The sequence below is a fragment of the Eutrigla gurnardus genome (assembly GCF_963514095.1).
Source record: "Eutrigla gurnardus genome assembly, chromosome: 7".
NCBI lineage: Eukaryota > Metazoa > Chordata > Actinopteri > Perciformes > Triglidae > Eutrigla > Eutrigla gurnardus.
Window position 1 is genome coordinate 30481756 of NC_139921.1, and position 72089 is coordinate 30553844.

A 72089-nucleotide genomic window follows, 5' to 3' on the forward strand; every position below is an offset into this window, starting at 1 on the left:
AACCCAATCACCCCCACTTACCCTTTCTGAGTGTGTGTTTAGGCATATCGACCGACTTGTTGCCTCAGCACGACAGTTCACACCCTGGGTGCTCTTTGATTGTGTTGTTGTTGCAGCTGTTGTAGGATATCGCCCACTAACCCGCCGCCCCACCAGCTCTCTCATCAGCCCTTTGTATTGATCCGCAAGGTTCCTGCCAGCTCTCGCTGCGGCGACCCGCTTCGCCATCGCACTCTATTGAACCCCCCGCTACGGGGCATCGCAGCGTGATGGTGATCAGGATGGCGAACGGTACAGAGCCGTCTGCTTTGTAAAACTCCAGATGACCTCTGGGAGAACTGAAAGGGAGGGCAGTCTGACCACGGAGCGCCGGGGGTTCGTCTGAGGACACGGGGGGGAAGAGGCCGACGTGGCGTGTTTTCAAACGAAACATAAAAGGGAGAGAATAAAAAAAAGAGGAAAAAAAAGCAACAAAAACAAAAGAGGTGCCCGGCAGCGTACTGACAGCTGTGAACTTTGACCCCTTGATCAAACCAGAAACCAGACCAACTGCTGACCTCACATCACGCCATAATCCCTACTCATGCACTTTAGCGCTGTGGCACAGCTCCAAGGCGTACGTAGACTCTCGGAAGGTCACTTTGGGAGGCTGCGGCGTGGCGTATAGAAACCAGCAGCATCTAATACAGTTAAGTGGAGACCGAGGTGACATAACCACCGCTTCATCAGCTGTGATGGACACAGCAGCTGCCCTCGCAGTCGCTCATGTCTTTGTGAAAATACTGTAGATTTAAGCCAAAAAAAGTATTTTCCTGACAGGTTCGAGCCAGTATTCAGTGCTTTTCTCTGTTTTATATCATTACAAAATGATCAATTAATTGACAAAAAAAGAATGTACCCATGCAGCATCACTAGCCAGAAAGCTGATGCTGCACATATAGCACAACAGGCCTCTTGAGACCAGACTAATTGATCCTGATCAAAGTTGCCTCTTTGAGTGTGCGATGAGAAGAACTCTCCGAGATGGCACAAAATAAACGGATTCCGATCAACTGCAAAGGCAGATCAATTACCGCTGACACAGCAAGCTGAAACTAATCCTAAAGAGCATCACATGTCTCCTGCATCCAGACCAATTCTGTTGTGTGGAATATAAAGAGAATGTCCTCGCCTACTTTATCACCTCTTTACAGCGAGCCAATCGCTACTCGACTTGCTTGTCGGTTTTGTAAAATGTATGAAAGGTTAAGACACAGTCCAATCAGAAAAGTGTGTGTGGAGATGTTTTCCAATTGCTAATCCATTGTTCCTGTGTTGATTATGAATTGATCTCTTGTTGGAGAGAAGTTTTCATTCATATCATAGTAGGAGTTTGAATTTGTTTAATGTGAGTATTGGGACTGAGGTCTAATTTACTTATTTAACCGCCATCTTTGTTGTTCCTGATCTAACAAAGTCGCACCACATTTTCCGCAATACAATAAAATTGTAAACATTTCTCAACTAATCATGTGGCCTACAAAATGTCAGAAAATAGTGAAAAATGTCTTATTTTGGTATAATGCCATCTCCCAATAACTTCGCTGTTCAGATTGTAAAAAAAAACAATAGACAAACGAAGATAGTAATAATGAGGAAGTACTTATTCCACCCCCACCCCCTCAGGGACACAAAAAGTATCAGAGAGACGCCATCGAGGCGACGACTAAAAGCCTGGACGCAGCAGGGCCTCATATAACTTTATAGTAGGCATCCTTTCTATATCCGCAAGGTGAAAAGCCTGAACAAAACAAGCAGAGTGGTGGGGGAGGAGGGCTCTATGCACACAGAGTACTACTGCACTCAGGAGTGTTCATATCCAAAAGGTTCTATTGATTTGTTACCTTGGATCCATAACTCTTCGTCTTTTACATTGTATAGAAGATGTTAAAGTTTTTTTTTATGTTTCTTAAGAACCTTTAAAATGAGCCATTATGTTGCTAATCCAATATAATGGATTGGTCTCAGGCTGAGAATTTTACAAATCAGGTATCAGCCATACAATGTTGTTAAAAAACTGAATACAAGAGCTGGGTAAGAAATCAATATACATATGAATATTGTGATAACATTTTAAAATCTCTGGGATATGGCTACTATAATGTTGAAATACAATGTGATATACATTTAAACAAACCATAAAAGGAGACTTTAATAGTAGTTCATTTAAATACCTTTTTTCTTCATTTTCTCAGGACCAATGCATAAAAACCAACATAAACATAAATAAATGCTGTATCCAAAGATGCAGCTTGAGGTGTCACTTTCTGCTGCGGTCGGGACTAAAGCATTCTGTTACTTCGACCTTCACTATGTGCAGACTGAGGGTACAGTGAGAAACATGTATCATGGTGCGTTTTCTTTGGGAACGGCTGAACACGGACTTTTAATCTATTCTGTTGACTTCTCTAAGCTGCTGGGGGGAAGGGGGGGTCTTCTGCTGCAACCAACTGTCTCTCTGCCTGCCTGTGTGTCAGTTCACCAGTCTGTCTGTCTCTTTATCACCCACTAAATTACCTTTAAACAAACTGACCTTTACTGTTCAAATCTGCTCTGCTTCTCCTTTCCTCTCTTTTGTCTTCCTCTTTTACTCCCCCACACACCCATTACAGCTCTTGAGCTCTTGCAAATTAATGAAAGACCCTAAAATATGGGAGCTAAGCCCTCTGTCCTGAATAGCATGTGGGTAATGCCCCGTAGATTAAAAGTCTTGAAGCTGCTACTGAGAAAGCAAGAGATTTTGGTCACCATGTTGCAGTGGGGAATAATGCCTCTAAAAGGAGTGACGCATGCACATAATCTGTTATCAGACAAAGAAAGCTTCATAATCAGTCACTGACGATGCATGATGCTGGCTGCTCTGTGAAGGTTTAGGGAACAAAAAATATATAACTGTTTAGTGCTTTGTGCACACCCAAACTCTATAAAGGTGCAGAGACCTACTCTCAAGCAAAACAAAAATCACTTTTATTGCTTTGAATTGATTTGAAGTGCATCGCATACACAGTTTACTGTAAAGACTGATACTTGAGGGCAATACCGATACCAGAAACATGGTTGCAGGTGACCGTGCTACATTCACTTACTCAAGTACACTGATTTAGCTTCAGGGAGAAAAAAGTGAGCAACATACATAGTCATAGTCAGTGGCTACAAATCTTTGAACTGAACAAAATTATTCAAATCAGTCAAGTGTATCCATCTCTATTCTCAGTCCCACACAGGAATGTTTTGGTTCGGAAACTCTCCTCTGCCTCAACAATGACCTTTTATGTGTCTTTAACCTGCTGCACGAACGGGCATTTCCTTCCTTCCTTCCTTATATGGTCTGTCATGATAAGAAGCAGGGACCGAAAAACCTGCATGAGTGCATTAATATTACAATAAATGAACCAAGCTGCGATGTGGGCAGCAGCAGCAGCAGCAGCTGCAGGGATTATCTCACCCCATGATGGTGAACTGCAGGCATTGATACAGAATAAATCAATGGGGGATTTTAGAAATCCAACTCACAGCCACATATTACACCATTTTTGGGGGATTTGTAAATATGACAAAGAAATAGTAATCATGATATGAATGACGTTGCCCTGTAGATAAAACCCCACAGTTTATAATTATACTGGATGGCCAACGTCATCATATTCTGTCTCTGGAAACTACGGGCCAAAGCACAGCTGCTGGCCATCCGCTGCAGCATCCTTCCCACTGAGCAGTGCGGTAAGGTAGGCTGGTTGTAACCTTGGGCACGGGGGCATGACACCAGGCTGCTACACTACACCACACAGACCTCAACACACATCTAACTGGTCAGATATAACTCCATGTTCTGCTTTTTTTAATGAAGGAGATAGCCGGTTTCTGAGGCCCTTTTAGCAACAGTACTTTTTTTTCGCAAAAGTAGTGTTTAATAATAATAATACATTTTATTTTTATAGCGCTTTTCAAAACACAATGCAGCGCAAGTAACATTCATTACCAAACTATGTGACCACGTACAAGGCGAGATACATTCAAATTATTATGTAGCGCCTGCTAACAAGTGAGTGAGACTACAAAACATCATCACATTGTCCACCTTTACAGCCGTGGTGCATACTTACACTCATGCTGCCGTGTTGTAGTTCCTTTCAAGCCTAACGTTAGCTGGTGTTCATTTGTGACAGTTAATTTTCTTATTTTTAGGTTTATTTTCTGCAACAATCCAGAGGGAAAATCCCACTGGCTTTTTTGTGTGAGGGAACCAGCAAAATGCTTACCTCAGCACTACTGCAGCACTCTATAGAGAAAGGAGAGGGAAGATGCCACCCAAAAATGAATTATAAATGGCTACATACAGACCACGTGGACTGAAAGGCACAAGAAGCCTAATCCTCCTTCAAAATAATTGCACTACATGTTTAGAGTCAGACAGACAAACTGATTAAACTATGGAATAATTAGTGTATATGATGCTCTCTTGGGGGGTGGCATGGCTCTAGGTGGTTACAATCCCCCATTGGCTGGTTACTGTATATCCTTGCAGAAAGAATTACTGCACACAGCTCCCCTAAGAACCGGGCCCGGAAACAATAAAAAAAGAGCCCTTTGATATTTCATGATGGGGACTTGGAAGCACTATGATACCTTACAAAACATAATTAAAATAAACCAAGACTCATTAAAAACACAGGTTTCTGAGCTCGTGATATCGCCAGTCCTATCCACATTTAAACAAGTGTAACAGCCCGGTTGCGCATAGAAACCATCCCGAATGAAGGGGAATGCATCCCGTCTGCAGCTATTTACTTTGCAGTAATATGGTGCATTTAATTTGCAACGGTGAAAAAAAAACAACAACTTAAAAGCCAACGCTCATTAAGGATAACCGAACGCTATTGCCAATCTAGGTAAATTAATAAAAACACGTACAATGAAAAACTGCACAAAACATGTAATCACGTAAAGCCATGCTAACGTGTTGGTTATACTTCGGCTGCAGCAGATGGACATGAATCATCCTCAGTGCAGGTTCTTTTTTTTTTTAATGTACCTTCAGACTGAGCTCTGCGGTGTCTCCCTCAGCATACAGGCCGGCGGATCAAGCGCATCGCCCGGGGGGGAATTGTCCAGAATGTCGCGGTCTGCAGCTCGTCCGTCGTCCCCGGCGTCCCCTTCCTCCAGTGTTTCTGCTGGCCGGTGGAAATGGACACATTTTACTTCGCAGCAGCAGCAGCAGCAGCAGCAGCTCAGACAGACTCACGCACTTCTTGCATCTTTGGTTAACCATTTATTGACCGCAGCCCAGCGCGCAGCAGACCTCCAAACCGGCACTTCCTCTGGATGGAAGTCCCCTCCATCATCAGTCTGTTTGGACCCGTTGAACAGGCTCAGTTAATATTTAAGCACAGAATGTCAAACATGTCTTGACTTTAACCCCATAGCGCAGCTGTCAGCAAATATAAGGACATTTATCGAGGTCTAGTTTTAAGGGGGATTGAAAACGCCAAGCTAGTTTACGGACAAAAGACAGTTAGCTAGTTTAGCTTAGCATACAGACTGGGAACGGGAAATAGCTTGTCCGGTCCCAAAGTAAGAACATCTACCTACCAGCACATCTGAAGCTCAACAATGAACACCTTATGTCTCACTGTTGACTATTTAGCTGTAAAACAAATGTAAATGACAATGGTTGTCGTTTTATGAGTGGGTATGTGCCGACTGCCGAATTGGTCGGGTTGCCAGGCAACCAGTAGTTTTCCCTGCTAGCTTGCTTCGTAGCTATAGCTTTTTAAAATACCAATGTATATAGTTATATGTTGGAATGGTTTCAAATAACCAATAATGTATATGATATAAAGATATATAAGTTCAACAAAAAAAAAACACCCAAAAATTGCAGTGGCTACGAAATTCAGTTAACAGCAGCAAATCAGACAGCAATTGAGGAGCCAAATCAATGAACATAGCTAGCATAGTGAGCTATCATGGCTAACCTTGACTTTAGCTAAAATGTACTGACTCTCAAGTTAGCCAACAAAAACCCAAATGACTAGCTCAAATATATTAAATTATCAGAAAACAAACACAATCAACACCCATTGTTCTACAACTTTCCAAGACTTCTTGTTGTTTCCTCCCAAACGTTCAGACCTTTGCAGTAAACCCGATTATTCTTCCATAGGCTTCCAGTGGAATGAATATTTTAGGAGTTGTAGAAGCGTTGTGAACCCTCACACACATATCCAGTGACACAAGAAGAGGTAATTCCAATCCTAACTCTCCTTCCTAACTCTTCCCTTTGTGTATTTGTTTTATAAAGAGAAAGGAGTGGTTGTGTTAGGTGTAGCAGCCTGAAACCCGCATCATTATCAGTCATTAAAGTCAGTGACATCACTGTAATTTACTCTCAAACTGCTTCGTCCAACAAAATCAAGGTCAGGTCTCCCAGTCCAGTGTGGTGTGTTTCTACTATAATGTATGTAAGGAGGAAGTCTGTAGGCTGAAAACTAGCATGCCTTCCAGTTAAGTCGTTCTGGAGAAGTGGACTGTGACAATCCTTTCCCGCCATTTGTGACAGCACCTTGTGAGTGTGTGTGAAATGTGGCCACCTTCCAACGTAACATGCGTTTGAGTGTTTTAAGTTGCGAGAACAACGTTGCTAGTGTGGAACTGACCAGATACTTCACTAGACAACAGCGATATTAACGGTAACAACGAAAAGTCACAAGGCTAGTGATTTAGCAAGCAGGCAACATAATGCACAAAATACAGGCATAATGACAGAAGAAAAAAAGAAGGGGGGGGGGGGGGGGGTGATATCACATGAACACAATAAACACAACCCTGTTTGAACACACCAAATGTTTCAACTGCGTCATGAAGGTCAAGTTCGTATTTAGAAGATGTGTGGTGTCTGAGCAAGGCGGTGTAGGGGGTAGGCAGTGGGGAAGTATAAAGGTAATGGAAACATTCAAGTATACAAGAACAAGTACCACAAAATAGTACCTAGTTACTTTCCAGCACTTCCCTGGTGCAGGATTAGCTCACTGTCTCTCCATGTTGGGTGAAATAATTTAACCTGATGATGTATTGTTACGTGATACAGTGTGTAACTGAAATATCAAACCAATAACGGTCCATTCCTTCTAGGTTTAAGTGGTCTTCAAATGGAAATGTCCCTTTCAGCAGGGCGGGATTGGCCGCTCGCAGATTTGAAGAGCATCGTAATGATGTTATGTGTATGCTCACTAACCACATTGGACATTAGAGGTATAGATACTAAAAAAGAATTCCTTTCAGACTGTCCAGAGCCTCATAAAGAATCATTACTTTAGCAAATCAGCATCGACCCACGGATGAGTGGACAGAAACGGAGAATAACACTCCTCTGTGATCGGTACGAGTAGAAACTCTAAATATTGAGTTTCTCCAGAGCACAATCTCAGAATGATGAACTGAGCTCTAATTGTAGCCAAAGCCTGTACTAGAAAATATTTAGCGACATGCTCATCCTTCTTCTCCTCCACCTCAGATCTTAAACTTAAGTAAAAGTAACAATACCACAGTGTAGAAATACTGAGAACTACTTCAGTAACAGAAAAAAGTATTGGTATCTTCTTAAATATATTAGTAGATCTCTTTGTCTCTCTCTCTCTAGTATATATAGATGTATAAAGTAAGTAAGTATATATGGCACCATCATTTATTATTGTATTACATTTTGTATTATTAAACTGAATCTACCAAATAAATGTAGCAGTTATAAAAAGTACAATATTTGTGTCCAAAATGTAGCGGAGTAGAAGAATAAAGTCACATAAAATGGAAATACTCCCAAGTACAATTTTTGAGATACTTTTACTTAAGTACAGTACTTGAGTAAATGTTTCAGTTACTTGCCCTCGACTGATGGACACACTCCATCATGGTTTTTAACTAAAACAACTGCGTGCCGTGGGGAAATGTTTAAAAACATATCTAAGCAAATAAATAATATGTTTTGAATCACTTCTTAAAATCCAGCTCTCTAAGAAAACATTTTATATGTTCTGTCTTATTTCATGGTTGTGAATTTTTATTCTATGCTAATTTAACGTTTCATAGTGATTTTTTTCCACGTAAAGCAATTTGTAAAAAAAAAGAAGCTGTTTCTGAGTTCACACTCGATCTAAATCAGGCCCGGTTCTACGGGGGTGCATAAGCATGCATTGCACCCCCAAAAAAATAGTTTGCACCCTCAATTAAAAAAAAAAAAAAAGATTTTCATTTTTAGAAATATGATAAAAATAATAAAATACTTGCTCACAAAACGAATTGTAGTTAAACTTGTGACAATTTCCATTAAATACCGTTGAGATATGAGCTTCCAACATCACTCTGACTGTTCACCAAACTGTCAAAATCACTCCGCATTTATGTATGGTGTTTTGTTTATATGTTGCTTGGCAACAGTCCGCTCAGTGGGGATCTATTTTTTTTGGCGGAAGCAATTTCATCCGTTTATATGATTAAATAAACAAACAAATCACAATCTATTGTCCATTATTATTATTATTAACAGTACATTTTACGAAATATAACTGTTGTATAAAGTAATATCACGCTCGAGGTCGCAATGTTGTCGCTCTATATCAGCGCTGCTGTGATAGCCTTCGGCGGCCGGTGGCCGGCCGCGTCGTGTGTCGTGTGCAAAATGCGCGCACCCTGATACCATCTTTTAAGCACAGTAAATGTTTGTTGTCCCAACATGTCAGTAGAACTACGCAGAAGTGCTTGTCTATGGTAGAGAGGCCTGTGTGTATAAAAGCGAAGTCTGAACTGAAGCTGGGTAGCTGGTTTTAGTATAGTACTGGTGCACCCTCTGTAATCTCAGATGCACCCCAAGGCATTCTGTTCTGGAACCGGGCCTGATCTAAATGGACAGAGACAAATGCAACAAAAATAACTGTCAGCAGATGTTTTGGATATTTGTATATTTTCTTATATCAACCTATGGCTGATGTTCATATCAGAAAAACTACTAATGAACATAATATAAAGATAAACACATTGACAAAATGACTGGACATGAAAGCAGAAAACATTCTTGATTTTTTTGGTTGTTTTTGATGCTTGCTTACAAAACATGGCTGGCGTTTGCGCATTTAATATTTTCTAATACTGATCTTTCTTTTGTTCATTTAAAAAAACATATAAAGCAATTTGGAATGGAGTTTTGCATATACCCTGTTTGCATACCAGTGTAAGAAAACAACTTTCACCTCTGTGCACAGACACCAAAAGAAGAGGGGGGGGGGAATCAATTGTCTTTTTTTTTTAATTACATTATCTAAGCATTGATGCATTACTTGTGAAAAAGGTAGAAAAAACAGCAAGTCTTTCTCAATAAGTTAAACCTCTCTGGCCGAAGAGCAGGGCCGGCTCACAAAACAGAACATTTTCCCGTGAAGCATTCAAATTTGTTGAAACAAAAAACGACAAGGAGTTAACTCGTGGCGCTGAAATAAAAGTGCTTCTCCTTGTTGAATTTAACTTGTTAAAAAAAAAAAAAAAAAAAAAAAAAAAAAAAAGAAGATGCAAGTGGCTTATGTTACAGTCCTTCCACCCTTTTCCACAGGGCTCTGCAAGCGTTTTTCATGAAACTTCACAAGTTCCATCGTTTGATCGACAAACAATAAGCAGTTATAGTTGGTAAAAAAAAAAAACAATTATAATAACAATAACAATAATTACAATGACAGTAATAACGAGAAATGTAAGTAATAAACACAGTCCTGTACAGTCAGGCTCATCTTCAGATCGACCACGGCACAGAGTGATCAATTTATCGATTGGTCTTCAGCAGTGTGACAGACCCGTACTGACTCAAGAAAGGTGGCCAATGCTGTCGTCTCCTCAGCTGCCCTCGGCTATGGTTTAGTGGAAAGCGCCTTTCCAATTTCATGTCGCCCTCTGCTGCGGAGAGAAGACGCAAAGGAAAGTCCTCATCAGCCATTTGCTTGTTGTCAAGGTTTATAGTTACAGTAATAAACAATATCTTCTATCTAACCATAGTAATGTACACAACTATACATACAATTCACAGCTGCTACACAAGTGATATAAGTGTGCACCTTTAGTGCGATTTTTCAACCTAACTGAAATGACGGGGCACAGCTAGAAGACAAACTCACCTCACTGGGGTTTGTAGTAGAGGTCATTTCCACAGCGCGTTCAGTCGAGTTCATGTACCTCGTCCTGCATGGAGACCGAGGGCCGCCCGGCTTCACTCAGACGTTTGGCCATGAAGTCCCACTGTGGAGCCAGGACTTTGGATTTAGAGCCTGCATATGATGAAGAGAACACACCAAGCATGTTCACAAAAGGATAATATCTTCTGCCCCCTGGTGGAGCCAGATAGTAGTGATTTATCATTCATATGTTTTATTCTTTCAACTCTAACCTTTAAATCCATAAAATCTTCCCACCATGTTCACACAGACGTGAGGTTTCCACATTTCACTTCGTTCTATATTTCCAATGAAAACTCATCGATGATCAATCAGCCCATTCTGGACAGGCACGTGCTACAAACTGGCACTTCCTCACAAAATGTTGAACTATTCCTTTAAGTTTCAGTAGAGTTACTATAAAAAAGCAACAATATTTAGATTTAACGACTAAAACAAAACAAATATGAAGCAACCGTTAGATACTAATAATTAACATGAAGAGGCTTCTTTTCTACACTAATCAGAAATGACTCTCTTGATAAATTGGTGGTGAATAAAATAAAAACTTATCCCTATTAATCTGGGCTTGGCTGCTTTCCAACCCAAATCTCCTCCTGGTGTGTTATCCCAGCCTGGGCCTGAGGTGGGCTCACAGACCAGGGAAGATGCTCTCCCTCAGGATACACTTACCAAGCCCTCCTCCTCCTCCTCTTCGCTGTTACCATGACAACATGGACTGTAGCCTCCAGCTAAAGCAGCAAGGCCGATCCGATCCCCCCTTGCAATCTCTCTCTCCCTGTCTTTCTCCAGCATACTCTCTTGATCTCTCAGTCTGTCTCTTCCCCTCTCTCATTTCACAGGGGAGAGAAAAGTGGGACATAACCCCAAAAAAAAAGAAAACCCCACACAAACTCTGAACCCTTCGGCGGTGGATCTCGACGGTGTGTCGTAGCCATCGACTGAGCCGTGGAGCTCAGAAGTGTTTCTGCGTATAGTCAATGTTTAGCAAAGATATCAAAAGCTTTAACGTTGACGTGGAATGCAATACACTGCAGTTTGTGTGATTAGGGGTTAAAATAATGAAAGTGTGTAATGACATGAAAAAAACCCCATTGAAAATAAATTTGCACATAAACCAACACAAAAACCTGCAGCTTTAACTAATTTTCTTCATAGGTTATGTCACACATTCAAGCAACCAAGTGATAGATTTGAGTAAAAAAAAAAAACTTTTTATATCTTCAAGCTTATTTTCAACTACAGCAGTGGTGTGAATGAAATAAGCTGTTTTAAAGTGTACTCATATTCTACAACACTCGCTCCTCTCACTCACCGTCCAGTCCGTTGTGCTGTTCATAGCTGCGTTTGCCCAGAATGGTGGGGGAGCCGTTGTTGAGGATGGGGGAGGCCTTTATGGGCGTCAGGCTGCCCGTTGAGATGGACGCTCCGCGAATCATGTGGTCGGGTTTGGCTGGACGGGGATGTGCTTCTGTATGTGAGAGAGGGACAGAAGAGGACAGTTGTTTTGGATAAGCAGAGAGGACAACGAGGAGCAACGGAGCATTAATGATACCAAAGCAACCCAAGTTCAATGAGACCAAGAGTCTACAGCCACAGTAGTGGTCTGAGCTACATGCTAACAGTGGCATGCTAACAAGCTGCCCAATACACAAAGCTATCCATCCAATAGCTGTTGAGACATCGAACTGAAAACCACAAAAGATCCACCTCATGGTTGCACCAGTGGAGAATGTCAGATGTTCACCAAAGTCAGTAGGCTTCATCCTCTACAGACCATGAATGTCTGTACAATATTTCATGGCAATCCAGTGAATCGTTGCTGAGATATTCCAGTCTGCAACGTGAGAGACGTGGTGAGGAAATGGCTTCTTCTTACCTAAATACCGAACCACAGACTCCAAAGGTTTACGGTCCACAGGTTTCAGTGGCGAAGGCTTTTTTTGGCCTTCTGGCAGCCGCAGGGCACCTGCAGAAATTAATTTTAAAAAATACGGTAAATTGGAAAAACAACAACTTAAAAATGGATTACGCGGTCCACCTGTGAGGACAAAGATGAGGCCCTTACATTCCGCCTTGATAGCTGCTGTGTTGACAGGTAGGTAGGGGTGCCTGGCCAGATATCGCGGCCTGATGATGTCATGGCAGACGCGGCGTGCCATCTGCGTCAGGCCGGTAGTCTGCAGGTAGAAAGCCTGTCTGGTCTTCACTGCAAATTTGGGGCTGCCGCTATGCCGCATGGGCAGACCGTGGGGGCTCTGCAGGTACAAAGACGTTCACAAACCATTAGATATCGTTAAGGCGTCCGTGGCCTCGATTTAATGCACACTGATGGAGTTGGGGAAGGGTCAAATCATCACCCGATGCCAAGGAAAACATTTAGAATAAAGAGTCATCCGAAACAGATTTAATCACTTGGATTTATTGATACTTGGTTGGCGAAATGGAGCCATCTGGAACTCTTCCCAAAAGGCAGCATCCATTTAACACACTGGCCCGGCCGATGCAGACAAGCAAAGTCATTTAGTGGCTAATAATTTACTTGAGCTCACTGCTCAACAATATGTAAACCCATTCAGAGCGCGTGTGGTACTTTATCTCGCCATGGTACGCACATCGGCCGCATTTACACGTATATATGCTGTTATGGTCACTTGTGAGGACACCCAAGCTCCCGGTTAAGTGTGTGTTAGTTGGTACCAGGCTGCTGCGGTTGGGTCCAGGCCTCTCTCCGTCCAATCGCGTGGGCATCTTCAGCCCTCCGTACTTCTTCCAGTAGGTCCAGCACGAAGCGCACAGGCGACATTGCATGTTGGGAGGTCCCCACGAGTACCACTGGTAGGAGCTGCTGGCTACACACACACACACACACACACACACGCACACGCACACACACACACACACACACACAGAGAGACAGACACACACACACACAGAGAGACAGACACACACACACACACACACACACACACACACACACACACACACACACACACACAGAGAGACAGACACACACACACACACACACACACACACACACAGAGAGAGACAGACACACACACACACACACACACACACACACACACACACAGAGAGACAGACACACACACACACACACACACACACACACACACACACACAGAGAGACAGACACACACACACACACACACACACACACAGACACACACACACACACACAGAGAGACAGACACACACACACACACACACACACACACACACACACACACACAGAGAGACAGACACACACACACACACACACAGAGAGAGACAGACACACACACACACACACACACACACACACACACACACACACACACAGAGACAGACACACACAGAGAGACAGACACACACACACACACACACACACACACAGAGACACACACACACACACACACACACACACACACACACACACACAGACACACACACACACACACACACACACACACACACACAGACACACACACACACACACACACACACACACACACACACACACACACAGACACACAGACACACAGACACACACACACACAGACACACACACAGACACACACACACACACAGAGATTGGTTTCCTGAAGAAAACTCAAAAACCTGATAGTGTAGCCATATATTCTAAATCCCCAACACGTGACATATACACCATATAATCATATTAATATCTAAGACTTCAGAGTACGTCCCCATTAAGATGATAACATTAAAAACAAACATACATTTTTCTCTACGTTTTGACCCCGTGTTCCATTTAAACCAGCAATTTTCAAATCAAACTCTTGGGGTTCCAGAGCGGAAGCCTTTTCCAAGGCCGCCTCGGTGCCTCTGCGTATTAGCAGATCTGAGAGAACAACCTCTAGTCCCCTCTAACTTTTCTCTGACATTTTAAATGTCAATACAGGCGATCATACCGCCCAAACAAACTCATTAACCTTTGTGTGTGTTATGCTGGTTGTTTTGTCAGGTGTATTCAAAGGACTTATCTCAGGTCTTAGATTACACCTTTGAGTGAAAAGAGAAAGCTTGTGAATTAATACATTTGTCTGAAAACTGAGTTTTTATAAAAGGCATTTAAATGATATAACATATTTAAAGTGAAAGTGCATTCTGTATGCAACCGCCCCTTTTAAATGTGATTGCACCTGTGAATGCCAAAGCAATTATCCTCAGCTCATCGTGTATAATTTAGAAGATTTACTGGAATCTTGTGAAAACTGATTTTCCCCCCCTCGTTTCAATAAGCAAAAAACATCAGCTGTTGTAGTTACATGACGACTGCAGTGTTGAAAATGACTTACTGTAGCAGCTTTCACAGGCTCTGCCGAGGCCAGGCGTCTGCACCAAACCCGGAGCTCCTGGGACCCCTGGGATCCCTGGGATCCCTGGGACCCCTGGGATCCCCGGCCCCCCTGTGATCCCCGGCCCCCCTGTGATCCCCGGCCCCCCTGGCACCCCTGGCCCCCCTGGGATTCCCGGCACCCCTGCAACCGCCGCTCCATTCACCAAAGCTGGTTTCACATTGTTACTCAACTGGTTGGGGTTTGGCTTGTTACTGGTGTGGGGGGGGAGACAACACCGGCAAAAGAGAATAGATAACATTCATCAGAGACAGCACTTTACTGATTCTGTACTGAGAGCCGTCATGAATATTAATCAACTGAAAGAAGCGTTTGTGCTCCGAAGAACAACAGCAGATGTCCGACTTTAAAAACACACAGATGTCGCTGCAACTCGAGAGCGTAGTACTCACTAGTTCGGGATGTAGACCTGCTTCAACTTGCTTTCGGCCTCGGCTGCTTTTAATCGTTTCTGGAACGGAGACAGAGGATGAGGAGGAGGGAGAGAGTAGAGAGAGAACGGTGTGATTAAGAGGTCAACAACACCCCACATGGATTTAATTGATTTTAATTAAGAGTGTGGAATATTTCTGAATAAGAAACATAGGGTTATGATTATTGTTGTTACACGGTTTCATATGGAGCTGCCCCGATGCCAAAACATACACTCAAACCGACAAAAGGCCAATCTGTGACAAAAAGGAGAATGTTTTTTACCTGCTGTACATATCTGTCTGTGGTCTTCCACATGTAGTAATACTCAATAATACTCGTCAGGGACTTCCACGGCAGCTGGAGAAGGAGAGAGGGCACCAAACAATCACTGTGTGTCGTGGTGATTAAAAACGTGGGATATTTTCTACACGCGCTTGGGAGCCAAGACACTTTTCAGCCGTGGATTTAGCACTCCCACATAAATACAACAATGTCTTCTGCCCACTATATTTTACTCCTCCGTCACAGAAGTACCACTTCCCTCGAGGAGATTCTTTAAATAGAGATGCAGAGACGCACACAACTGGCCACAAAAGCCGTTGAAGTTGGACGTTGCGCCGTTAAGTTCCCTCTGCAAAGTTTTAAAGGAAAACAATCTGTCAAGTCGAGGCCCCACCCATGATGGTGGTGTTGTCCCTGTTGTTTGAGAACGGGCCTGGGTGGAAAACTGAGCGAGCGGCACTGCCGGCAGTCGGCCACCAGGTGGTGGAGTGATGCTCACAGTGGAGTCCACAGCAGCATTCTCCTTGGGGTGAAAGGCAGCTTTCTCCTGGCTTTTAGCTCCCGCTCGCACGTCTCCAACATACCTCTCCGGATAAATGCTCATTGTGCTTAGCTATAACATTTCTAACTATGAGCTGGGAGTAATGTTAGCTTACAAGACTACTATTGTGCTTGAGGGTCGCTCTGTCTAACCTCAGCTAAATAAGTAAGTTCAAATGTCTGTTATATAAGTTCAACTTTCTGCACTGTAATTGTGGGATGAGTGAACACCTGCTGTGCACATCTTTAAATTACACGGCGGGAGTCCCACATAAAGGCTCAATATCACTTCTCAACATTAGTTTAATTAAGCTGAATCTTTCAAACAACCTTTCAAAAAATGTATAACTGAATATTTTGTTTCATTTCTTGCAGAGATCCATTACAGTCTTTTCATCCGAGTTTTCTCATAATATCAGTATACTTAAAAACATTTCATTTGTTTGAATCCAACTGTCTCTTGTAGTCATAAATGGACATAATATAAAGGTGTAAGAAACTGCATTTGTATCGATTTTCCTCATCATGACCATGTTTTCTAGGAACCCCCTTACCACAGGGCCGTACTGAAATTAGATTTTTAATGATTTCTGAGGGTTTTAGGAAGGACGTTCCTTGGATCTGCCCCTGCTGTAGGATGTCATTTTTTGAAATACACCTACCAGAATCTCTGAAGCTCACTGTTTATCATGTTATACCTCGTTTGTTTCATCCGCTCAAAACCAAACTGTGTGAAAACGACGGGTTGTGGGCATACAGCTGATCACGTGCCAACCATCCACTTGCAGCACTTTCATATTCATTTCCCAAAATATCACACTAGTTCTACTGCTTTCTGCTGCTTTATTACTCACAAAATCCTGCTGGATGTCGGTGAAGTCTTTGCCGTATTTCTCCAGCGCCTCCTCGAACAGGTTGGCCTCCGAGGCGCTCCACTCTTCCATTTCGTCCCTGCAGAGTACGGGCCCACCCTGAGGCACCAGCGCTGCGATGGCTCGGGTCATGTCATAGCCCGTGGCGTGGAGGGTGTCCATAGCATGAAACTGACCGTAAGATGGAAACAATAATCTCAAGGCGTGTTTCCTCGTCGTTTCAACACATTTCTGCAACATTCTGTTGACTTGTTGGGAGGAGAAGAACTTGTATGATTTGTAGAGTTTGTGTATTTGTATGCAGCCCCATGTTCAAGGCTTAGGGCTGTGTGTGTGTGTGTGTGTGTGTGTGTGTGTGTGTGTGTGTGTGTGTGTGTGTGTGTGTGTGTGGGGGGGGGGGGGGGGGGGGTAGCTAGAAGGCCTCTCATCTATGTTTTATATATGAGGATAAGATCTAGGGCAGAATAGACCCACTAGGCTTCTGGGGCCAAGTGCTTGTTAAGGATAACCACAGACAAGCCTCAACAATCACTAACAGACACACATGTGCACTACAAGCACTTTCTTTGATTAACTCAATTGCTACACTTTCCACCTATGGTGGTGCGATGCTGATCCAACCCAAGGCCATGTTCACACATACACATACACACACACACAGACACACACACACACACACACACACACATATATGTATGTGAGTATCTCACCAAGGTGATGTCTCTGGAGGCTGCTGCAGCACTCATATGCAGACTGGGCTGCCTGACAGAGCTACTGCAGTCCAAGGCTCTGGCAAATGTACCTACTGACCTGTAGGACACAGATATTAGGCAAAACATCAATGAAAAGTATAGAGAGAGAGACAGGAAAGAAACTTTTCACAGACTAGATTTAATGATTGATATAGTTCCCTCTGGAAGACTTTCTGAACCATTTATGCAAAAAAACGCATACTGATCAAATATTCAGTGTTGTCGTGTCGCAGTGCAAATTACACATCTCAAAAAGACCAAATGTTAGGAAAAGTTAATTACACATCTAAAAAAGACCAAATGTTAGGAAAAGTTTGAGACGATTTAAAAGACTAGTTAATCCAGAGCAACTTTCCGGCTGTCCCGTGATCTCATATTTAGCACATACATGCGAGAGTACGTTTTTCTCACCTAACCTTTATATTTGGGTCTTTTTCATTATTTTAATTATTTTGCCATTTGTGTTGACTCACCGAGCGACTACTAAGAACTGGTCGATCTGTTTCTCCGTCAGTAAGCTGTTGGGGTCGAAGACCTTCTCCTCTAATTTCTCCAAGTCTCTGCCATCCTCTTCGCCTGCAGACCCAGAAGACACACCAAAGGGGCACAGTTAGTTCTCCTACGCTGTTAAAGGCCACTATGGTTCCTTATTAACCACACAGGTACAACACAAGTTTAAATTCCATAATCAAATTTGATTTTCTGTCCCCCTTTTTAAAAAAAGTTGCTAGCTCGTGCAAAGTGTGAATTAATCCCCCAGTTGAATAGGTGTGGTTTGTCAAGCTGCCAGCCGGCAACAAACCAGACAACCTGCCTGAGCTTCTAACACATGCAACAGAATTTCATTAACATGGGTTAAATTAGAGAGCTCGGTGCCCCCATGGTGCCTAATTGCAATTTGAGCTTTTTACCACCTGCCGAGAATAAAATTCTGGCAAAACATTGAAACATAAATCTGGCAGAAATATAGTCACAAAGAGAAGTAAAGTATTTGCACACAATACTGACACAAAATGTGTGGAATGTGCTTGAATTTAAGTAATTATGGACAAGTTGCGAAGATGAATAACGTGTATGTGGAAGGTTACATGAGCTGATTTTACGAGTTCCGCTTTAAAAGTCTGATTTTCTGGGACATTAAACAACATTTATGACACTAGTTAGCAAAACTATTAATATTAATGAATATAATATTAACCTTTTCCTCTATTTTAAGCTACAACCTGCTCTATTTACCTGCGTAATACAAACTGGAGGGATCCGACTGACTGTAAAATCATCATGTATGCAGCACATAAACAATAATCTGTTTTTCTAAATGAATACATAAATTATGTATGACTATGCTGCCAGACTGTGATTGCTATGGAAACCCAGGTCAGCTGTTTTTATATAACTTAAACTTATAAAATGATAAGTAAATGGTAACTTGGGGGCCAAAAAAAGGCCGCTTAAAGTTTGTGAAATTATCCTGAGAATGAAGAGAGGAAAAAAAAGGAAGATGAGTACACCAGAGGGTAAAATAGGTGTCACTATAAACCTGTTAAAAAAAAAGACGAAGATGTAACTCTACGTAGGATGTACCTTCTTTCAGGAGGTCGGTGATGTCAGCCTGGTACTTGTTGCCAACGCGGATCTCCCCCTTATCAGCCAGCAGGGTCTTTTGCTGAGGGTCGTACACCAGCGAGTAGAAAAAGGCATCCTGGGAAATACAGATGACAGGAAGGCATTAGGATGGTATGAAAGGAACAGGAAGCGAGACGGGCAAACGGAGGGGCGAAAGAGGGGAGTGTATCTCTCTCTCCCTCTACACGTATGTGTGTGTGTGTGTGTGTGTGTGTGTGTGTGTGTGTGTGTGTGTGTGTGTGTGTGTGTGTGTGTGCATCTTCCCCTCTGCTAGTCTCTCGTCTCCTCATTACTGTACGTGAAAAGAACATTCTGGGTCAACACGTTGAATTATTCATCTGGAAACAAGAATCTCTTAACTCATAAGCCTCTCACACACACACTCCCACTCTTAGACGATGCTTAAATCCAACACACCTAAAAGCAGCTTTAAGAAGCCGCCGTCCTGTTATTTTAGCACGGAGAGCTGCCGTGTACGTACCTCTCTGTCCAGGTAAGACTTCAGGGCTTCCGTCTCATTCAGCAGAGTCACACAACACTTCCCCCTGGTATCCGGGAACGGAGGTGAGGACGGAAAAGACGAGAGCAGGAAGACAGAAAGAGTTAATAGTTAACATGTGAACTAACAGACGAGACTTAAAGTCCAGGGGATAACGTTACAAGAGTGCTACCCCAGCCTTACTGTCTTTGATGTCGGGTGAATCCCAGACTCCGCAAAGATGATGTCTGAATCCAAATTATTCACCAGTCATACCTTTCTAGCCTGAAGCGAGCACGATTCGGCGGGGGGGCACAGCGCGTGACCCCGCTGCTGCTGCAGCGCAGGTGTTAAAGGGATGGTTCAGGGGTTACGAAATGGGGTTGTGGGAGGCAATATAGTGCTATGCTATAAATATAAATATATATATTTTTTATAAATATCCACTCAAGTGTCTGCTATTTTTTAGAACATTTTCAAAAAGGACGTGTACTATCTGTGATGCAATACAAATAATTGTGTCAAATGTTATCTGATTCCAGTATGTTTAGTGCCATTTTTAAGCATTTTACAATACATTTACAACCTGATAATTATCGGGATAATATCATGTATCGCAATTATTTTTCGCCAGGATAATCATGAAATGGCATCTTCATATCATCTAACACTGACTGTGGATAAGTACCTCATACATCCCCACCATTTCAAAAACCACCTGAACTATCCCTTTAAGTTAGAAAACTTAATCAAGTTTGAATCCTCACTAAACAAAAATATCTCAGAGTGTTTTTATTCAAGCAGATGTCAGTTTGCTCTTCAGAAATGTCAAGTAATAAGGTTGTAATGATTGGGTGGGTTTGCCTGCAGCTTACAGATGAGAAAAGGCGGTTCTATATGTAGAAACAGCTTTCCGTTGACATTTAGTGCTCAATGTGCACACTGCTTATGAGCGGATTATTTATGTCTGACTGTGTTAGACTGAAAGCAGACTGGCTTCAACAGTCCCAGCCATCTTTCAGCCGTCATATATAACCTTATGTGTGACCAGATTTTCATCAACCTCCTGCAAGCCAATTCAGGAGACTTCAGGTAGAAATGTGTTTTACGTATTTTGTTCATGAAAATAGAATGGAAGGATCAGCATGAAAACAGAAATAATGGGTTAGGTAGTCAAGTGTCAAGTAGTGTTGAATTAAATCTCCAAGTTCTGTAAAAAAAAAATTAAAAAAAGTCACACACACGGCAGCATCTGCGGCACATCGGTGTGACACGCACAGTTAACAGACACATCAGTTGGTATTCTGTTGCATTTGCTGCTCAAAGACAGCAAATGCAACTTGCCGTTACCACGGTAACCGCGGGTACTGGCGAAAAAAACCCCAGGACTGCAAATCTTAAGGATTACATTTGGTTTTTACAAATTTTCCTCTTTCAACATGTAATTTTAAACGTCAAAATGAGGTATTTTGAAAAACAGGTGACAAGAATTCTGATGATGATGCAAGATAATTGTTGTTTTTTTGCAGTAATCCGATTTGAGATTCTTGAAAATCTATTCTATAGTCCATAGTAGTCTAAATGAATAGCTTTATTGAAAGCCTGGGACAGATATGTGCTATCAACACTGTGCACGGGGTGAGTCCACAACACTTCTAGCAAGCAAAAGACAAACTAAACTAAAGTAGATCATTCAGTGGTGTAATACCAGGGTGGCGTAATACCAGGGTGGCGTAATACCAGGGTGGCGCTATACCAGGGTGGCGTAATGTAGTATAATACCAGGGTGGTGTAATGTAGTGTTATATCAGGGTGGTATAATGTAGTGTAATACCAGGGTGGTATAATGTAGTGTTATATCAGGGTGGTGTAACGCCAGGGTGGTATAATGTAGCGTAATAGCAGGGTGGTGTAATGTAGTGTAATACCAGGGTGGTGTAATGTAGTGTTATATCAGGGTGGTGTAACACCAGGGTGGTATAATGTAGTGTAATACCAGGGTGGTGTAATGTAGTGTAATACCAGGGTGGTGTAATGTAGTGTAATACCAGGGTGGTGTAATGTAGTGTTATATCAGGGTGGTGTAACACCAGGGTGGTATAATGTAGTATAATACCAGGGTGGTATAATGTAGTGTAATACCAGGGTGGTGTAATGTAGTGTTATATCAGGGGGGTGTAACACCAGGGTGGTATAATGTAGTGTAATACCAGGGTGGTGTAATGTAGTGTAATACCAGGGTGGTGTAATGTAGTGTAATACCAGGGTGGTGTAATGTAGTGTTATATCAGGGTGGTGTAACACCAGGGTGGTGTAATGTAGTGTAATACCAGGGTGGTATAATGTAGTGTAATACCAGGGTGGTGTAATGTAGTGTAATACCAGGGTGGTGTAATGTAGTGTTATATCAGGGTGGTGTAATGTAGTGTTATATCAGGGTGGTATAATGTAGTGTTATATCAGGGTGGTGTAATGTAGTGTAATACCAGGGTGGTGTAATGTAGTGTTATATCAGGGTGGTGTAATGTAGTGTAATACCAGGGTGATGTAATGTAGTGTAATACCAGGGTGGTGTAATGTAGTGTAATACCAGGGTGGTGTAATGTAGTGTAATACCAGGGTGGTATAATGTAGTGTAATACCAGGGTGGTATAATGTAGTGTTATATCAGGGTGGTGTAATGTAGTGTTATATCAGGGTGGTGTAATGTAGTGTTATATCAGGGTGGTGTAATGTAGTGTAATACCAGGGTGGTATAATGTAGTGAAATACCAGGGTGATGTAATGTAGTGTAATACCAGGGTGGTATAATGTAGTGTTATATCAGGCTGGTGTAATGTAGTGTTATATCAGGGTGGTGTAATGTAGTGTAATACCAGGGTGGTGTAATGTAGTGTTATATCAGGGTGGTGTAATGTAGTGTTATATCAGGGTGGTGTAATGTAGTGTAATACCAGGGTGGTATAATGTAGTGTTATATCAGGTGGTGTAATGTAGTGTTATATCAGGGTGGTGTAATGTAGTGTTATATCAGGGTGGTGTAATGTAGTGTTATATCAGGGTGGTGTAATGTAGTGTTATATCAGGGTGGTGTAATGTAGTGTTATATCAGGGTGGTGTAATGTAGTGTAATACCAGGGTGGTATTATGTAGTGTAATACCAGGGTGGTGTAATGTAGTGTTATATCAGGGTGGTGTAATGTAGTGTAATACCAGGGTGGTGTAATGTAGTGTAATACCAGGGTGGTGTAATGTAGTGTTATATCAGGGTGGTGTAATGTAGTGTAATACCAGGGTGGTATAATGTAGTGTAATACCAGGGTGGTGTAATGTAGTGTAATACCAGGGTGGTGTAATGTAGTGTAATACCAGGGTGGTGTAATGTAGTGTTATATTAGGGTGGTGTAACACCAGGGTGGTGTAATGTAGTGTAATACCAGGGTGGTATAATGTAGTGTTATATCAGGGTGGTGTAATGTAGTGTAATACCAGGGTGATGTAATGTAGTGTAATACCAGGGTGGTGTAATGTAGTGTAATACCAGGGTGGTGTAATGTAGTGTAATACCAGGGTGGTGTAATGTAGTGTTATATCAGGGTGGTGTAACACCAGGGTGGTGTAATGTAGTGTAATACCAGGGTGGTATAATGTAGTGTAATACCAGGGTGGTGTAATGTAGTGTTATATCAGGGTGGTGTAATGTAGTGTTATAACAGGGTGGTGTAATGTAGTGTAATACCAGGGTGGTGTAATGTAGTGTAATACCAGGGTGGTATAATGTAGTGTAATACCAGGGTGGTGTAATGTAGTGTAATACCAGGGTGGTGTAATGTAGTGTAATACCAGGGTGGTATAATGTAGTGTAATACCAGGGTGGTGTAATGTAGTGTTATATCAGGGTGGTGTAACACCAGGGTGGTATAATGTAGTGTAACACCAGGGTGGTGTAATGTAGTATAACACCAGGGTGGTATAATGTAGTGTAACATCAGGGTGGTATAATGTAGTGTAATACCAGGGTGGTGTAATGTAGTGTAATACCAGGGTGGTATAATGTAGTGTAACACCAGGGTGGTATAATGTAGTGTAATACCAGGGTGGTGTAATGTAGTATAACACCAGGGTGGTATAATGTAGTGTAACATCAGGGTGGTATAATGTAGTGTAATACCAGGGTGGTGTAATACCATGGTGGTATAATGTAGTGTAATACCATGGTGGTGTAATACCATGGTGGTATAATGTAGTGTAATACCAGGGTGGTATAATGTAGTGTAACACCAGGGTGGTATAATGTAGTGTAATACCAGGGTGGTATAATGTAGTGTAATACCATGGTGGTGTAATACCATGGTGGTATAATGTAGTGTAATACCAGGGTGGTATAATGTAGTGTAATACCAGGGTGGTGTAATGTAGTATAACACCAGGGTGGTATAATGTAGTGTAACACCAGGGTGGTATAATGTAGTGTAATACCAGGGTGGTGTAACACCAGGGTGGTGTAATACCAGGGTGGTGTAATACCATGGTGGTGTAATACCATGGTGGTATAATGTAGTGTAATACCAGGGTGGTATAATGTAGTGTAATACCAGGGTGGTATAATGTAGTGTAATACCAGGGTGGTGTAACACCAGGGTGGTGTAATACCAGGGTGGTGTAATGTAGTGTAACACCAGGGTGGTGTAATACCAGGGTGGTGTAATGTAGTGTAATACCAGGGTGGTGTAATACCAGGGTGGTGTAATACCAGCGTACCTGATGTGTGTGGCAGGTAAAGACTCCAGCTGGCGGGAAAGGAAGAGCTCTCTGTGTCTGAGCTGGTGTTTCTGTTTCTCGGGGAGGTCGGACATCTCTGGATTCTCCATCTCTTCCTCCAGCTCCCCTGGGTGGTAAGGAGGTCAAAGGTCAAACATATAGCCATCGGATAAAGTGGAACAATGACGTCCGCAGGGAAAACAGGGGAGGGAGGGTGGAGGAGGGGGAATGCAAATGTATCGGCTATGGCCACAAACAGTCTCCGATGCACAACAAGCGGATATAAAAGCACCAAAGATGCACATTTGATAAGCCCGAACAATGAAGTCTTCAGGGAGACTCATGTATACATACCGATATTTTACATAAAATCTCACTGATTATGTCTACAATGTGAATAAACAACATCTGAGTACGGTTTTCTCATCTAATACTGCATTCCAGCCCTTATAAACAAATAGACGGCGCATTTCACACTGCTCGGGATTCTCCATCATCTTAATGCCCCCAGCTGTGTTTTCATTATACTACTACTTGGTTAATCTGCTGTAGTTCAAGCATAAAGTAAAATAAAAATATATAAAAAGAACCAGAATGGGATGTTAAAATACACCAAATTAGTCTATTCTTCTATGCTATCCAGTGACACCACCAAAGACACACAGCAAGCAATTCTGTAGCTGCCATTGAGAAAAGGTCAGTATTTATTCTTGGAAATTTAGGAGATTTTGTTTTTTTTAAGTGGTAAATACTAGATTGGGAGCATTTCTATTGGCTCTCAACATGGCGATGGATGTGCCCGCGGCTTGCAGCTCATGGTGCCAACAACGGTAACGTGCTTCCCGGAGGGTGGATGCTACGTTTCCACAATGACAGCGTTGGTCGGGACGTATGTGTGGCTATGCCAACAAAGCAAAAGTAGCTCTAATAACAACACACACAGAGGGAAAGCGACTTCATTCTCTGCCCAGCTAGACACAACTCCACTACATCTCGAGCAGATAGTTGTATTAAAGCTGATTTCTTCGGGCTTTCTCTACTCCAACGGGACTAAATCAGAATTACACCCCAACCAAAAACAAAACATGTGATCAAATTTATGCAGATAGCTTTAGTTTTACATCCTCGGGTTTTGACATCTCGGCTTCGAACATTTCTGCCGTCGCCCTAATACAATGGAGCTGAGAGGAATTTCATCTGTGGTGCTGAAAGCACTGAGAATAACACTTAACAAGTGTTTCTTTCCAGGAAAAAAATGTCCCAGTTATTCTGGCTAATCCACAGAATCCACCAAAGTTTTTATTAGAACAACTTTCTACCTGCTCTGTGGATTATCCAGATTAACCGGGACGACGACGATGAAGAACAGGTAAGTGGGTAAAAACTGTGCACACGTGTAATTTGTGTGAGCTGACCTCTAATGTACAAGGTGTATCATTGTGGTGGATCTATTAGCAGTTAACTATGTTTTCATTGGTGTAAAATCACCTGGAAATGAGAATTGTTGTGTGTTTTTGTTAGATTAAAATCATATATCTACATCTACATGTCCTCTTCACAGACTCCACCATGCCGTGTGGCCCTTGTGAAACTGCAGTAATGTGAGCCGCAGGGTAAAAAAAAAAAAAAAAACGTGCTGCCACCGGCAGCCATTTGACTTCCACTGCCCCTGAAGTAGTGTTATTATGGTATGGATGGACTCTGAGCGAGACCAACAGGGTTACCACGGTTTTGCACTCAGCGGCTAGCGTTACCGCAGTCTTGGAAAGGGAGGAGTGAGCTGAGGGGGTTTTCAGTTGGTTGCAATCTGCCACCACACCACAAAATGCCACTAAATGCTACACACTGTCCCCTTTAAGATACATATTAGGAGTAGGCTAGGATAAGTCGGGGTTCAGGATAGATGGGCCCCATGAAAGCTCAAAAGTTAAAACATAAGTTTATGTTAAAGGGTTGATTACGATTTGCACTTCAATGAACTGAGGAACTCGCAAAACATTTCTAAAATAAATGCTGGATAAAGGCAGGTCTCATGCTATGATGATCCAATCATCAGGGTTATTTTCTCAGACTGGACCTCCACAACCACAGAAAATGTTCTCACAGGCTGAGCAGAACTCCACTTGACTAGTAAGCTGACCTTTGTGGGCAAAAGTTTAAGCTTGTATAGTTCTTTGGGCTACTATGGCATAGTGCTATGACGTGGATTCCCTGAGACTCCTCTTTTATTCCAGAACAACCTTGAATATCCCGGTTGCTTGGATTAACAAGAATCGATGGTGAAAAAAAAAACAGTCTTCAATACTCGACCCAAGAATGGATGGACGGAGCCACCGTTGTAGGGCCATCAGCCCGTTTGAGTAGGCCACGTGTCCCAAGTCATCCTATGAGTATAGATTTAGCCTCGGCTGGCAGGCAGCATCTCCACCGCACACCGTCGTTTTCCTCATGGATGAGGAGGGTGGAGGAAACGAAGGTGGGAGGAGGAGGAGAGAGGAGATACGAATCACTGCCGAGTATGTTTGCACCGACGAGGACTTAATTGGTGCATAACTATAAAAAGAGCACAATAGAATAGACATAATTAAAAAAAACTATGAATATGAACATGTATAATAGAACATGAACAAACAAACACATACTTAAACTTTTAAATGTGTCTGTTATTAAAGTGTCGGGAAAATAGACAAACGGAGACAAATAGACGAGCACAGAGGGAGGGAAGTGTGACAAAAGAGATGAAGACAGAGAGACATAAAGACCGCGATGAGGAGAGAGGGAGAGGAGGAAAGGGAGCGATAGAGAAATCAGTAGGGAGAGCGAGGGAAAGAGAGACAAAGGCAGAGAGAGAAAGAGAGAGAGAGTGGTAGAGACAGCAAGTGCAAACGGAGAGAGAGAAGAGCAGTCAGTACGTGCTCCAATTCATTTGGAGTTTCATTAAAGGAAGCGAGACAGAAAGAGGGAGACGGGGAGCAGAACAAAAGCAATCAAGGGATTTTCAGGAGAAGAGATGTGTGGCCAAAATCAATAAGTACTCCTTCACTCCCTCACTCACTCTGCCCGGCACTCAGCACCCAGCAGACGAGCCATCGGTGCCCAGGCAGAGCGCACACACAACACACACACACACACAATTACACACACAGCATGGGCTTTAACTCTCATGTAAAAGCAACAAAATATGGACTGAGATTATTAGAAGGGGCGAGGGAAGAATTTGGGAAGTCTCACGTTAATTCTAACATTGGGCAACATGGCGAAATATCAAATATTGTGATTTCTTTTACCAAGTACCTCATAAGCGATATGGGGCGGGATTGTAGGGTTGACTATGAGTGCTTTTACAAAATATGTTATATACGTAATCAGTAATGTGGGTATATGGACACTATGAAGTGTGTAAAGGCAAATAACAGAACAGCTAGAATCTCAGAGTTGCATCACTGTACAGTAATGCAGGATTCAAAACCAAGAAAATACACTTACGCCATGTTACAGTATCCAAAACCTAAGATGAGTCTCATCCTTATATTGATATAATTTCAATATACTGGAAAGCCCACGTTCTACATTTCCATGACATTTTAAGATCCGGTGGCCCATAATGAGCTCTAAACTGGTAGTGCTGGTGGCGTTGACCCTACAAGGCACCGCATCATCATGAAAATCTATAATATTGCAAAACTGAATCAAATTGCACAAGGAGTGTATTTATTATTGGCCAAACTGGCTTTTACTGGGAAGTGGAAGAAGGCAAGAATAAAAAGATGTGTAATATTTCTGTGCACTTTTTTTGACAGCGGATCAGATGTAACATTAAAAGAAAGCAAATTAACTTCAGGAAAAATGAATGACAGCAACTCTTAAGTTATGTAGAAAGTGTGTTTGAAGAATAACAGCATAACAGCACAGATGCTTGTGGGGTTTTTTTGGTAACAGAGCTACACAAAACCTCCCAAGCAAAACCGATGAAGCAAAACATGTACAATTGCAGAGCAAACACTTTAAATTCATAGGTAGCGGACAGTCATCTAGTTTTTCCTCCAGGAAATTGGTTAGCAGAGGTAGTGAGCGCTGATCAGACTGGGTTGTTTGTCTCCAGTTTCCCCAACTTTTTTCTCTCTCCCATCATCATGATGTGCTGCTTTGATTCATTACTACAAAGCAAATATACAACGTAATGCGTTACTGCTTAGCTGAGCTGAATCAGACATATCCTGACAAATCTCATCTCATTATTTATGTAGCAAGACCAGTTTGCTTATCATTATTGTTATTATTTTGGTGCATTTTATGCCTTTATTGGACAGTCAATAGTAGCGATTTGATGGGAAATGAGAGTACGACAACAAATATCCCCGGCTGGAAGCAAACTGTGGACGTCATGCTTGATTGCACACCGTAAGTTTGTGTGATGTTGCACCTCTGCTCGTTGCATCTGAAGCTTATTAAGCCTACTAATAGAGTTAAATACATTTTCCAGTCATAGCAGGCTGCCTCCATTATAAAACACCGCAGGAAACCCAGTGTGCAATAGTCAGAGCAAGCCCAGAAAATAAACATGAACCTCTGATCAGCCGTGTACTATAAGAGGAAACAGTCTTTTCGATTAAGGAATATACCTTTTTGGAGGAACGTACCAGTTGCTGTGGTGTTTTCTGGGAGAAATTTGGTTTTGAGGCACAACAAAAACGAGGAGGAAAAGTTCTCTTAGTATGTTAGTTCTGTCTACTGTGTATAATCGTCCTGGAAGTCCTTATTTTATCCTTGTATCCCAAATGAGGGTCTACATCTGTATTATGCATGTTTCTCACACACACACCACACCACACACACACAGTATCCGGATTATTATGCAGCGGCACCTCACCCGGCTGGCCCTTCAAACCGGCCCCTTGGTGAGCGTCCTTGAGTAGCAACTCAACTCCCCAACCTCAGTCCTTCTCCTCTCCTCCTCCGAGCCAATCCTGGCAGTGCACCCACACCCTACTCTCTACAAATTGCCTCTCCATCTCACCTGTCCCGGCCAATTATCAATTATTGATGAATGGGTCGCCTTACAGGGCCGAGACGCTGCAAGGGGAGGGGGAAAGGAGAGGAACGAGAAGCGAGAAGAGGCAGCGAGGAGAGCCCAGCAGACTGTTATTACCTTAACAAACTGACTGGACCTCTAGAATACAGTGTGTGCTCGTGTGCTGGAAGGTCCAGAGACAGAAGCAGGAAGTCCCATGCTTCTGCTGGAAAGCATCTGGCGGTAGGAAAATAACACTTCCAACCGAGGTGGAGGGAATCTACCAATATAAAATCAATACTCTGACATGAGAAGATATCATCTGGGTGTTTCGCTGTGGTGATATTGTAAAATACGTTACATATTGTCTTAAAGGGTGCACTATAGTGAACCTTTCTCCTCAGTGACTCAATTAGCAACCCCTATAATAAATAAAATCCACAAAAACATCATCACCTCATCAATATTGAGATTTATAATACATCTTAGCGCTAACTTCCAAATGACACGAGGTGATTCAGACCTGTCAAGGACGTGAGTGTAAAATAGACAAAACAATTTCCACCTCACACAAGTCAATCCTGAACATTGTTCATTCACAGCACGTTACGAACAAGAGTCGGAACAGGAGCGGCATTGTCAGGGGGGGGGGGGGGGGGAGACGGTACGACGAGCGCTGATCATTTTTCCAGCCCGTTGAATTACAGTTACAATGGGACAACGTTTAATCCCCGGAGGTCTATAAGGAAACTAGAACAACAAGAGAGCTACTGTTAATAAAATGGCTTTCATTCAGTGAGCTGGTATAAAACCGTCAAGGTTTTCTGAATCGTCACACTGTTTTGGGATTATGAGGTTAATATGAGAAGAGGACTAACATTTAGATAAGTATATCATGTTTGAATGGTCTCTCCTGAACAGTAGACTCTCCTTATGATTATTAGACATACATATATTAAATGATGTGTTCACGTGTACTTAAAATATTCACTATTGCAGATTTTTTAATGGTCAAACTTGAAGCAAACTTGGGATCGTCTCACTTTGAGTGGGATCCTGTATATCTGATATACAAATGAAATGTATCTTTTCATTAGACGCTGCCTGGCTGGCTGGCTAATAAAAAAAAAGTCTCCATCTTGTAATGCAGGCTTTCCAAAATTCTAAATTTATGGTCTCCAGTCCCAAGACCAGATAACTTTGTAGACGTCACAAGGGTTTATTTCCCCAGACAGAACAACTCTTTCTCCAGAGAAACAAGACGTAAAACAGCCGTTTTTTCTCATGCTGAATAGTTCTTCTCATGAAGCGACTTTGGTGTGTAAATTCACTGGGATTCCCCTTTAACTTGCCAGAGTCAAATTTCTTAAACGTCACGTAAACATGAAACAAAAAGTCTGGAACGGGGGCGAGATGATAGGTAGTGTGTGTGTGTGTGTGTGTGTGTGTGTGTTTGTGTGTGTGTGTAAGTAAGTAAGTAAAACATAGTTTAACTAATCAGACTCCTAAGTGAGCCTCTTTTCAGCAACCTGGTTGCTGCAGTGCATTTATGCCTTTAAAAAAAAAAAAAAAAAAAAAGTGAAACCTGGCAAGTCATGAAAATGAAAGTTCAGAAAAACAATATAGTTGCACATAATGCAAACATTCTGTGTGCAGTGAGAGCATTTGTAACTTGATCTCTCTTCCTTTGCAACAACAAAGGCAGCACACAAAGGTATTTTTAGCCCTTTCTTCCCTGACAAGCAGAACATGTAATTACATTTTTATAATATTGAAAAAAAAATGTACTCTGTATAATAAGCTGTAACAACAACATGAAATCGCTGTGTGCACAATAACAAGGAAAGACAACTGCAACAACGCGAGGCGGGGGATGTTGCCTTCGCCTTGTAATCATTACGGCTGATAAGGACGGTTCATAAAGCTCTGCAGCTGGGGATGCAAATGAGAAATCCATCCTCTCATTGCGGGACGTACTTCCATTATAACATATCATCGTCTCGTGTCAGATGCAGAGCCGTTGTGGAGCTCCAGTGATCCAGCAACTACTACCAGCAGGGGTGATGCCATGGAGACTGCGATCCTGCAAATGACTTCACTTGTAAAAAGGTAATAAAGGCGATGAGACTTGTGACATAGGTTTATGACCCACTTTGGAGTCCGACCAAAAATAAACCAGTGGCTATAATATGCCGCACTTATCCCGCGACCAGCTCGACTTCACTGGTTCTACTTTTGTGCATCGGCTCACTGGCAACATTGTTGTCCATTGTTTATGGGAGCTAGGAGCCAAATTTCAAAAATAGAAAAAGGTTTGAGTCATGGCAAATTCAAACGCCTGAAGGGAGGGGCCGGGGAGGTAAAATGCCAAGTCCGACAGAGAAGCTGACCACTCAGGAGGCTGCTGCACTCGCAAGGGCGGAGCTAATGCCGGAGTTGGAGGCCCCATGTGCCCCAGTGCTCAGAATCTCTGCAAGCAAAATATTTGATCAATGACTCACAGCAGACACACAAAAAAAGACACACAGGCTCATACACACACGCCCAACTGGCGTTCTCCACTGATCCTTAACCAAAATGAATTAAATGCCCCTTCAGCGATTCCTGTGACAGGGCCCAGAGCTAAAAACTCAAGTCCATCATGCATGTAAGAAAGACACACACACACACACACACACAGAAAGAGAGAGAGAGAGAGCGAGAGAGAGAGGCTGCAGCTACAGAAACGCAGACAGGATACAGCCCACACCCATGCGGTGCACAGCCATTCCTGCCATGCATTTTTTACATGTTGCAAATGTCTGGGAGCCCCTTACTGAAATGCAGCTGGCAGAGCCCGGCCAAAAACCAAGGGTCCATATATGACCAGCCTATAGAAACGTGACTCCACTCCTGCTAGTAGAGCCAATACTACTATCACATGACTCTGGGTTTCCTTACTGCAACAAACCCAGAGGTAAGCAACATTGATTAGAAGTTACGTTTATGTTGACTGAACACTCACCGTGCAACAAGTAATGATACATATACCACAACAATACAATATACACAAATATTTGTTTTCATTCTTCAGCAGAAAAAAAATTCAATCCTGTAAAAAAAAAAAACATGCTGCTCAAAAATAATGACCCTCCGATAAATTTCGTCCTGCCTCTAGAAATCTGGATTTCTGTCATTTGTAACTGCAAATGCAGCATTATGCTGCTGGGTCGAATCAGTATAATGGACCGGAAAAGGCACTGCCAAAACTGACAAAGAGGAAGAAAAGGGCCGTCTGTTTTCAGCTGGACCGCAGCCCTTTAACATCCCAAAAGTGACTGACTGATGAAATTACAACATTGGTCATTATGTTTTCAAAATAAATTGCCACCACTGTTTCTGAAGAAACAAAGCATTGCGCGATCAATTAACTGGAATGTGAAAAGTCGACCAGGTCATTATCGTCTCCTATTCTCCTGCAATTCAATGTTTTAATGTAGTTTAATTTTGCCACACCAGTAAATCATTCCCTTACCTGCCAAACCATTTCCAAGTTCTTAAAAAAAGGTTTCCTAAATTAACGTGACAGTCAGTGTAAATGTTTTCAGCTTTGCAGATGTGGCTTGTAGAATCAGTGATTACTTCACAGGGGAAATCACGAGGAAGAGAATTACAAGGGCAGAACCTTTTTATTTATTTATTTTTATTCTAAATAGAATATACTTTAACGTGATAAATGTTAAAGTCGCTGATTTAAATTGGAAAGCACATTTTTAAAATGTATTTACCCATTATTTATACAGGGAGATCTTACGATTTATGATCATTTTACATTTTTTATCATGATCATTTTTTTTTTTAAATATGTGAGTCTTATCTGTGATGCAATAAACTATTTCATTTTATAAGCCATTTTAAGAGTTTTAATTGTATTTTGATGATTGTTGCGATAAAATCATAAATCACAATTATTTTGGCCAGGATAATCGTGATATGACTTTTTCATGCCGTTCAATGTCTACATGATACACATGCGTGTGTGCACATGATCTGGATGGTAGCACCTCTGCCTCCCTTTGAGGTTTTAAATGAAGGCTGGGACGAGGTCTGGAGCTGTGGGGTAAGACACATGCGCAGTGTAACTGGAGCTGCGATGTGGGAGGGTTTATGCAGACGGCACTAGAAATAAACGGTTGGTGAGCACTTTTTTGAGTAGGCTCGAATGGATAGCAGCCAATATACAAAAGAACGTTTTCACCTCATTAAAGACAGAAAGCAATCTTTTAATGAGGATCTTTTCTATGATTGCGGAATTGTAATTCTCACTCATAAAGTCGGCCTCTATGTGGAGACCTCAGTGACAAGAATCAATTGTCTCCATGTTTTCCTTCCTTTTACCACAAATGTGTTGCGACCCGGTGCGATATGAAGCTGTGACATCTCCTCTGTTACCCCTCCTTGTTTTAGGTACACACACACACACACACACACACACACACACACACACACACACACACACACACACACACACACACACACACACACACACACACACACACACACACACACACACACACACACACACACACACACACACACGTGAACTCTTTCAAATAGGACAATTGGTTGCTCTCTCTCTCTCCGACACTGAAACACACACAAACACACGCACTCCTAGAGCCAACATTTCGCCAGCCACACCCAGTCAAAGTCTAGTGGTTGGTTTTGCTGAGACAGGATGGCAGTGTTTCTACTGCTAGTATAGTAACACTACTGGCACGAATGGTGCTAAAATATAGCCTGAACCATGGTTCAGGCTATAGCCTGAACCATTGTTGTATGTGTCTATGATTAATAATAAATCCTAAGTCAGAGTGGTTGTAGTTGATGGGAGCATTGTGCACAAGCAGGAGGCTCAACTGGACACCAAAAAGGTGATTTTTAAGCTGACATACTCCGCAAACCACAAGCTGCCATTTCAGTGCAGATGTCTGGCATTTTAAAAGGCCCCATGCAACAAAGTGGAAAAGTCACAGAAGTGAACACGCTTGTATTGCTTTGTGCGGTATATTCATAGTGGATAATATGGCCTATTAAGGTATCAGTAAAGCCATACCGGCTGTCAAGACGGGAGAGTGTCGATGAGGACACCCTGTGTGGCCATTTAGAGCAGCAGATGACACTCGGTTTGAACTGCATCGCCTTTAAGCCCGTTAAACACTTGGTTTCAGTGATAACGTGTAAGATAGCAAAAAGACTATTTCATGTTTGATCAAATATTAAATGACACAAAGTAATCCTCGCCAATGAAATGTGCATTTGCACACTAGATTGCAAAATCAATGATATGCAAGTAAAATATTAATTTCAAGATCATTTAAGATATTTTTTTTTTTAGCCGTTTTCTGATTGGTGTGCATTTTGTATAAATATGGGCGTGTTTTCCTTCTGTTAAAATATTCCAACCTGACGAAGACCCAAGAAGGATCTAAACATTGTCCTTGAACAAACTGTGTTGAAATGCATCTTTGCTAAATACTCATTTTTACTGAATGGAGCATGAACGCATCATAATGAACCTGAATGGAACCTCCGCACGTTAGCCGTTAGCACTGATGCTGCTAACGTTACGAGCTCTCTGTCTGCTAAAGATGATAAGATTAAAGAAAATAGACACGGTCAAGGTCACATGATGTCATGTTAAAAATATATATACATCCTGAGGTGGTAAGAAATGCTGCTGCACCCCTCTCTGCTTCTTTACCCTTTTAATTTAATAAAAGGCAATTTCCCAGTGACCACTGGAGGGGGCGACCTGGAGCTTCAAGAATGACTGTGGCCTTTAAGAGACACACTCTTGTTCCCTGTGACTTCTACTATTCTCTCTTTTACCACTAACCATCTTAAACTGACTGTCTTTCATTCTGTTATTTCCTTTTAATGTCCCCCTCATCCTGGTAGCCATAACATTTAGAAGCCGCTTGAGGAAGAGCCCAGTCCAACAAGTCTGCCAGCTGTTCCAGATACTGCAGTATATGCTCCAAGCTCTGGAGAACAGCACCACATTCAAACACATACACACACACACACACACACACGCTCACACACACATACACACACACACACACACACACACTCTCTCACACACTCTCTCACACACTCTCTCACACACTCTCTCACACACTCTCTCACACACACACACACACACACACACACACACACACACACACACACACAACACTCGCTCACACACAACACACAACACTCACTCACACACGCTCACACACGCTCACACACAACACTCGCTCACACACGCACACTCTCACACACACACACACGCTCTCTCTCTCTCTCTCACTCTCACACACGCTCACACACAACACACGCTCACACACAACACACGCTCACACACAACACACGCTATGAAGGTACATTGATGTCAAAACACTTAGAAAGATGCGCAGCAGCGTGTGTGTGAACGCATGGTTATTTGTTATGCGTGCGTGCGTTGTCGTGCGCAGGTTGTATGTCACGCGTAACAAGAAGCGGCGTACATATGAAGCAGCGTGCGCACGTCTGTCTCTCACTGTTTGACAAATGTTGTTACGCGTTCACACGCACGTGCGGTCGCAGATTCTGATGCTGCGCGGCCGGAATTGATCTGCTGTGCGCACCTACTCCGCGTAACTTGAACGCGTAATGTAGTTGGCCTGTTCATTTCAGTCAACCAGGGGAGGCAACTACATTACACGCTCATGTGACGCGGAGTAGGTGCACACAGCAGATCAGCTTCCGGCCGAGCAGCATCAGAATCTGCGACCGCACTTGCGTGTGAATGCGTAACAACATTTGTCAAACAGTGAGAGACAGACGTGCGCACGCTGCTTCATATGTACGCAGCTTCTTGTTACGCGTGACAGAGTCTGCGCACGTCGTTTCCGCGTACATGTGAGCGCCTGACAAAAATGTTCAATTATCTTCATGCGAGCGTTAATGCGTGCGTTCGCTAAAAACGCATGAATGTTACGCGTAGTTACTCCGCGTAATGTGATCACAGGCGTGCAGCAGCCATCACGCGTGAACGTGCGCGTGAACGCGTGACCATTATAAGTCAATGAGGAAACTACATTACACGTCAGGCGCTGTGTGCTGCACAGGCGTCAAAGCACGCGGGTGTGACGCGCTCAGTTGATAGTTGCGCAAGTAATATGAAACGATTCTGACGCCACACACACACACACACACACACACACACACACACACACACACACACACACACACACACACACACACACACACACACACACACACACACACACACACACACACACACACACACACACACACACACACACACACACACACACACACACACACACACACACACACACAGGTGTGGTCATATTGATACGCCCAACAGATCGAATGCTGTCTGCAATCAGGCCAGTTGGAGGAGGGGCTGCTGCAGTCTGGACCGTTCCTCTCAGCTCAGTAATGGTACACAAAACAATTTAATACAAAATTTGAATCACCCCTGGTGTGCAAACGAGCCTTACAATGCAACCATACAAAGAAATCAAAGTTGTATTTTTCCATTTCAGGCAAACCTTGTTCAATTTGCCTGAAGGCACGATAACTTAACAGTGGAAAATGACCCAAAAGGAAGCGTTTTAAATCCTGGTTTGGCGTTTTTGGCGTTCGTTTGGCCGGGTTACGGTCGGTCACTCACTTGCATGTTTGTCTGCCAGGGCGATGAGTGTGCCGGAGATGTCCCTGCGCCGGTAAAAACACACCACTTTGGCCTCCACGTTCCCATTGGCTGTCTGCAAACCAGAGACAATCGGCGTTACCACGGCAACAAGTGGTGCCGCACACAGAGCACCCACACATGCACACACACACAAATGAAAAAACCCCATAGATGAGGCTAGTTTTTAACTATGGCTGAAAACGCAGTGTGAGACTACAGCAATTCTCCAAAATCACAATAGGTGTTGCAGTTCAGGACAGTGTGGTGCGTCGGGGCTCGCCTGTGCACCACAAAGATTCGTTGCTTTTTAAAATCAGGAGCTGCATGACGATGTTTTATCAAATGCTTCCTGAAATAAAAAAAAAGAGAAAAACTGGGTAAAAAAACTGAAAGCAATAAGGCACATTTAGAAACGGATTTGTAGCCCCCCCCCACACACACACACACTCCATACACATGAAAATACATGTAATAATGAGAGTAGGAAAACGCAATGTTGATAAAATGTGATTTTCAGTTTTTATAGTGTTTGCATTTGTAGCTCATTATAGGCCGGCATGTTGGATTAGAATCTCTCTCATGAATCCTTCTGGTGAAATGTAATGCGAGAGGAAGATGGAGAATAAGCAAACGCAGCCAACATGTCATATTTCTTTACATCCTGCAGACGCTTTAGCGCCACAGACTTTCTACTTTCCCCGAATCAGAGAAGAATTAAAATCCAATTTCCCACATTTACGTCTCTGACAAATGGTGCAGTAACAAGCAAAACACAACATCCTAATTAATGATCGTTTCTGATAGCAAACTTAAACTACTTTTCTCTTTGTAAACAAAGGGCGTTTTCAATGAAATGCAGTGAAAGTGGAATTTTGTTTGAGATTTTGCTGTTTTGTTGCATGTCACGTTGACATCTTAGGCACGTACAGATGCACCTGCGGAGGTAAAATTAAGCATTCATCTCTTTGTGCGTGAAAGTAAGCAGCAAACCCGAACTTCAGCCCAATTAAAGGAGAACATAAGAGAAGATGATGAGGGAGGAGCTGGCGAGGGTAAACGGAGATGCGGGCAGGATGTGTGTGAAACAAAGAAAAAAAAGGTGAAAGGCATAGCAGGTCTGATCAAAGGGGTGTATGACGTTTCTACCTGGCAGATTTAAGCTAATGTCACACACTCTTTGCATGACAAAGTGAAAAATGTTCTCCGGTTCTCCACCTACTCCATCATGAGGATTTTCACATTTGCTTCGTCTCCAATGATGATAATAAACTTAACATCTTTAGTTTTAGTCAGACAAGACGAGCGGCCGGACACAATGATCTTTATGGACCAAAAGAGTAACGAAGGAAATATTCAGCAGCGGAATTAACGATGAAAATACATTTAGTCGCAGGCCTGGATTTGTGCATATTTTAATTTCTAAAAATGGGAACATTTACTGTATTACGTAAAAGTCTGTCATTGTACACCTAATACCCCTGTCAGTACGTACAAAGGATTTCAAGTTCAGTCAGTTCTGTCAAATTGTTCATTTCACCTGCTTTCCCATCATTTTAAGCAGCTGGCAGTTGTCAAGACTTTCCCCTACGTTGTTCTACATACTTTCTAAACTTGGATCTCAAACCTTATGGAAGAGAAACCCAGAGATCCCCGAGGAGCGGAGAGACTGACAGTGATGGGCACAATAGAGGGCTCGCTCGGAGCTCTGTGTCGATCACATTAAACAGCCTCCATATTATCCAGCACAGGCCCGGGACAGGGGACAGACAGCGGACACCTGTAACTAGTCCACAGAGACAGGCCTCTTTTTCCACTTCTCTGACTGAACAATGTACAGGATGGCAGGCTGGGTTTTACCTGTGACATATCAATACTGCTTTCAGTGTAACACATATACACAGTTAAATACGCAGCAGTTAAATAACTGGAAAAAAAAAACCTGAAGGTTAGATAACTTTGTATTTTTGTTTGAAGAAATACGTATTAAGGATGAATCATCATTTCAGGTCTACACTAGACTAACATTTGAAAATCCTATAACCACTCACAATCTTTTTAAGCATCATTAAAACACCTTGTCTAAGTGTGTTGATCCTGGAACTGGAGAAGAGTATTACATTGTATTGATATTTTTCCTTTAAGGCCTAATAAAACGCACCTTTTTTATTGAACAATCCAAAGTGTGTAGTATTGAGAACCCTTTGATAATCACAAATAATCCAAAATGAAGCTTTATGAGAACCCAAAAGGGCATTCTACAGAAAAGTAAAGATTTGCGCCAAGCAAAATTCAGATTTTGTTATGCTTTAGGGATTCAGTAAAGAACATGCAAACATATGGCCATAAATAAAACTAATCTGTTCTGTATTTCTTGACAAATCAGATGAAAGAGTGCGTTTTGTGGGGGTAAAGACGGAGGCATGAAATGTGAAAGGTTGTCAAAATTGTGTTGCGTTCAAGCACACTCACCTTGTTCAACTCCTCTATCCTCCTGATCAGCAGTGGGTTACTGGATGAGTTCTCAAAATAAACATAATCTGCAGAGGAACAGTGAAAAGGAGGGAGAGAGGGGGGGCAATGGAGAAAAGAGTGGGGGGGGGGGGAAGGCAAAGAAGACGAAACGTCAGTCAGCATTTCGAGGTCATCCAAAACGTTCAGGGGGGCATCCAGTTGGACCGCACCACGATGGCTTGATTAGTCAACGGGAAAGTGCAACACAGACATCCATGGCATGGTGCACCTCGATTCGGTTCATTTCACACACAGGAGATTCGGTTGGATTTCGGAGGCCTGAATGAATGAGACGTTGACACACCAACGTGCAGTAAATCTGGCTCTCCGAAGCGTTTCCATTCACACCGCAGCCTCGCGTTTCCTCGTGCTTTCATTGCCTTATTAACGCTGTTTGCATGCGCGGCGTGTCTGCGTGTGTGTGTGTGTGTGTGTGTGTGTGTGTGTGTGTGGCTCCTGGCACTGCTCCAGGCCTATTGGAGGCTTAGCTCTCACCAGGATGTCCCCACAGGCCCCAGTCTTGGTAGGGTGCCTGGTCTTAGCCCTGCATGTGTCTTGGCTGAGTGCTGTCAGATTATACCCCACACTTGGTTGGCTGCCTGGAGCTGGAGCTATCCTCCCTTCACCCTGAACCTCACCCTCCCATCCCCCCATGCCCCCTCCCCCATCCCCCGGGCCCCCATCTTCTTGACCGACTAGGCCAGAGATCGCCCGAAATTCCACCAGCACAACCGGGATGCACAGTTGACTCCTGGTTTTATTTCCTGCACCTCCTGTGTCTAAGTGTTTTAGGCATCCACTCATCAGGCTCGCACACCCAGAATCTGCACTGACTTCCAGATCTCTCTTGCATCACTATGGCTTAGCCAGTATCTTGTATCGTAGAGCACTTTTTAAATCCCATTCTTTTTGACAGAATACAGACATTGTTACATGGCTGAATAAGAAGGCAGTTATTATATAATCATTTTTGATATTTTCAAACTACCCATTATAAATTTCCCAGAGCCAAAGGCGACATCTTCTTGTTTTGTGGAGTCCAAATCCCAAATAAATTGAGTTTACAATGATTTGAAAAGAAAGAAAATACAACAAATCCTCACATTGGAGAAATTGGACCGAGAATGATGAAAACTGACAGAAACATATACGTTTACTTTACTGTTGATGTGGAATTGTTTCAGACTCGACCTACATCCTGTATGACAACAGCTAGTTAGTTAATGGAAGAGTGTGATTGTGCATTTCCCCCACATATAACTTATTTTTTAAAAAAAAGGTACGATTTTGATATTGAAATTGTGCAACATTTCCGGTGCTTAACTTTTCTTGGAAAACTTCCCAAAGATTTTCTGTAAGTTTTACGGTTCTTTGCATCCATACTTGACTCAACTGCAAAATTGCTCAGACTCCTCTCCGATTTTGGACCGTAAAACAGTAAAAAAAACAAGCGATTTGAAGACATCTTGGGCTCTGGGGAACTGTGATGAACGTTTTCATTATTATTTCCTGACTATTAACTGGCTCAAGAGTTATTTTCACATCTGAACTATAAACATTCAACCTCACGTCTGCCGATCTCAACATATTTGTCTGTCAGACAATGAGAAATCCAGTATCTCAGAGAGAGATGAGGCAGATAACTCTAATCTATAGCCACTGATGTGGAACCAGGGGCACACCTTTGACTGGAAAACCTTTTGGCTCTATTCTCCCTATTGCTATTTCTCTCCCCACTCATGCTAACACAACCCAACAGAACAAATTCACTCTCAGCTTTGGAAGGAATCGCAAATGTAATTCGTCTCCAATTAAAAAGTAGCTCAAAGCTAACAATAGATAGGTACAGTATAAAGTACATCCATGAAATACTTCCTAATATGCTCATTTGTATGAAAGCTATGAGAATGTAAGTTTTCCTCTGGTGTGTAAACCAAAGCAGCAGCAGGTGAGAAAGTGTGTAGAGTATAATCTCAGCTTCTCCTTTCGCAACCACATCTTCACCAGCTCCTCAGCATCACTACGAGACGACGAGAGATCGGCACATCACGCCCTGAAACAGCTTGTTACGAGACTCTGCTGCCACTGTGACATCTTCGTCCCGCCGTTGAATATCAAACAGGCAGACTTGAAAGTGAGCGGTGCCGAGACAGAAAATGAAGACGAGATATTGGACCTGCTCGTTTTCTTACACGCAGGGGAGAGAGGCAGCGGCCCTGAGAGTCAGAGATCAGGCGAAACTGGCTTGTGACGGAGTCGTGATGATCACCAGACCGGCTGGGAAACTGTGGATCGGGAGAAGTGAGCGAGACCCCACGCCAACAGTGAGGAAGCACAGCCGAGGTGCCCTGGAGCAAGCAGCCTGACCGGGGATAAACCGATTACTGTGGATGATCGGTTCTGGTTTTTCAAGGAAAAAATGCAAAGCACAGGATGCTTCTAGCTTCTCCTTCCCCTTGGGCTTGAATACACCACCTTGGGAAATTATTATTTTACAAGGTGCATTTTTCATTATTTTCTTCTTTTTTTATAGTTCAAAGAATAAATCAAACAATCTGGAAGATAAAACACCCCAACGGAATGAACGTGAACGGGATCATTTATTGCTCACTCATATGTAAACTATGGATTTTTTTGAGTTTGAGGTGATGCTGTAACATCTGAGTCACTGTTTAGTGTATAATACATGGGGGGAAGTGAAAAATGTGACTAGTTCCCAGAGATCAATATGAATAAAATAAAATGAACAAAGCAAACAATAAATTACATTTTAGAAGCTGTAACCTTCAGCAAGTTTAGTATTTTACTTGATAAATTAAAATGATCATTTTATGTATGAAAATTCTGTCAATCAGCGAATTCGCCTCATGTTTTCAGCAACGATATGAATGTATACGTTATAACTTGACACACTTTTTATAATTTAAGCATGCAAGCCAAAAGACAAAACATTTCTCCGTCACATAAAAGGTAAACAAAACCGTCAATGTTCAAAAAGTAGTTTTACGCTGAAAAACGGGGACGGGTCTCTTGACAGACCGCTGAGAGGAAATGTTGACTTTTTTGTTTTTGTTTGTGGCCTTCAATGTTCGCCAGCTCTGAGGGACCAATTAATGGAGAGCCAAAAATGAGTATTTCAAACTGAAGCAGAACCACATGTCAAACATCCAGTTTTGGAGTTGGGTCGGGTGTGATCCGCAGCCACGCAGCGAGTTAGCGTCACGGTGACAGTGGGGTATTGGGTCCGGGCTCGCCGCCTTCCACTTTTCCTGGCGCGGGAACTTAAGTCACTTAAAATGGAATCACTTTTAAGTTCAAACCATGTCCCCCCTCCTTGCCGCCTACGGCAAGAAAAACTAACATGGGAAGAAACCGGTTAAGTGACAGTCAAGAGTGGGCTGTTTGAGTGTTGGTGGTGTTTCCACCATGTGAGGAGCTGAAGCCTTGTAGAGAGCGGCCTGGAGAGCAACTCAAAATGAGAGCAACACAGAGAGAGAGAGAGAGAGAGAGAGAGAGAGGGGGGGGGGGGGAGAGAGAGAGGGGGAGAGAGAGAGAGAGAGAGAGAGGGGGGAGAGAGAGAGAGAGAGAGAGAAGAGAGAGAGAGAGAGAGAGAGAGAAAGAGAGAGAGAGAGAGAGAGGGGGGGGGAGAGAGAGAGAGGGGGAGAGAGAGAGAGAAAGAGAGAGAGAAAAAGAGAGAGAGAGAGCCTGTAGGCACTGAGCAGCGTCACTCAGTCTCTCCATTTTCCCATCAACCCTCCTGCCGCCTCAATCCGCGTATAACCCCCCCGCTCTCCATCCCCCGCTCCAAGCGTCAGCCAATCCACGGGCTCCGCCGCCTGTGATGTCACAGTGCAGTCAAATTTAGTGCGAACCAATCAAGGCATGTTACTGAGCCCCAAAAGAGAGTCTGCTGGGCTGATTCAAACCAGGCCAGAGAGAGACAGGCAGTCAGATAGACGCAATGATGAGAGAGGGAAACCATGAGGTAACGGATGGAGTCAGAGAGAGAGAGAGAGAGAGAGAGAGAGAGAGAGAGAGAGAGAGAGAGAGAGAGACGAGCAGAAATGTTCAATTGGCAAACGAGTTAGCAACACAGTTAAATTAGGAGCAAACATCTAAAAAGAGAGACGATTAAATAAAAGGTAGATAAAGGACTAACTGAAAAAACATATGACCGCGCACACACACACACACACACAATATCACCACATCACTAGGGTTGTAAACGATAAACCGATGCGACCGGATATTTGGTTCAACAAGTGAGAGATACGGCTGCATCGGTAGCAGCCTCCTCAATCGATACGAATTATCAATGAATTCCTAGATGAATCGGTTACAGAGTCATGGATCGGGTATCGCGAGACGAGAAGCGGTTGGCGGCATCATATCTATGGGCGGCATTACACCAGCATCTCTAAAACAACGCGAGAGCTGAAGCTGCCCGTGAAACGCCGTAGCTGGCTAGCTGGTATGAGTTATAAACAAGGGACAACACGGAACATGGAGGAGGTGGAGGTGGAGAGGCGGGCGCAGCACAGGTAGGCGGCTGCGACGCTGCCGTGTGACCGCAGGCACTCCGCGACCGCACGTGAGAGACGGACGGCTTTGAATGTCAATCGCTTGTGTCTCAACTTGCGCCACAGGAGGCGGCCGCAGCACGGGTAGCGTCCACGACGCTGTCCTGTGACCGCCATCCAACGATTCAGACAGAGTTTTTATTGGTCCATGTCTAAAAATAAATACATTGACATGTGATTTTGTTGTTCTGGGGTTTTTTTTTGCCAGTGCCATACAACCACAATGTTTGGGGATATGTGGTATTTTACATATTTGAAAAGAAACTATTGTACTGTCACTTTCATAGAATCGGCTTCTTTATTTTATAAAATATCTACAACAAATATTAACCGTAGAATCGAATCGTATCGTTCTTACACTGTAAGGAATCGATTCGAATCGGTCTGTAATAAAAGGATATCGTTTTTGAATGGAATCGTAACCTGTGTATCTAGATGCATATCGAACCGTTTATCACAAAGAGATGTGCAACCCTACACATCACCATCCAAACTACACACCTACATGTTGTTGGTAAAACTGATCCAGTTTCTATATCCCTCCGTTTGTCGGGATGTTATCTGACTTTTTAAATTTCGGCCACCCAAGTTGTATCCGAGAATTATTAACATTATAATGTGACCAGCATAATTACAGTATGCCACCTGTGCCTACTTTAAAAAAAACAAACAAAGTATCACACGGGCAAAAAAGTATGACAGTGAAGACCGTAAAAACATCTTTGTATATTTTGACATGTGATGAGAAGAAGTACTTGCAGGTTGTCTTCAGATACATCTCAAGTTTGTAAAGACGGTCGTTTTAATAACTTAGGATCAAATACATGCTGAAGAAGAAGCTCTGCAACAGCATCAGCGTCTACCAACATTTGGTGATCACCTGATCGAGAGTCAAGACAGTTCCCACGTGAGCCATATGCCCCACCCTTGCTGCTACGCAATATTCAGGAAACCAACAGCAAAGCTTACTGGGTACACCAGTTCTAGCAGGCATGGAGACGAACTGGAGGGATCGTGAGCATTGTCACAGAGTACTAGAAGTGAGTGTGTGTGTGTGTGGTCTGACATTTTTCCAAACAGATGCCAATATAATATATATTGTAATTATTGTATTATATATTGTAATAATACATAACATCACTTTTTAAAGCCAGCTTGGTACGAGCAGCTATACGGGTATTTTGCCTTATTCGGTATTCAAACGTATTGAACCTCGACATCAGACGATATGAAAATTTAATGTGATGATTATCCTGGCCAAAATAATTGCAATTAGAAATCTCCTCCCACTAATCATCTAAATATGCTTAAAACGGCAATTCAACGTATGATGTCCGTCACCTTATATTTTGTTAAGATTCTTTTCTTTATATTGCATCTCTGATAAGACACTTTTTTCTTCTTTTAAGTAAAAAAACAATTAAATAATCATAAATAAGATCATCATAAATCATAAGGTCTCCCTACAAGTCCAGCATTTTTTTAAAAATCAGGCTCTGTTTTTCCACTTCTCTACCATGATGGCAATCGAGAGAGTTTTTTTAATTCCCTTGGAATATTTACAATTATCCTGATAATGGAAACTTATCAACTTACTGTGATTGTTTTTTTTATAATAATGAATAAATCCTATATCGTCCCATCTCTATTTATCCTACAGTAATGAAAAGGGCTGGGCTAGAGCTAGGAAGGGGAGATGGAGAAGCAGGAAGCGGAGAATGTGAACATCCGCCCACGCTTGTCCATGCACAAATACCCCACCCGACCACACACACACAACTTCTGTTAACGGCAGGTAGTTTTCTGCATCCATCTAGCACCTCATTTTCACACTATATATATATATATATATATATATATATATATATATATATATATATATATATATAAAACTAACTGGCGTGACTCAACCATTTATCTGAACTAGTTCCACTCGCCATTGATGGCTGAAGAAGTTGATGGCTGAACGTCTATGAGATAACAGATAGAAATCTTTTATTTCATGCTCTGCAACTCTCTACTGACCTTGGAGATAATCTACACTGAAAACTACTCATTCAAAACACAAAATATGAATCTAAAAAGAAAAAATGTCAGATTTGTTTCGTTCTCATAACAGTGGCAGCAACTTCACTCCCATCATGCATCGGTGTTGCACTTGTGCCGCAGCCATAGGTGCAGATTGTTCTTAATCAAAATGTGATTACTCAGCAAATGTGTGTAGGTTTTACACAAAACTCTCAATAGACCATTTTAGGGCAGATTAGACGACCACATCTTGAAATCCAAATTGCTGGAGGTGCCGCAAAGCAAGACAGCATGCAACAAATGCTGTTTATTGAGATGGATATGCAGTTTGGCCCTCCAAAAGAAACGCGATGATGGGTAAACTTGTCATGCATCTGGTGAACTGATCATCCAGCATGGGGCGAGCAAGTCTGAAAACTTATCTCAGCGAGTTCACCCACCAGACCTGCGAGAGAGGGGGGGGGGAGCGAGAGTACTGCCAGCGTGGGAAATTAACACCAGCAAAGTGTGGGCACTGTCAAAGTTTGTAACTTAGTCAGTTTGTATATTAGTAAACATTACAACACCTTGAAGCAGGGTCTGAATCATAACTGGCAGCATGGAGAAAGCATCCTCACCAGCCGACAGCCGAAAGAAATGTGAGCACAGACAACGTTTGTCACATTTTAAGTTGGTAAACACGGCAACACATTTAGCAGGTTATGTACAAGAGTTGTCACACTCCGACAGCCTCAGTATTTATTTAAAGGGTAGCTTCCTAAAAATGATAGTCAGGTGCCCATATGATTACAGACAGAAAGAGGATTTGCTTGCTGTAACCTTTCTGTCTGCTCTTAATGGCCATCAAGGGATCGCCTCTTAATCTCTGGGTCCTTGACCTGAAAGATGCAAGAGAAGTTTATCTGAAGCTAATATCAGACTAACAAGACACCCTCTTTGTGATATCGTCCCTCCACTGCAGCTCAGCACAGAATCACTGTTTGAGGAAACACTGAGGTGGGTTTGTCTGTAACTGTGGAAGATACCAACTCTAACTAAGGCCACATTCAGACCAACATAAGAAAATAAAACGCAGCCCCATCAGTTATTTTGAATGGTGGCAGTGCGGTATAGAGGCAGACTTTTAAAGCTTCTCTGGGCTCACCGCTCTCCCCTTCCCATCGTCAAGACGATAAGACTTATGATACGGCCTATACTTAGTCACCAATACTTCCCTGTGTATGGAGGGTTAGTACTAGGACGGAGCAGGCGCAGGAAGTGTGGCGTGTGGCCTGCATGATGAAAACAAAGACATCAGGATCTACGGAGCCAGCTTTTGTTCCCAGTTCAATCACAAGGGAAGTCATCGCTTTTCCAAGACGATCCCACATTCTCTTACGAAGTGGCGGCCATCTTTCCAAGGTTTCTGCTTTGTTCTGATGTTGAATTATTCTCAAGGGAAACTTCAGTCAATTATTTGGGTTATTTTGGGCCTAAAATGGGCTTTTTTTTTAAATTATCTACGTTATTATGACTGGAAAAACAATTGAATGGTATGTTTAATAACTAATGTGCTTTTTACGCTTTGTGGTTTCAGATTAGTTTAGGTTATTACACAATTAGGCCTATTTGTTATGTTTTGATTTTGTCTAAAAATAACTTGTAGGTTAATAGGATCAAAAAGAACAATTATGGTTATCAGTTATCTTTTTTATTCTTTATTTGTTCATTCAGGAAAATCTAACTGAGAACAAAATCTCTTTTGCAAGAGAGACCTACACAGAAAACACAATCTACTCAGAACAACCATCACACACACACACACACACACTCATTAAAACGCAAATGTTATGAAAAAATGATAAGCTAGTAAAGCTTTAAAGTATCTCCGAGGAATGAGTGTCTCCAACTTCAAGCTGTGGTCCAGCTCATTCCAGCAGAAAGGTGCATTACAGTGCCGAGTTAGAAAATGATTATAATGCGTTTACAGAGTGAAGAGCAGTGGGCCTAATATCGATCCTTGAGAGACATCTTCATTAGCCATTCGGAGACTTGATTTGAAATAATCGAGGGAGAGTTTGAATTTGAAACGGACAAAAAGTATCTTTTTTTTTAATTAACTTTTGTGCTCAACCGTATCAGACAGATGTACAAAGAGTGCAGCACAGTGTTTCATTTTATCCAGTGGGTTAATAATGCATCCACAACAACAGTTGCAGGAGTTGTGGTGCTATGGCCTGGTCTACAATCTGTCTGCTGTGGCTGAGGGACATTATGATCCTCCATGGAGGACACAAAAGTTGTGAGTTGACTTGTGACTCTCGGATTTTGGATAGATGGGACAACTTGGATATAGGCTGATAGTTATTATGGTATTAGTGCGAGTGCGACAGTATTGGGGCAAAATACACCATAGCTTCAAAGACGGCGGACGGACAGGGAAATCCTGTAAATCCCAAATATCCCAAAGGTGTAAATGTGTGTGAGTTTTCTACCTGTAAGACCTACAAGTTCTGGTTTGCAGCAAGAATACATGTTCCTTATTCGGCACATATGGCGGATGAAGTGTTAACTTTCTACTGTGCTCTGGACATAATCCTGATCTCATTCAGGTAGGCCCCGTTTCATGTGACTAAATACGAGGGCTACGAAACTCACTACGGGCTATTAGCAATGCGGGTACCGTGCAAAAGAGTCACAGCATTCCTGTTTCACTCGATAATTGTCAGGGATTGCATGTAAATATACATCTTTACAATGCAATCAGTCACTTTTGCTTTCTTTTCATATCCCTTGGATATACAAATCTGCATACAGTTAAAAAGTAATATGAAATTTGACTACACAACAGTAACAAGAGGCACCTCGGAACTAAGGGAACTGTTACACCTGCCGTCTACTACATTATATACCTGTCACGGCACACCTGTATGTGGTTAGCTGTGACATTTTGTTTTTACAGTAACATTTTAAGAGAAGATTCTAGAAAAATGTCACATTGCAAATTCTGCAACACACAAAAAATACTATGGTATAGCTGCAGTAACGTTCATGTGCCTATTCAGTACCTACAGGATATCAATCAGAGCAACATAAGCAGAAAAACAGTAATTCTAATTAGGTGTTCAAAGGAAACGCCTGTTCAAAATAAGAAGAAATAACCCTGGGTTAAAATAAGAAAATGCATCTTCATTCCAATTTTTCTATCTCTGCTTAAACTTTTTTTTCTTTTTTATTCCTAGCTATTTTCTCTGCACGCCATAAAAGCATCTACTTGCTGTTTCCCTGCAGATCTTATGGGGATTCTGCAAGCTGGTGGGTTACCAATGATGTTACTTATCGTTATGAAACAGTAGCCGGGCAATAGTTGATTGGCACGCAAAACTTTTACAATATGTTCGCCACGCTACCTTAAAAATACGTTGAAAACACAATGCATTACTTTAGGTGCATCACCGCATCGAAGTAGTTGCTCGGGGATCGTCGTTAAGTTGCAACAAACACAAAAGAAAACGAGGGACTCTTAGCAGTAAGCGAACCACTACTCTTCATCGCCATCCTCCTCTTCACCAACATCATCTGTGAAGCACAAGGCTCTTTGGCTTTAGGGGAAATAAAAAAGAAGGGAAGGAAAAGACGGGCGCTTTGTAAATACCGTAAAGGACCCACGGCAGATGGCCAGGCCGTCATAAAAACATTACGGGATGGTCCTGAAATGTTTCCCCCCTCTGCCTTACCTCCAACCCGGTACATGTTCGCTGCCATGGCTGCCCCCGGTCCCTGGCTTCCTCTCCAGGTAGAGGGGTGGCTCTCTTCTCTCTCTCGCGCTGCCGGAGCTGTGTTAGCACTGCCGCCGCTGTGTGTTGGAAAATGGTGGATTGATCAATACGAAACAGACTAGCCGAGGGACCTTAAAGAGACAGTGCACTATTTTCCCCTAAACCCGAAGTTCAGCGGCAGCATTTGAGGAGGGGGCAAATAGTTGACAAATTACTATTTTAACGACTAGTTTGATGTTTTTAGCTGTTAGCTACTAGCATGTTCGAAATATAGCTACGCCGCAGTCTTTGTTGTAGTCACGCAAGTGACGTCACTGACCCCAAAACCCAGCGTCTATCACGTCCACTTAACGTTAGTTGCTTAGTTAACGTTACCTGCGTAGTTAATTAGTGTGCTACTCGTGTAAATGTTAGTTTCAGTTGATGGATAGAGAGGGAAAGAGCTATGTATTTGACGGTGAGACTCCGTTTGTACGGCTGGCGATTGTGTTTACCTTGAGATTAGATATTAGCACCTCCAAACCACACGTCTCTAGATTAGTGAAGTCAAGTGGCCCATGTGGGATTAAGAGGAATAGGTTTAGTTACATTTAATTATGAATAGTTGATAAATTCACCATTTAACTATATAAATGAATGATTGTTTTACAAGCTAGGGTATCTGGCCCAGTTGCTCGGGTATCACACTTTTGTTTAAATGTTTAGAGTTAGAATAAAATTAGATAAGCCATTTTTATGTCATGGTATTTTGCATTAGGTCAATTTGCTTTTAGGCTGTCTACGATTTAAGTGGGATACTCATTTGCCACTAGTATGATTACGCTTCAGTGTAGTTATTTTTCCACATGATGAGAGTTTAAATTAGCTCAGTGACCAGGTCAAATCAAATTCTGCTATTTTTCCCTGTCTTATCATTTCCTTCTGTCCACATCCAATGGTGTGGTATAATGAATCAAGCTGGGAAATGATTTGCATACTTCCATGCAGATGTATACATTTTGATAAAGTAAAGCAAATTGTTGCATACTATTATGTACCCAGTGTGCAATGAGGGCAGCAGAGTGAGTGATGTTATGATATTATGGGATACACAGGGTTCTAGCAGCATCATGGGGAGGTGTAGTACTATCAAACTTAAAACAACTACCTAATTAGTTAAATGCATAGACGTGCATGTGTGGGCAGATAGAATGTAGAACATGATTTTGTAGTTTGGCATAGTCTGCCATAGAAAATACCAGTAGTAGACCAGCAGCACTGTTTTTCTGTTTAACACACACCACAAACAAAAATGTTCCCCTTGGATATTATAAGATTATATTGCAGTATATCACAATCAAAACAAATACTTGTTTCTTAAAAGAGAGATTTTGTTTTCTGTAAAAAAAAAAAGAAAGAAAAGAAGTGTTTATTTGAAGGCGTCCCATAAGTGAGATACAGCATGATGAGAGAGAGAATATATAGTGTTAAAATCCTTTGGAGATAGCTGTTTGATTAGCTCAGTTTTCATTGTGGACACAAGCGTGGAGCCTCTGTGCTGGAGGAATGCTGTGGTGAAGGCTACGTCTGATCTATACCATATGGAAGCCTCAATTACCGTTTCCTAACTCTGGGGACTACAGTCTGCAGTCACATGACCGCGATAAGCCAACCATGTGCACTTACAGTACGCACTCCTGCTCAAGTGTGCAGGCTCAGTGTTGGAACTGCGCTGCATTGGAGGGATCCTGTGGTGAGTTTAAGAATGTCTTCCGATGCCAATGTGCAAAGTGGGAACAAAACTAACTATGGTGTGTTAAAGAAATCAAAGACCATTAATGTAACGGATATTTTTGCACATTATATCTATATTTATTGCCCAGTATATGCTGCTCACAGCTATGTGCAAAGGTGGATTTCTACATAAAACACACATCCACTATCTAAATATTGATGCATGGCGTTTAGGGAACTGTTCCCTGTATTACATTTTATTTTACATGCTTACCTTGCTAATTGACTTTCCTTTGGAGCAATTAAAACCTATTGCAGTATATCACTGCATATCCCTTCACAGTGTGTGTCGTATATCATACAGCGACGAACACAAGGGAGCTGTGTCTTCTAAGCTGTTGTAATAAACTGGGAAGAAAACAGTGCCAATACTTAATGTGGTTGTAATGAAAGGTGGTCAAAAAAATGTAGCCTTGTGTTTGGGAACTGTGACTACTTTCATTTCGGAGTGTTTGTTTACTTGGCTGCTCGCCGCTGTGCAGATGTTCCTTTTCAATCCACTTGCTCCTCTGCCAGATGTTGCTGCAGTCAGGAAGACGGGCAAGGCAGGCGAAGCATGCAGGCAGAAGAGTATACATTTCGGGGGTGCAGGTGTTCTCCCTGATGAACGTCAGCCTGCGGAGATGGATTGACTCGAGGCACAGAGCGTCTGCAGAACCTCCTCTCGGTTTGGTTGCAGTTCCCGGAGGATGACCTCCAATGGCCTCTATTTCTCTCTCCTACTTTCTCTTCCATGTTGCAGACCCATGTGCAGAGGAGAGACAGACACAGAGGAAATCAATTAGGCCTGTTTCCTGGCAGAAAACGTTCCATATCTTTGATTGTGCTTCCTCGTTTGTTCTCTCACTGGGGGTTGAGCCTGGATCCAGAGACACTATGGGAGGTACAGCAATAAAGGGGCTATTGTTAGAGTGCTCTCTCCACTACGGCTAACTACACATGGGTGTATGTCTGTATAAACAGTGGGTAAACACTAGGATTACTCCATCATTTTTTATTGAGGAACAACACCTGGGACAGCGTTTCCCCTGCGGAGTCGCTGTCAGACAGGTTAGTGACAGATATCTTTCAAGCCACACCACAGTCTTTGTTTGGCAACGACAAGCTGACTCATGCTGTGGGTTTACGGTTCGGTGACATCTGCGCCTCGACCTGAAGAGGCGGTTAGAAGAAAAGCGCTCATGATAGGTGAAGTCTATCAAGTCACACAACAATACATTTCTTGTCTGCCTGTCTTGATTCTACCCAACCCCCGGACGTGACAGTTCTCTGTTGCAGACTTCATTAGTGATGAGCCGTGTTTTTCACTGCTTTGGATGCTTCGACACGAGGCGGCAGCGACTCTTTTAATTAGGAACTTCTGCTGTAGGGGATCTGTCAGACAGATTTCACAGCTAAAGATATCAGTAACTGAATAGTACCTCACAATGAATCCTGCATGGGACTTACAGCTTGCATTTATCAATATCAGACTACAGGGGGAGGTATTGCCTTGCTTTTGACAAAAAGAGGGCCGTTGAGACAAAGGGGTGGCTGCTTTAAGGCCATGCGTAGTTGGACACAGTGCTATCAATAAGCTGTAGCTCATAAAAAAACACATTCAATTTCCAAGACAGTAAAAAAACCACAAACATTTCTCAGCACCGACGACAAACTGTAAAAGCAAGGTGCAGCATGTTGCACTAAGCTCATCCCGCCAGCAGGGGTCATCACTCACATAGCCTTTTCTATTGTCCTGAGTTGCTCCCAAACAGAGGAAACGACACTTCAGTGAGTTATCATGAATTCTGGGACAACGCCAGTGAGCAGCATCGAGGCTGACACACATAGAAATGTTGACCTCAGAGATAACATCAATCAAACTTTGTCATCAGTGCTGGAAGGATGGTTTTTACAGTGCGTGTTGCTTTTGGAGGTCATCTCTTCAGTCTGTCAGGCATCTGTCTGCAGACACGGCTTGACTGGAAACACTCAGCCACACTTTGAAGGCCTCACAAGAAACCTTGGCCCTGAACCAAAGGGATTAACCATATTGCACGTGTGGGTTATTGATACTGTGACCTTCGCAGAATGAAAGTGGAATAACTACCACACTGAGAAGAAAAGACGGCGTCAGATATGGATGCAGACAGTTGAATATGTGGCATCCGAAAAGACGATCCCAGTCGTGGGCCCCAGGCTTGGCCCCACCTTGCGAGGGAATCCCGCCGCCAAGTGTCCACCACAGGATCACGTGCCAAAATGCCAGGAGAGAGACAAGAGAGAGAGACATATTTTGTGAAACAGCTGGTGAACCGCCAAATATGTCTCCATCTTCAGAGAGAGGAGAGGCACTGGCAGTTGGCGAGAGGACGGTGCCATGTGGGGGGAAATCCACACAGCACTCAGACATGAAAAAGGAATCAGTGGAATGTCAAATGGCATCAGAAAGTCACGTCTTGAATTTCCTTTCCAGCAAGAATTACATTTTATTGGTCAGAGACCACCGGAGCTGCACCAGCTGACGTCAGGACAAAGAACAAAGATTCAGCATCTTGTGGTACATATTGTTTATGTCTGACCACAGAAATTACACGCAAGCCTAAAACTTGCACAAATGCATTTATGCAAAACACAGCCTGAATGAACAGTATTAGAAATAGAGGTGCAACATTATATAACAAATAATCCAAGATGCAAATAGGTGCTGCAGTGACAAAAAATAAAAGCTGCTGATTTCATTCCAGTGTGCTAATTAGATATTTCACCTTGTTAGGCTTTCCTGCTTCGGATGGAAACCTGACCCCCCTCCAGCCTCCACACATGCTCCATTAGATGGTGTGACACACCTTCAGGCAGTTATATTAAATTGACTGAGTTCACTTTTTGTTTTCACTCCTCGTCGTCGCGTCAGTTTGAAACGCCAGGCGGTTGTGTGTTTAGATAAGAGCCTGGTAATTTGTTCGTAGGCTATTTACAATTAGTGTTTTTTTTTGCCTTTTGAGTCATTTTATTTCACAATAAGTAGATTATTGGGAGCTAATTAGCACTAATGTTTTGCTAAATTAGATTTCCTGTTAGTCAGTGCTCTAAAAAGTCAAAGAGTGACTCAAGATAAATCTTTCTTGGTCCTGATAGGTTGTTATAATGTTGTAATATTGGTCATTTGTACACAAGCTTTATTCAGAGGACGTGACGTGAGAACATGACGACCCACAGGTAATTCCAACCACCACATAGATGGATGTAAAACTCATATGTGTCCCTTTCGTGACAACACCATGCCCTCCACACTATGATGCCAGTAAAGGGAGAGGGAGGCGTTTCCAACCTTTTTAAGCCTGCAGAGAATATTGTGGGAAGTAAAAAAGCTCCTACAGGCCCCTAAAACAAGGAGGGATCTGATAGATTGTTCTTTGATTTCCATTGCATCATTTTACATCATCTGGAACCGAAATGTTATTTTTGCACTGACTGTGACCAGTTACCTTTCCTAAATTGGGCAGATAATATGATATGAAACAGAGTTTGTTTATCGCTGAGGCAGAGAAAACATTTCCAGTGCTGAATATTTATTATGAAATTTGGGCTGGAGAGAGCAGGCGAGAGCTTGACACAGTGAGTAATATTGTTTTGTGGACAGTTTTAGCAAGGGAGCGCCTGTCAGTTTGTACACGTGAAAGAGGAGGCAGTTTCTCACAGAAAAAATATCAAGTTGAATTCAGCCATTGTCAGAACATTGAATCAGTGTGCCGATACGACATCAACGAAAACATTGTGTGAAAATTCAGATTCTTTGCCGCCAAAACAATTATTTTTTTGAGCAGTTGCCTCTTTTTTTGGCTAAATTAAAAGTAAATGTTTGGTTGTACATATCTGGCAGAAAATCTCCATAACAATTCCATCCATCGTCTATCGTCTTACCGCTGTATTCAGGGTCGCGTGGGGGCTGGAGCCCAGCTGTCATTGGGCGAAGGCAGGGTACACCCTGGGTAGGTCGCCAGTCTATCACAGGGCCGACATGTAGAGACAGAGAACCATTCACATTCACACCTACGGGCAATTTGGAGTCATCAATGAACCTATCCCCATCCTGCATGTCTTTGGACTGTGGGAGGAAGCCGGAGAGAACACCATAACAATTCATCAAATTAAAAGAATACCTCAACATTTTCGAAAATACAATATCAATCGTCTCTACTAACTCTGCAAGAAGGCGATTAAGCTATTTCCTATTCCTTTTAATGTTTTTGTCAAACTCTCACTTTATACATCCAAACTGCCTGATTGATCCAGCTGACCAGCTGTCGGTGCCACCGATCGATGCCCGATGAGTGAAGCTCACACAGCCCATTCACCGCCGATACATCCGCTGAGTAAGATGGGAGTCTTCAGGACATATTGATCATCAATCAGCTTCCCTTTAACAACATGCTGCCACACAAACAGCACAGCCTTTGCTTAGTCAGACACTGGATGTAGGAAGCTAAACGTACTAGTATCTCACATGTTGGGTTTTTTTTCTTCTTCAATTTAAAAAAAATAATTTTTCACATTTAACAAATCCAGACATTTAAATGGATACAAACTAATAATAGTAATAATAATAATTGAACAGAGTAAAATACAAATAAATAAAAAAGGAATTTAAAATAATAATAATAAAAATAAATACATATAATTGAAATTAAGATCACATATTGGTTTTAACCAGCTTAATCATCGAGGTTCGGTCACTTTGAATCACCTATGAGGAAGTGTTTGATGCGTTATATCCTCCTGATGATAGTATTTTAATTGAAAACTCACAAGGACACGCGGGTCGTCTGTGTTTAAAGTCTAACTCTCATGTATCGCGTGTACTTGAGAGATTCCCTTGGAAATGATAGGGGGATCTGTGAGAGGGAGGATCAAAGGACGTGTAGATAGAGACATCAAGACTTCCTGCCAGCTGCCTCCACCGCCACACCCCGCCTCAACGCGCCCAAGCACATGTGCTGCTCCGTGTTGTAAACAACACACATGGGGCAGAAAATTAAAAATGACAGTTTTATTACTTGTATACAGACTTCGGCGGCTAAAAATAGAGCAGTGAAAATGCGTAAAGTGGAACCTCAAGCAACAGTGACTGATGGAGACGCCTGCCAAGGAAAACTATAAAACCCACATCGCTAAAAATGGCATTCGGTGGAATCCAAACTTCTCATGGTTTAAGCAGGGAGTCAAATATGTCAAAATGTGCTGCACATAAAAAAAATACAGTGTCCATAATGAATACTCTACAACTACAGTGGCTGCAAGGCAACCATGGACATGTCATTCAGAATTTCTAGCTGCCCCAAAACCACAAGAAGCAGTTTTACTGTATGTCAGCCAGTTCTGGTAATTTGATTTAGAAGATAAGTGAGGAGATCATGGTAACCTATTAAGTTCATGTCTTGTGGTGCGTAAAGGCTCACATGGTGAATAATACAGTTAAAATTGTATTTAATAAAATTACCACAAGCCAACATAAGCACAAGGTTGAGTTGTATTCCAGTACCCGTTGTGCTGGATTCAAATAGGGTCATATTGTTTTGTCTGTCTTCAAACAACACTCATATGCACATTGGACGTTGAAAGCACCGATGGAAGTTCTGTACTTGAGTACTTACTTACTTGAGTACTTTATACTTCAACTCCACTACAATTCAGAGGCAAATACTTGGTACTGTGTACATCCTCTGTACTCCTGAGCTACCTTTACCAGCTGCAACATTAAAGTGATTAATTCATCAATAAGTATGACTATACTACTATACTATACTAATAATATGTATTTATATGTATATGCTTTTATCATGGCTCAACAAGAGGACAGCGTCCCGTAAGGAGACAAGGTCCATCACATTTTGGGAAAGAGGGCAGATAAAACAGTCTGTCCTCTTGGTCTTATCCAAAAAGATAAGAGTGTCTACCGTCTATTAAAATCTCACTGAGCACTTAACATATAGCTTATCATCTGCTGAGACCAGTTTAATCTTACCCCCCCCCCCCCGTCTCCTCCTCGCAGAGCTAAACATAGACTACGTTTCTAAAATAATCGCCACTCTGGGAACATTTCAATAATTAATTCAGCCTCTTTTTTTCTCTCCCTCTCTTTTACTCAAAGACATGCACATGCTCATTCCCCGGATCACGTACAAACGCTGCGTTCCTACATTTTCAGAAATACCACGGCTGTCTGAGGTCTTTCTAAATGATGTGCTTGTCCACTTTAAATAGGGGTCTCAGAACGCCTCAATCTGACCCCAAATCATCTGGTTGCCTCTCTCCAGCACTTGTGCTGCTGTGGTGTCGGGCTGGGCTCAGGCCGGCCGCTCTGTGGACACGCCACGTGGCTCGAGTGGATTATGCCTGCATTTGCATCGGTGTAGCCTAAATGTATGAGTTTGTGTGTTGAGGACAGGAAAGGAAAAAAAAAGAAAGGAACTGAGAGATTGTTGCCGTCCGGGGTCAAAGGCAGCTTTGGCAACTGTTTGACGTTTGGGGCACGGGGCTTATATACAGCAATGTGTGTTGGTGTGGTGTTTGAGGACAGGCGTGCAGCCATGAGCCTGATGGTCAAAGGGTCGAGCACTAATACTGCAAAGGCTTGGCCTTTGTTTCCCACTGGGATCATGCATGATTTATTAAAGTCTACATACTGTTTTTTACTTATAATGAGTGATGCTTTACAGATTTTCTGACAAATTCAGAAACAGTTTGGTCATTTTTACATAATTTCTGTATTTTTTTCTCTGGTTTGAAGTTGGAAATTACAGGAAGTCATGTATATTTGATTGGGGGGGAAATTATGTCAGCTGTGGTGTTATCTGCTATCAATATCCTGACATTTCTTTTTCAAACTTTCTTTCAAACTTTATTCATTCAAAATCGTTTGGATACATCTGTAATTCTGCATTGCATTCAAGTATTGTATTCAACTGACAATTACATTATTTTTAGAAAAATCAAATTGATATTCCGAGTTAGCTTTATAAATATTTAAAGGAGCGCTCCCATGATTTAGTGTCCGAAGGACATACTTTAAAAAGAACAGTCAAAACTGATGCAGCAGAGGTTGAGATGTCCTGACTTCTAGTCCTGAATCAAACTCAGACAATGCTAAATCCTGTAAACTCCCAATATTCATCTTCATAGTATCTTTAGATTCTCCCTGCCTCATAAATGACCACAACATTCAAGCTGCACACCCCCAGTTCTTAAAGCAAACCCTGATGGCATCATCAGGATTATTTCCTCAGACTTCAGTAGTCTCCTCCAGCACTGCAAAAGATATTATGCAAAAGTTGTGGGAGGCTGCAGTCACGCCGCATGACCAGTAAACTGATCTTCAATTGTAAAAAATTTGTGCGGCGCTCCCCTGAGAACACTTCCTGATAAAGAAAACGGTCACGTATTTATGTACTTTATTTCTCTCCCCATGGCAAATCTAGAAAAGCAAAAAATACCAACATGCTTTCAATCCCCCGAGAACCACTCCCTCTTCTCTCTCTCAGTCTATTCCTGGCTTCCCCCCGTGGGACTGGATGCTTGATCCATCCCGGAGAACCAGCTGAGGGTCTCAACCAAGCACCAGATCGCAAAGTTAAAAGCAAAACTAGTGGCCTGGATACGTCCACTTCATTCTCACCAGGGTTACCCAGCACAAGCCTGTCAGGTGCGTCTGTTCCCATACCCATCATTCATTTTTTGCTCCATATATACAACCCCTTCATAAATGTGTTATGCTACAGATAATATTACACCCTTCCTTTCACCTGCATCATCACATGTGCTCAGTGAGCCGAGCTTTTGTCCCCTTTCACTTCCATTCTCCTTTTTGTCTCCATTTCTCTGGAGTAAATCTGACCTCCTCCTCTCCTCTCAGGAGGTTTGGCAAACCTGCAACCACAGCAAGCAACTGGAGGTGAACGATAATGAACTTATGTCCTCCGTGAAACGCACACTGTGCGCACTGAGGCAGGTAGAGTCTCTCCTCCGACTGTGCATCAAGGAGGAAACACTGCAACGTCTCCTTGGGCAGTGATGCTGACCAGGATTGCCTCCCCAAAAGTGAAGAGTGTGCAGTTTTGCTTCCTTTAAGGGGCCGTTGAGTGCAAAAGCTGATTGTTTCTTTTATTTTGGGGTTTTCAAACCAGTGAGCTCAGTGATAAGGAGGAAGCGGTTACGGGCGTGCTAACGAGTGCTAATCAGCTCAGACACAGATGTGGGAAATATCAGAGCACCAGGACCTGCATCGTGTCACTAGACAGAACAGACAGCAGCCATGTGTGAAAGAGATGACCTCAGTCACTCTGAAGTGGAACGGGGCAGACGAGCTGCTGCAGCACCTGATAAAGTCTTTTAATTAGTCATCACAAGTGAATGTAACAACGACTTGTCATTCTGGATCGTGAGACATTCGGAAGCCGGTTTTCTGTTCTGTTCCTCCTCCCCAGTAGGCCGAATTTGTCACGAAGCCAGCAGCCAGTCTTCTTGGAAAGCCGATCCGCCCGAGCCACGTTTCAACATCTTCCTTTGCCTCACAAAATTCCTACGAGTCACTCACTCTCAAAGAGAGCATTGTGATTGAACCAAACACTACTCCTACTCCTCTTGTGGAAACGAGGGGAAAAAGGAAGTGGGAGTGCATGTGTCGCTGGCACCACTTGCTCAAAAAAGCTTTCCCGCCTGGCCTAGGCGCTGGCTCTGAGTAGACACCAGGCTGCTGCTTTCAAGTGCTGCTCGTAAAACTTACACCTTGAAATAAAAAGCCAACTAGGGTGCTGAAATTTATCCTTACAATGTTCACGTCCTTTTATATATATAAAAAAATATATATTAGTGAACTGTTCGTCATAAGTCTTTTTATTTGTGAACAAATATAATTGATGGAACATTAGTTGTGATTTACATTATGATTTTACAGGGCAAACAATTCCAGAAGAATTAAATGTTCCTACGAAAGCTGTGTGTGAATAATAAAATAATTATTTAACATTATCTTGAAGCCTTTGAGGAGTTATTTATTGTTAATAATTGTGAAGAATTATGTAAAATTGCAACGTTTTAAGTCAAAATCCTTAAAATGACCTTCAAACCCAATAGAACAATTCTGTTACTTTTAATTCATAATGTGTCTCTCTATCCTGCTGCATATTATGCACAAGCATCCTAACTGGGACACTTCCTAAAACCTGACTGAATAAAGTACTTTGGGAGTTGATGATGTCGATCCCAGTCTAAGGGCATCTTATAACACAGAAAAGCACTTAAGTATTAACAAAATGGATAAATACACATACACGAACATAACCCTGTCATGTTTTAGATGGGATATTAAGAGAGTATTAGGCTCACTATCGGAGAAAATATAAAAATATATATAAAAAAAGCTATAAAATCACAATTAACGCAGTATAAAATGCTTAAAGAAATAATAAGACGATACAGAAAAATTAAATGGCCTCATTTAATTGGCCAAATTAAAGTCAATTTGAGAGTTACAGTTGCCTTTCCCCCCCAACAGCTAGCTGCTAAAGGGCTAATGTATCTTGAATGTTCGCTGTGAAGTCGTGACATTTCCTACAACACGTGAAGGGGGCTCGGCTCGGAGGGCGGGCATCGCGTAGTGGGCGGAGTTATGCTAATGGGAGCCGTTGATTCAATAGAAGCTCCCGGCTTCTGTGAGCGGAACGGGGGACACTTGCTGCGGAGAGACGAGCCGAGAGACGCTGCTGCAGCCGCGGACAAACACAAACCACCACTTTCACTCGACCCGCGGCAACATGGCTTCAAAGTGCCCCAAATGTGACAAGACGGTGTATTTCGGTGAGTGTTTTCACGCTTTTTTGTTTGTGCCCACATTACTTTTATTAGGGTCACGATGGTGTGATGCCCGAAGGTCGACGTATTGTGTGGGAACGTGTTTTACACACTTTTTTGTTGTTGTCATTTACACGTTTCATGAATAGCTAGTGTATTCGGATATGAAGCCATATCGTGCCCATTTATTGGAAGATGTTGAGTTACAGAATTTACTAAAAATACCTACTTTTTATATGAAGTTCTTGATGTTGTTTTGAACAATATCTCAACACACAGTATGATATTAAAAGTATTTGAATATTTGACAGCCTAATATTGTATCCACAGATATCAATACGACTTTATGGGTTTTATGAAAAAAAGGAATTTCTCACAAAAATAAAGACCATAGCATTCCTTAGATTAGGCTTTTCTTTTCTTTTTCCTTTTTTAGGGAAATAGTAGCTGGCAATGTAAATGATTCACAGAGGCAAACTGTTGGGGAGGGGGTGGGGAGTAAAGTCAATGTAAACAAAAGCTCTAAGAGCAAATATTTCAATATACAATATACTGTATATTATGCTTTCAGGGTACATGAAAGAAAACATGCCAGGTCTGCACTCGAACTGGATAAATGATTTATCTTATTTTGACGCTGATCTGTGCCATTTTTAATTTGTTGTGTTTGGTAAATATCCAAGCTCGGCAGTTGGGTTGCTGACGGCGGTCCTTGCCAAGAGTGCAGACCTGCCATATGCTGAGATTGCCCACTCACGGAGGAGCACGGCAACATCATGCTGCCTCAGTGAGATGAAAAACATGCAAATGTGCATCTCTTGCATCCTTGTAAACAAAGATGAAGGAAAAACAAAAACGCCCACTTTGGGCATCTTGTTCTTACTATAACAGGTGCATGAAGTGTACACGGATAAGAAGAGCAAAGCAGAGGGTTTGAAGGAGCTCGGGTCGTGAAGATGAACACACATTTTACATCACAACACACATTTTACATCACATTCAGTGTATTTTTAGGGAACACACTGCCGTCCTGTTCCCTGAGTAATCCTGTGTTTATGATTTGGAACCAAAAAAAATGTGTTCTTGGGCGCTGATCTTTTCGTCCACTTCACAGCATGCATCAGAGCTGTCACGGGGGTCAAAATCAATTATGTGAGTGGATGGAAGTCCTCTTATGTAACGGGAGCAGAGCAGAGAACGCCACAGCTGCAGCTCCGTCCTATGGGTCCCGAGAGTCGCTGGCATGGAATAAATATCCGCGCAAAACAAGATTTAATTTGCTCCAATCCTGATTGGATGCATGTCTGAGTGTTCGAGCGAGTCGCAGCTCCTCTGTGATGCATGTTGTTGTTGTTGTTTTTATCTTTATGTAACATACTGAGATCCAGCCTGGTGGAGTTATATTTGGCCGGGGTGTGTCTTATTGGGTGGAGAGCGGGATGATGAACCATCATGGCTGGAATTGGCTGCACGCGTCGAACCGTGGAGGACGGAGAAAGTGAGGGAGGGTTGTTAATGACGACGTCAAAGTTTAAGCAAAGGGAGGCTGTGAAACCTACGTCAGTCGGGGTGGATTCAGATACTGTATCAGGAGCTCCACCTACGTACACCCTCCTCTCAGCTCTCCAGAGACGCCACAAATCATTTTTCAGGTCTGCAGAACATTTCCACCAATAAGAGTGTAAAACGCTTCTGATGTACATCAGGACATGTGTGATTGATAGAGAAAATTGTCTTTTTTTCCCCCACCATCCTATTTTTCTTCTTCTTGTGGTCTAGCTATATAAAGCACTAATTGGCCCACCCTGCAGTTACCCACCCGGTCCTCCAGCTGGTGTCACCAAATTGGATCCTCCTCTTATTTACTTCTGAAAAGAAAAGAAAACGTAATTTCTTATGGCAGCGGCGCACCACAGGTTTGGAGGGAAATTCTTTTGGTTTGATTTTCCGTTCGTTACTTTAATGAACAGCTGTTTTACCGGGGATGAGCAGTTCAATTTCATTACCATTAAGTGCACGTGTTGACTGGTGCTGTTCTCTTTTCAGAAATCCGAATAAACAGGAGCAAAAAGGAAAAGAGGAAAAAAAAGGAAACCATTGCTTGTTGCTGGTGTGAATGTGAAATGTTACTTTGTAATTGAGGGCTCGGCCAAATTCAAATTCCCGGAGTCCACGTTGCGGCTTCACGTCACATCTGTTAGTCCCTGTAGTACGGAGATGCTTAGAATTCACCGGGGACTATTGGCTGACATGTGACGAGCCCCAGTGGAGGCCATGCGGGACGCAACACAGCATGTCTCGCTAAATCCCTGTCGGCTCCGGACTCCACGCATAACATCCTGCGCATGACAAATCGCATCTTTTCTGCAGCTGCGTGAATAGACGAGACTCTGTCGCAAAATCCTCTTTTCCTCTTCTTTGGGGCCACTTGCCCTGCCCTCAGGCCTTGAATCCCTCTTCCCAAACTAGAAGCACCAAGAGGGGGAAATAGGGTGAGATGACTCGCCTTTATTTAAACGGGACACTCAAAGCGCCTCATGCATTATAATGAGAAACGACATCTCTATTCACACAAAGCTCTTTTTGTCTCGGCGCACGTTCGTTGCTTCCAGCGAGGCGGAATTACCGTCTTCCTCTCAGCCCGGCACTACATTTCCCACACACCTCCTCTTCTTTCTTTTTTTATCCCGCTTTTACCCCAAACATCCACACAATACCTACTTTCTCACTCTTCCCCTCCTCCAGAGTGCCGTGTTTTCCACTCGGCTGCCCAGTGGGCTGTGTGAATGTGCCTCGTCCGTTATGTAACATCATTCCTTGAGTCGTTGCCTCCCGCTCGCTGCCATTGCATAACCTGCCAGCTTCTGTGCAGCTTTCTCTGCCTTTTTTGGGGCACAAATATGCCCCCCCCCCCCCCCCCCCCCCCCAATGGAGGTGGCATTAAGCTTGGTGCTGAAAGGCTACCCCCCCCCCCCCCCCCTTCCTGCCTAACACAGGTGAATCAGTATCACCTTGCAGCAGAATGAGCACAAAGGAACAAAGTTGTCTCCAGTTCATCCAAATGTCTCACACTTTAAACTTCTAATCCTGATGATGTTATTGGCCTTCCAGTAAAGACCCTGAAAGTTTTTACTGGAAGCATATTGTACCAAACACAACAAGCAAATCAGACAAAGATGAGCTAGAATTAAACCAGAGGTTTTGTGAAAATGTAAAAAAAAAAGTAGACTGAAAAATGGCACATAATCCTAAATTGCAGATAAAGACTGGCGGTTTGTAACCGACGAGGACTGAAGTCCGTGCGGTTTGGCAACGGAAGAACGGCGGAGGGCAACAGCTTATCAAGCTTCACAAGAGAGTTATCCACCAAAGATGGCAAATGCAACTTAAACAAACTGATTAGAGTACATAGCGTGAGGTGGAATACGTTAAAGTGGCCACATGTATAGCGTGTAATGTTAGCATAGCCCACTTTCGATCAACCAGAAGTCCATTTAGAAAAAAAGCATTTTAAAAGTTGTTTGCTTATCGTCTTGCTGACAGACCTAACAAATCATGACTTATGACTTTTTACAAATCGTCGTCATTGTGTAGTTACTTCGGGTGACCTTTTTTATCCATATAATGCAAATAATTCACAACAAAATTGTTTCCTTTGGGCTCATGCCACTGTAGTAAACCACAGTCCCTACAGCTCAATGAACTCAGACTGAACACCTTTTTTGGGACTTACACAACTTACACAAATAAACACAACTGATCATCGCGCGAGTAAGACATCGGTATCGCGTTTGGTGGTAACTGATCTTTCCCCATGGAAACAGAAAACGGTGGACATGATGGGGCAGGGAAAAGCCGGTACAAGTGATGTGGCAGACACCGTTGGATTTCATTAGATCTGTCTAGTCAGACCTCGTCTTCTTCTTTATTAAAACCATGCAACAGTGTTTCTGAGTGGCTGAAGTGGTCAACACTGGTGTCCATGTGAACGTCACACTGGGACTGTATGATTAGAAAGCACTTGCCAGTACCACCACCAGTAAGCACAGCTGTTATGGATTCTGACTTTAACTCTTCGTCTTTGAAGCAAATTTTTACACTGAACCATGTGCAATTTTATTTCATAAGACTTTACACATGTTATGCATCCGTCAGATGGCCCCTAAAGGGCCGATTAGCCAATTACATAGGCTCCATCTGAAGTTGCCATTCTAGTGATGCTAGTCCTGCTTCCCCCTTAAGAAGACATGGTCCACTACTCTGGGAGCTGCTAATGCAGATATGTGTGAAGTCTGGGACGCAGTGTCCTGACCGGTTAGATATGAGACGCGGCATGGGGGGCAAAGTGGGCCCGGGGGTTTAGGGAGGGACTGTGGAGAGAGCCCTTCGCCTGCGGCTCCTCTGACCAGCGCAGACAGGATGTGAGTTAACTGCAGCCCATTTACGTCAGCCAGCAGGATTCACGAGGTCGGCCTCTTTTATTCACAGAGGGAGAAGGGGGGCGAGGGGGGAGAACGGGAGAGAGCCTGGGGAGGAAACCTCGCCTTGGCTGAGGCGACAGACGACCTCCAGAGCTAAGTTTTGCCACGGGGTTGCATCAGCCACAGGAGGAGACGGATCCACATGCATGTTTCCTAGCGGCTCTTTAGCATCCCCACCCTGCACCGCTACTGTGAGCACCCTGAACAGATCAATTCTAATGTTTAACACATCGCTGCCGGGTTTTTTTTTTTTAATTGTCCCACCACACAGGAAAAGACAATGCTGTAGGTTTCCACAAGTTGAAAAGTCCTTCAGTCACTTCCCTTGGTGAGGCTGAATGCCTCTGTGCCCTGACTGAATGGCAATTGTCTTTTAAGTTTAGTAAAAGGTCACAAGTCCTTGAGGGTGTTTGCACTCCAGAGAACAGAATAGAAAAAGGATGCGGGGAAGGAAACGCAGGCTGCTTGTTTTTTCCTTTCTTCAGATATGAGTTGTTGTTTTTTCTTCCCTAAATGCACTTCCCACGTTTGTATCCTGCTTTGCCTTCTGGGCCTCCAGTCAGCCAGCCAGTCAGGTGTATGGTGTTTATTAGGACGTGCAGTTATCTAACTGCTACGACAGAAGCCTGTCGGGAGGGGGGAATGAGAACGAGGATGGGTAGTGTGTTTTATGTGTGTTGGTTTTATGAGTGTGTTTTGGACGGCGTCATTGTAGGACGAGCCGAGCAGATGGGTCCACGTTTCCCCCCCGAGGGTGCAACAGAATAGAAACCCAGCCGACCGTGATTTAGAGATATTTGCAACAACAGTGTTTACATCATGAATGTCATACATCATATAATGTTTTACAGGAAGAACAGATGATTGATTTTTTGATCTTGTGATCTACAAGGGTCAAAAGGGCATTTTTCTTATGTGCACATCGATAGGATGTTAGCGAGAATTTATTCAAACCTTTTTATTGAAAAAGTGTTGCCACTGTGATAAGTTTGCATCCCTGCTGGTGTGAATAGTTTTCATGCAATGTATTCACAGCCATTTCCTTGCCTCTCATTGGTCACGACCCCCTGGTGTGTAAAGGCCTTTGAACCGGAAACAGCAGCCTTTACAGCTGCTGCTGATTTGATCTCACTTACCCCCGTTCCCCCCCTCCGATCGAATTATTGAGTGATAAGAGAGCACCCACACCAGATTTCAGAGCCCAACCCCCCCCCCCCCCCTTTGGCATACATTCCTGCCTAGTCGCATGCTGAGAGTTTAGCGATAGAAATGTCCATTCCTGCTTGTTGATCTGCTTTGACTGACTTTAAGTAAGACAGAAATGATGAATCTCAGTCAGCTCTGGTGTTTGGGTACAGCTTCCCTGTCACTGTTGACGATTAACAACCACAATGAAGTCATTCGGACAAATTGGCCATTCATTCTTCCCTCTGCAGACCCCTTGTTAAAGGTTGTGCAGCTTAATGTTCTGTCCAATTACAGTGTTTCTTTTTTGCAGTTCTGGACGAGGAGCATAATTGGATTCACTCTTAATGGGATCTAAAGTGCAAGTGAATCATGTCACAGGAATAACAAAATAAATGGCGTTATGAGCAGCTTGAAGTTGTCTGATGTACCTCTATCTTTACAGGCAGAATGGGTCATTACTGAGTGGAACATCACATGAAGTGTTCAAATAACCCATTTGATGTTTGCTGTTTTTACCCTTTGCATAAGATGTCTTATGACTCCAATTTCTTAGGAATAAAGTTTGGCTCAATTAAGGATCTCTGCCCATCAAATGCTTATTTGATGTCTTTCTAAATATGTGTCTTATGGGCTGATGTCACGCATAATATGTTGTAAGTACAGTAGAAAAAGCTTTAACGTGGGAGGGAAAACGGTGCATTCTCATTAGTAAGTGTGTCTTTGTGCATTATGGCCTAACTCAGCGTGGTATAGAGTGTGAATATGTCTGACCTTTTTAAATTGGAAAGCGTGAGCTATTCACAATTTAAATGCTTTTTCCATTTACGTAAAAGCACCTAAGTCACTGACTCACCCCTTTAGTTTTGACTGGCACAAAGTGTTGTACTTAGATGAAATGTTGCTCCTTAATTTCCTGCCAGTTTAAAGCCAGTGGCAATGCTGTTGCAATGCCCTTTTTGGTTGGGTGTCATGTCAACTTTAGTTTTTTTGTGAGGTCGAGCCTGTTTGGTCATTTCCTGGCACCAAATCAACTTCACTGTGCCGAGGTGGGAGGAGAACCACAGCTGCAGTTGTGTTTATGCACATCAGGTAGCAAAGAGTTTTATTTGTACACCAACTCACCAAGTTGTGCTTCTTCATGACAGTAATGCAAGCTCTTAACAGCAATCGTTGTGGGTCTTGTTGACACACACACACACACACACACACACACACACACACACACACACACACACACACACACACACACACACACACACACACACACACACACACACACACACACACACACACACCTCTTCATAATAACACTTTCAAGCCTCCTTTCCTTCTATTAATGTTCTGTTCCATCGTTGAAACAAGCTACCGGGAGGCTACATCAGAGAGGAGAGGAGTCAGCAGCAGGTTGCCTCTGTGATTTAAACCATATTGACAATGCAATCAGAGAAGCCGACTGCACACTGAAGAGCTTAGACCAGGAATTTACAAATGAAGTTAAGCGGCTTACAGTGGTGTAGGTATCATATGGTTATGGTGATGACCTCTGACCGGCACCGTTTTTTTTTTTTTTTTTGGGGCATTCTCAGAGCTGGAGCTCAACATTTCCTGCAGAAAGCATCGCCAGCCAGTCGGTACTTTTATATAAACAAAGACCATTTATATCATTTTGCTTTAAAAAAAAAAAAAAAAAAAAAAAAAGTCCCGCAAATCCAGAGGTTTTCTGGAAATGCAGCAAATGCTCAGATATTTTAACACAAAAGAAATCAAACACTAACGTCATCATTTTTGCATGTTATAGTCATTGAAAGTAGATTGCTATTACAGAGTTTCAACCACATTCGTAAGTATTTTCTTTCGTCATCCATTTACTTCACAGATCCCATCCTCAACAGCAGCCACACTCACAGTAAATCTATGCCGTTTGTGAAGATTTGGGCATGTCAGCAGGTTTCCAGCAGACGCCAGCGTCGGGTGAATAGTACAATCTTCAACAGTGTTTTCCCAAAGCTGTCTCACTGTTTACACAGAACCACAGGGGAATCCTTTTTGATGTGTGCTTGTGAGCGAGGCTGTCGTGAGAGGGAAAACAGATTGGCTAGACGGATTTGGCACATCCTCATCGATGTTGACGTGAACAGGAGCTCGCTTGTTTACACAAGAGGGTGCGTTTTTATCCTCGGGTTGTTGCCGTGACGAGGTAAAAGAGGACTCGGTGGTGTTTCAGTTGCCTAATTTGTTCCCACATGTTGACTATTTTGGGAGATGGCTAGCTGTCGCTCCCAATTTTCTTGTTTTCAACATTGCATGCACCCAAAATGCACATTTTCTAGCTTTATTTCAGTGAAGTGAGGCTGTACAGTACGAAAGGGCCATGCTGGTAGCTGGTGGGGGGTATGAACATCTGGACCAGAGGCAGATCCCCTACTCCCTTTAACTCCCACGTCACATAATGCAGACCAACAGGCTCCCCCCGCTTACAATAACAGCTGCCCTTTAAAACGGTGGACTTTTTTACTGTTACTGTTACTCCACACAGTCACAGAGGAATGAGGACATACAGGTGCTCTGTTCCCACTCACAGATCACCAGATCTGTCTGGTTTGTCTACATTCACTGAGGACTCACTTAACACTAGAGGTGTCAGGAGGTGTCTTAAGCTCCTGCTGGTTCCTTTCATTCTCTCTTTAAACAGCACATGAAGGTGTTTAAAAGGAACGTATAATTTACTTTATTTGACCTCCTCTGTTACTTTACGAACCCGGCAATCCGACACACGTTCAGGCTGTGATGAGCCAGTAGGGATGATAGGATTAATATAAGTGACTTGAAAAAGCTGTCTAGCTCGCTGTTAGAAGAGTGAAAAACAGAGACAGATCGAGAAAACACGGGATACAGAAATACATGTTTACAATGTATTTAGAAGGGAAACCACATGATTCATGATCATCTGATTTAATTAGGCAGTAAAAGAGGATGTTCACTATAAAAAGATGTCTTATCTTGGACACCATCAAAAATATCTGTTTAACAGATTCCTGTATGTTTTAGTACCATTTTAAGATCATACATTTTATTCAGAATTTGATTAACATTATTTAAAATCATTTTTAAATGTTTTTTTTGTAACAAAAAACAAACTTTTGGAAATCGGCAAGTTCTGTCAAATGTGCACAACTGTGTCACTTACAAGTCGAGGATAAAGCTGTGGAAGGATAATTCCAGTGTTTGTGACAACTGTGTGACCCTGTTTTCTTAAGGGTTAAGAGCGGATTATTGAGTTTAAAAGATGTATTGTTGGCTTTTTACTGTGATTGACAGTATCTTTTAAGGGTGATTTAAAGTTTCCGGTAAGTCAGCATTCCTCTGCTCTCAAGTGTTAATGGGACGGAGGTCATAGCTGCTCTCCAGGGCCTCGTTGTTGGCCATTTGTCTCTGTTTTTTAGTGTCAGGAAGAAACGGAAGAAAGGAATTCTTTTCAGAGATGAAAAGAATAATACACAATTCATTAAGGGAGTACAACAACAGAAAAGCTGCTACGATCCCTCCAAGCACAGTAGCTCCAAATAAAAAGCATTGTTTGGGTATGTTAGGTACGGCTCATGCAAGATATGCAATGCTGTTTATTTCTCAAGAAGTGTGGTATTATTGAAGCTAAAAGTGTCAGACTGGTTTGTGAAAAGTCTGCAATCGTCATGTTATCCTTTTCATCAGGTCCATATTTAGTCTTAAGGTATTATTATATTTTATTCGGGGACAAATTAGTAGGAATGTGCAGGAATGTGACTGCAGTTATGGTACAGCTGGGAAAGCAGCTAGCGAGAGGAAGTAATCGTCTGTATGTCTGCACATATTCTTGTGAGTGTGCTTTTGACTGGGGGCATGTAGGAAACAGACCCCGGTATCCGGCTATTTGTGCCCTGCCTTGATAAGAGAAGGTGCTTCCTCCTGCTGCCTGCATGACTCCTTGGGGTTCATTGTGTTGAAGCTGCAGAGATTTATTATTGGAAAGGGTATAATTAGGGTTCCCTCGCTTGTCTGGTCTGGGAGCAGCAGGATGGGTTCTACTGTAAACTGGGGGGGAGGGGTGACACAAAGGGGACACCCCCCGCTGCTGCAGCTGGACTGGGACTCACTCCATTGTCCGTCTATCCCACGATGACATCATCACTACGTCTTGTGATGGCACACAGGCATTCCCAGTGTCCCCCACCCACATTTACCAGGTTGGCACAGTGACAAGAGTCCCCCCCCCCCCAAGGGCACAGCAGCCCAGAGATGCAACACAAGCTAATGATTATTCTGCGGAGCGAAGCGGCGAGGGGGACGACGCTCCTCTCTGCGATGAGCGAATTGGAACGCCACATTGAATGTTGTTCGTATTGACGTGTGATTATAAATGCTGCTTTTGTCTCTCCTGTGCAGCTGAAAAGGTGTCATCGCTGGGGAAGGACTGGCACAAGATGTGTCTCAAGTGTGACCGCTGCAACAAGCTCCTGAACGCTGGAGGCCACGCCGAGGTCAGTAAGACGCCATCAGGAGCAGAACAACACTGTCCAATCACAGCTGGAGTCCAATGTCTCTCAATTTATTTATTTTTTATCTCTCGTGCTTCCATTTAATGCTTTAGTACTACATTTCATAGGAAGCTAGTGGTCTTTCTGCTCCACTACCCATTCATTTATTTCAATTTTTAAATTGTATTAATTATTACATTAAACTAGCAAAGAGTCTCTAAAACTGGTAAATGATTGAACAAGTGTTTGATTCAGTTTCTTGGTTAAAGACACCTCAGTACACCAGTGATAAGGGGGGAGATATGGATTTGAGCTCTGTAACTGGGGCAATGAT

General features: G+C 42.7%; 3 protein-coding genes and 1 long non-coding RNA gene across 5 annotated transcripts in view; 2 read left to right on the top strand and 2 right to left on the bottom strand.

The window, feature by feature from the left end:
- The window catches only part of tmem229b (transmembrane protein 229B), a 10899-nt gene extending 5556 nt beyond the window's left edge, over positions 1–5343 (bottom strand). Inside the window, exon 1 of the mRNA XM_084014101.1 lies at positions 5072–5343. The gene's annotated coding sequence lies outside the window, so the exon portion shown is untranslated. The remainder of the gene's footprint in view (positions 1–5071) is intronic.
- Positions 5344–7809: 2466 nt separating this feature from the next.
- Positions 7810–9728, top strand: LOC311016430. Its single transcript, XR_014597489.1, has 2 exons — positions 7810–8202; positions 8947–9728. It is a non-coding gene; the product is annotated as an uncharacterized lncRNA (long non-coding RNA).
- Positions 9320–50080, bottom strand: mta1 (metastasis associated 1). Of its 2 annotated transcripts, none has more exons than XM_084014096.1 (18): positions 49930–50080; positions 39564–39631; positions 37074–37167; positions 24355–24481; positions 19597–19660; positions 19074–19191; positions 17963–18065; positions 17448–17547; positions 16720–16908; positions 15326–15400; positions 15022–15080; positions 14570–14823; positions 12951–13102; positions 12319–12508; positions 12130–12219; positions 11566–11721; positions 10194–10343; positions 9320–9972 (listed from the first exon to the last, which is right to left on the bottom strand). In XM_084014096.1, exons 1-17 carry the CDS (start codon positions 49955–49957, stop codon positions 10234–10236), a joined length of 1977 nt encoding a protein of 658 aa, XP_083870222.1. In that variant the 5' UTR covers positions 49958–50080; the 3' UTR covers positions 9320–9972; positions 10194–10233. The 2 variants fall into 2 exon arrangements, with proteins under 2 accessions (XP_083870222.1, XP_083870221.1); XM_084014095.1 differs by having other exon boundaries at positions 9320–9975.
- Positions 50081–61429: 11349 nt separating this feature from the next.
- Positions 61430–72089, top strand: part of crip2 (cysteine-rich protein 2) — a 17227-nt gene continuing 6567 nt past the window's right edge. Inside the window, exons 1-2 of the mRNA XM_084014100.1 lie at positions 61430–61578; positions 71664–71758. Coding sequence (XP_083870226.1) covers positions 61536–61578; positions 71664–71758 — 138 coding nt within the window. The 5' untranslated portion in view covers positions 61430–61535. The remainder of the gene's footprint in view (positions 61579–71663; positions 71759–72089) is intronic.

Bases quoted from the DNA above. Each gene is read 5' to 3' on its own strand.
- mta1 (XM_084014096.1), bottom strand. From the start codon at position 49,957: ATGGCAGCGAACATGTACCGGGTTGGAG. The intron at 18,066-19,073 runs GTACATCCTACG...CTGGGTCTGCAG, and splicing joins CACCGACCTCCTGAAAGAAG to GCGAAGAGGATGGCAGAGAC. The intron at 10,344-11,565 runs GTGAGTGAGAGG...CATCATATGCAG, and splicing joins ACAGCACAACGGACTGGACG to GCTCTAAATCCAAAGTCCTG.